General features: G+C 34.4%; 5 protein-coding genes across 5 annotated transcripts; 4 read left to right on the top strand and 1 right to left on the bottom strand.

Moving 5' to 3' along the window:
• Window positions 1-5,798: 5,798 nt before the first annotated feature.
• Window positions 5,799-7,797, top strand: LOC106422378 (1-aminocyclopropane-1-carboxylate synthase 6). Its single transcript, XM_013863169.3, has 4 exons — window positions 5,799-6,039; window positions 6,136-6,267; window positions 6,363-6,523; window positions 6,609-7,797. The coding sequence occupies exons 1-4, from the start codon at window positions 5,863-5,865 to the stop codon at window positions 7,603-7,605; spliced, it is 1,467 nt and encodes a 488-aa protein (XP_013718623.2). The 5' UTR covers window positions 5,799-5,862; the 3' UTR covers window positions 7,606-7,797.
• A 5,332-nt stretch (window positions 7,798-13,129) lies between these two features.
• LOC106422351 (peroxidase 39) lies at window positions 13,130-14,832 on the top strand. Its single transcript, XM_013863148.3, has 4 exons — window positions 13,130-13,401; window positions 13,627-13,821; window positions 13,920-14,082; window positions 14,226-14,832. Exons 1-4 carry the CDS (start codon window positions 13,192-13,194, stop codon window positions 14,636-14,638), a joined length of 981 nt encoding a protein of 326 aa, XP_013718602.1. The 5' UTR covers window positions 13,130-13,191; the 3' UTR covers window positions 14,639-14,832.
• A 1,026-nt stretch (window positions 14,833-15,858) lies between these two features.
• LOC106422274 (protein ROH1-like) lies at window positions 15,859-17,410 on the bottom strand. Its single transcript, XM_013863086.3, has one exon. It carries the CDS (start codon window positions 17,344-17,346, stop codon window positions 16,132-16,134), a length of 1,215 nt encoding a protein of 404 aa, XP_013718540.2. The 5' UTR covers window positions 17,347-17,410; the 3' UTR covers window positions 15,859-16,131.
• A 6,166-nt stretch (window positions 17,411-23,576) lies between these two features.
• On the top strand, window positions 23,577-25,538 carry LOC106422273 (mitogen-activated protein kinase 5). The gene is made up of 6 exons (XM_013863085.3): window positions 23,577-23,849; window positions 24,134-24,263; window positions 24,337-24,474; window positions 24,550-24,882; window positions 24,958-25,141; window positions 25,221-25,538. Exons 1-6 carry the CDS (start codon window positions 23,686-23,688, stop codon window positions 25,391-25,393), a joined length of 1,122 nt encoding a protein of 373 aa, XP_013718539.1. The 5' UTR covers window positions 23,577-23,685; the 3' UTR covers window positions 25,394-25,538.
• Window positions 25,539-36,171: 10,633 nt separating this feature from the next.
• LOC106422281 lies at window positions 36,172-39,595 on the top strand. Its single transcript, XM_048740835.1, has 3 exons — window positions 36,172-37,339; window positions 38,599-39,141; window positions 39,241-39,595. The coding sequence occupies exons 1-3, from the start codon at window positions 36,491-36,493 to the stop codon at window positions 39,343-39,345; spliced, it is 1,497 nt and encodes a 498-aa protein (XP_048596792.1). The 5' UTR covers window positions 36,172-36,490; the 3' UTR covers window positions 39,346-39,595.
• The last annotated feature ends 11,020 nt before the right edge of the window (window positions 39,596-50,615 follow it).

The following is a 50,615-nucleotide window of genomic DNA, read 5'->3' as shown; positions in this document are numbered from 1 at the left end:
TAAAATTAAGTTTTTGGTAACTGTTTTTATAAATATATTAATTTTATAATGAAAAATAAAAAATTACCTCTTAAACTATTTATACATGTATAAGAATTATTCATAGAATTTTATAAGTCCAACTCACCCCTAAATATTAAACCATGAATAATAAGCATTTAACAATAAACTCAAATGTTAAGATATTTTTGATTGAATTTATTTTTGAAAATTGGTATCCAACTGCAAACACACACAAAAAAAAAACAATTATTTGAAATAAATTAAGTTGGATATTTTTCAAAAATACACTCAAACAAAAGAATCTTAATGTTCAGATTTATGGTTTAGTGATTCTTGTTTAAGATTTAGTATTTAGAGAGTGGATTGAGCTAAAGTTTTTGATCATTTCACTCTACCATCAAAGTTGTATATGTAAGGGATTCTTGATATTTACTTAAGTTTTTGATCTTGATAATACGAAACTGATATATACCTAAGTTTTTGATCATTTCACTCTACCATCAAAGTTGTATATGTAAGGGATTCTTGATATCTACTTAAGTTTTTGATCTTTGTTTCCTTTAATCTTTCAAAATTTGACAGGTTTTCTCATGGTTATGATAAGTAGGTCATTCTAACTATTCCATTATATATTTTTATTTATTGAAAAGTGGATTAAGCTAGAAATCATATATATATTTTTTTTTTTGAATTATACAGAGATATCCTGGCCCCACAGAAGTGTTCCAGACTAGTCATTGTTGCCACGTGTCGGTCCTCTATTCCTGACGATGCCGAAATGTTAATTCTCCAGTGGCCGGGATTCGAACTCAGGTGACGGTACTCACAGCTGTAAGCCCTTTGCCACTAGAGCTAGAAGCCCCGGTTAAAAAAAATTCTTATCTTATTATTTTTTAAAAACACTAATCTATAGAAAATGGTCAAAATACTATGAATCGACCTTGACAGCAAAGAATTCCCTCTCCGACTAAAAAATATCAAAACTTGACAGCAGCCAAATTACAGTTTTCATTAGAAATTTTGAAATTATACCTTTATACAAAGTCAGAATTAGGGCTGGGCAAATAAGCCGAACCCGAAAATCTGAACCGAACCCGATCCGATAAAAATGAATCCGAACCGATCCGAACCCGACATAAATACCGAATGGATCCTGTTTTTTGGTATTTTGGGTTATGGGTATTATCCGAACCGAACCCGGACCTAAATGGATATCCGATAGAACCCGAAACATTTAAAAACACAAAAACAACTTCTACCAAATATGATCTTAATTCTTAATATGTATCCAAAATACTTTAAGATATTATTGAACTTCTAAAATAATTATATGTTACATGAAGGTTGATGGTGGAATGTGGAATGTGGCGGTTGATGCCTGAAGTTTTTAGATTTTGGTTTTGTTTTTATTGAATAATGTTTCTCATTTCATGAGAATTTATTTTTTGTTTTGTGATTTCATTTATCTGGTTTTCTTTCTATCACTAACTATGTTTATCTTTCGCTTGATTTTAAATGATCACGTTTGATGTTTTTTCTTATTTTTGAATCGATTTTACTTATGTTTTGGCTATTAAAATATGTACAAATCATGTATTTTAAATCCGAAGAACCGATTTCATTTATGTTTTAGTTACAAAATAGGTACAAATCAGGTATTTTTAAACCGAAGAACCGATTGGGACCCGAACCCGAAAGTACAATGGGTTATACCGGTTCTTTGAAGATTTACTAACCCCGACCCGAACCCGATAGAACCCGAACCCGATAGAACCCGAACCGATCCCGAACCAAACTTTTTTATAATCCGAGTGGGGTTGATTTTGATAAACCCGAAAAATCAAAATCCGAATGGATAAAACCAAAATCCGATTGGGACCCCGAATGTCCATGCCTAGTCAGAATGACAAAGTCAGAGTGACAAAGTCAGAATGACCCTAACTATTAACATATGAATCTTCCGGTCAAATGAAAAAATATGCTATTAAAAATAGGAATGAGATGAAAATACAAGGTCGGTTTTTTTATCGACCTTCAACTAACAAAAAGTTGACACTTATGACTTTGCTGTCAAATTAAGGAAACAACTGAAAACTACATTACACTTAATTATTTTCATTGATGTGTTGACGAATATGTTTTATTGGTCTATAGAAAATTCAGAGAACCTATTTTTGGTAAATAACAACTAAAATAAAAATGAGTTGAATTCAACTAGTCTCAAAATTTACAAAAGAAAACGTTGTTCAAAATAATACCTGGATAAAGATAAGTATCATTTGCCTTTTAAATTCAACTTTTATTCTATTTATAAATTATCATTACATTTCGAAGTATTATGGTCTGAGACGAGTCTGTGACAAAAAAAAAAGAAGGTCTGAGACGAGTTTGGATTGTTGGTCAACGTGAAGGCTTTACAATTCACCCTTTGCTGTTTTATTTTTGACTGGAAAAATCTTTGTGGAATGTTACTGGTCTTTGTGGCTGCCACTGCCAACTTTGCATTTATCTCGACACTCGCGTGGTCCATTCCATTGTCTGCCACTATCATAATACTAATCCTAGCTTTTATGCAGTAGGATTTTCAACCATATAATATTCATTAATATAAAGGCACGGGATAACTTTGAGCGAAACGTTTCTATGCTTACTCATCGCTGGGTTTATACTGTCGATTACAGTTCCTACCTCATCTCTGAGGTTTCTGCTTGCTCCTCCGTCTCTTAACCACGAGCCTCTACTCCGCTGATGTCGTCGCCTCGCATTCCTTCCCGAAGCTTTTCCCCTTCTCTGTCAATGGAGTCTCCTGAAGCTGTTTCATCTGGGTTTCTTCCCCTGCCGCCTGAACCACCAGATCCCGACCTGGACGTGATGCTTCTGGTGGATCCTCCTGTCCCTCCAGTTCCCCCCGACCCTCCACCGATTCTTATAGATGCAAGTGTGCTATCTGTCCAGCTTCTGTTGATGCATCCTTTTCTGGCTGAAGCCGAGCTCTCCAGCTCTCTCACCATTGGACGGGTCTCTTTCCTCCAACTAATTCCGGTGTCAAAGCCGGGAAACTTGGACTCTTGTGGGGAACATGTTTCCTTTATGTCATTGTTACGGAATGTGCGTTACTATCAACAAGTGGCGGGAGTTATTGAAATCTCTGTTGCAAGGTTTTTGGGGTTACTGACTGCTGACTGCAAATTTACCTCCCTTCATTACTCATCACTTCAAGTTCCCGAGGACTGGACTTCGAATGTTGAAATTTTGGCGGTGGTGGGTTTTCTGTATGCAGTTTTTATTACTTCAGTGCAATCTTTTGGAGTGCAGCTCTCTACTTCTATGTGCAGTTCCCAGTCAAAGCATATCCTTGATTTGAAACCTTGGTCACATGTTGTTGGACCCATCTCCCCTTGCTTCATGCTTTCTCAAGGTATGTTGTTCATATCCTGCTGGAGTGAGTCATTCTTGTTCGATCATTGCCTCCGAGAAGAATTTAATTGTCTTTGTAGAAGATCCTTGTTTCCTTGCAAACAAGAGATTATGCTGTTTTTGAATGGTTCTTTACCTCGTATTGAGGATATTATAAGCTCTTCGATCTTCAGGTTTAAGCTCCTTTTACCTCAGTTTGAGGATGTTATCTGGACTTCTGTCTTGGTGGCAATGGATGCTATTGTTTCAGGTTTGACTATTTGGCCATGGCGGTTCACCTCACAGCAATTAATCTTTTGGAAGAGGTGTTTGGTCGCCTCTGAGTTTGTTGATGTGTCCTCTCCAGGCGGGTATGTTGAGAACTTCCCGACTTGGTCGGCTAATGGAACGTGGATCGTGAGTTCTACTCAAAGAATCAAAGCTGTAACGCTGCAGAAAGCTCCTCACTCAACATTATCATCTGGATTCTCAAGTCTTCAGATTCTAGCGGACTCGATTGTCCTCTTCTTTGCCCTGCGCTCGGGGTTGGTTTTGATTGAGATTACAGGCTCCTTCATTGTTAGGAACCTTGTCCCTCTCGTCACTCCGTTATCATTTTGTTATAATCTATGCTCAACCTTATGTTTAGTTGTTGTTGCTTTGGCAATGGGTGGTGTCCCCAAACTTTGTTTTTCAAGTACTCTGGTTTGAGTTTATGAAATGAAACCGTTGACAAAAAAAAAAAATAAAGGCACTCTAAAAATGTAGAGACAAAATGGAATTTTATAAGTTCTATTTGATTAATGCAAACCTTAACTTTTTCATTTTGTAGCGCTGTCTAAGTGAACAGCAATCGTTAATGAAAATATTAAAGAATAATGTAGAGGGAAGAAAAACATTGATTAAAGTTGAAACATCAATACGTGTTTGAGTCCATGATTAAGGAGAAGGTGGAGATCTCAACCTTCTCCAATGAGTGACAGACATATCTTTGAAAAAATTCTCAAAAATGAAAAGAAAAGACATTTTACAAAAAAAAACATAAAGACTCCTCTAATTATTTTGAATACCAAATCAAGAACAGCTCTACTATTTATGTTTAATAAACAGGGGCACACTTCAACTGTTCCAACCTTTAAGTCTTGTTTATGCCGACATGATATTTGCAAAACTATTTTATTTTCTGGTAACTTTAATTCTTGAGGTTTTAATCGGGTTATTAATTAAGCGGATCCGTAGCATATGAGAATATATATACATTTGGTTCCCATGAAATCAGTGCCGATCTAACATATTTTTGGATACCCTAAATTTTTTTTAAAGTTTTCTTACCAAATATTTTGAGTTTTTTTTTGTTTGAAATACCGAGATTTATGAAAAAAATGCAAGTAAATTAAAAACAAAAAACAAAAAAACAAAGCTACAACCTGATTCACTCAAATGATGTAGTTTAAAAGCAAAAAGCCATAAACCAATTTATATAATACAAGAATTTTATCTTATATATATGTGATATAAGAAACCCATTATATAAATCATATAAATTTTTTTAAAAATTATTCCATATGTTTCATAATAAGTGTCATTTAGACACATTTCACGCAAATTAAGTAACTAATTTTTTTTGTCACAGGAACTAACAAAATATAGTAATATACCCTTATTTATTATATAATTATTTAAATAAAAATGATTTAAATAAACATTTATTGATTATTTAAAAGAGTAAGGAAGAGATTTAGGTGAAAATTTATATTGAAAATGGAAAATGATATTTTTTGAAACAAAATAAAAAAATTTAAAATGACATTTTTTTTTATGAAAGAGAAGGAGTAATTCAGTATATTGATAACTGATAAATATCCAAAACAAAAATAGGAAGTATAAATTATTTATAAGTGAGCCGATTTAAAACTAAAAAAAATAAACAATATATTATTGATTTCTAAATGGCTCCAAAATTCCTCTTAACAGAATATGTAGAGCCAATGGATTTTTACCAAAACCAATCTGAATAACCAAATTGCCCAATAGAAATTTAAGTCGATGTTTCATATATCTAAATACTGAAATGGGAAAAATATATATTGGACGTAATATTGTGTTATTCATAGGTCCCCCACTCGGACACATTTTCGTTCCAGTTCCCACGCAATGACCACTCCTTTTCACAAATTTGTTTCAAATCCACTCAATTAAAGCAATTAAGACTTCAGGGAAGTCAAACAAAATTACAAGAAACATTAAGGACCACTTTGAAATTTCCACTACAGTTGTCATGGAACGTTCGCTGAAACCTGCTCCAACGCTACTTACTCGGTGTATCCACCTGAAACCAGAAACCCTCTATATATAGAGGATCAAACTCACTTCCCAAGACATCAAACCAAACATTCTAAATCTCAACAGAACAACAACAACTACAATTTATTAAACCCCTTTGAAGAAACAAGAGGAGCAAAAATGGTGGCTTTGACTGCAGAGAAGCAAGACCATAACCTACTGTCGAGAATGGCCGCCGGTGACGGCCACGGCGAGAACTCAGCTTATTTCGATGGCTGGAAAGCTTATGAAGAAAACCCATTTCACCCAATTGACAGACCCGATGGAGTTATTCAGATGGGTCTCGCCGAAAATCAGGTAATTTCAAAAAAAAAAAGATCCAAACTTTTTTTTGTCTCTTTATTTTTCTATAAACCTAAAAAAAACTAATCTTTAACTTCTCAAATTGTGCAGCTTTGTGGAGATTTGATGCGTAAATGGGTTTTAGAACACCCAGAAGCTTCGATTTGCACAGCAGAAGGTGTGAATCAGTTCAGCGACATTGCGATTTTTCAGGACTATCATGGTTTGCCTGAATTCAGACAAGTAAGTTCGATGTTTCTGGTGATTTTACAAAACACAATCACTTTTGTCTGAAATGATTATTAAACTAAATTGTTGCTTTCTCTTATTGTCTTCAGGCTGTAGCGAAGTTTATGGAGAAGACAAGAAACAACAAAGTGAAGTTTGATCCTGACCGGATCGTCATGAGCGGCGGCGCAACCGGAGCGCACGAGACGGTTGCTTTCTGTTTAGCCAATCCCGGCGACGGTTTCTTGGTTCCGACTCCTTACTATCCAGGGTATGTTTTTGTTCTTGAGATCAGATTAGTATTCGGTTTAATCTGGTTTTTGTTTGGTCTAAATTTGGTTTGGTTTGATTTTCAGATTTGATAGAGATTTGAGATGGAGAACCGGAGTGAATCTCGTACCGGTTACTTGTCATAGCTCCAACGGGTTTAAGATCACGGTGGAAGCCTTGGACGCTGCGTACGAAAACGCGCGTGTTCCGGTTAAGGGTTTACTCATAACCAATCCTTCGAACCCGCTCGGTACGACGTTAGACCGGGATTGCTTGAAATCTTTGGTTAAGTTCACCAATGACAAAGGGATTCACCTTATTGCTGATGAGATCTATGCAGCGACTACTTTTGGTGAATCCGAGTTTATCAGCGTCGCAGAAGTAATTGAGGAGATCCCCGATTGCAACCGCGATTTGATCCATATTGTCTATAGTTTATCAAAAGATATGGGCTTGCCCGGTTTGAGAATCGGTATCATATACTCTTACAATAACCGGGTGGTTCAAATTGCGAGGAAAATGTCGAGTTTCGGTTTGGTTTCGTCTCAAACGCAGCATCTGATCGCCAAAATGTTATCCGACAAAGACTTTGTAGACGAATTCATCCGCAAGAGCAAACTACGGTTGGCTGAAAGACACGCAGAGTTAACCACCGGTTTAGACGGTTTAGGCATTGGTTGGTTAAAGGCCGGAGCCGGTTTGTTCATATGGATGGATTTAAGAAACCTTTTGAAGACGGCTACATTCGACTCGGAGATGGAGCTGTGGCGTGTGATCGTCCACAAGGTGAAGCTGAACGTTTCTCCAGGCGGTTCGTGCCACTGCCACGAACCGGGATGGTTTAGAGTATGTTTTGCGAACATGGACCACCAGACAATGGAGACCGCCCTAGAGAGGATCAGAGTGTTCACTAGTCAAATTGAAGAGGAGAGTCTGAAACTAACTAAACAGATGGCTAAGAAAAAGAAGTGTTGGCAGAGTAGCCTCCGGTTAAGCTTTAAGGACACGAGACGGTTCGAGGAGGGCTTCTTCTCTCCTCATTCACCGGTGCCACCTTCTCCGCTTGTACGTGCACAGATATAAGACCGTTTCAGTTTTTGACTAGACCAAGCTGTCGTAAATTGAAAGATAAAAATTATTTAACATTGATTGTGACATTTTGTCTGATTAAATGTATAGCTACGACTGTCAAGTTGAATATTTTTATAATGTATCTCTTGTAAGTTTAACCAGTTGAATAATATATATGAGAAACCATAATTTCTCTAATCGTTATTAAAGGTCTATACCAATGTGTTTTCTAACAAGAACATTTCTGTAAAATATCAGTAAAAAAAAACTCAAATTTAACCAAACCGTTTATCCCACCAGCATAACAAGGAATCAGACATGATAAAACCGGTGAACGACTTGTAGCGCCCAGACCGTCCACAACTAATCGAGCATAAATGTTTTTTTATGATGAAATCGGTAGATATCAAAGTTTAAGTATAAAAGCAGGACTGGATTAGTTGAGGTTGGAATTGAGGGAAAGATGAACATACGTTGTTAAAATGCTGAAATAAGCCATAGGTATTGGGCCTATAGTTAGGAAGGAAAAAATTTATTGGACCACCACTTGTAAATTGAGAAAAGCCACTACGAGAATTAAAGTATTAAACTAAAGTGATCATCAACGTAAGGAGATACGTAAGAAGAACAAACCAATGAATAAAGAGTTATTTCTTATAACGTAGTTTCTAATTTTTGTAATGTCATTTGCTTCGAGCCAATGGATGTTAATCATCATATACATATTGTTCTTTCAATTCCTCAGTAGGGTTTGAAGAAAATTTCAGGGAAAATATGTACAAAACTATTTAAGCACCAAGTAGGGAAGATCCAAATACCCTCTATAGCATTTGCTGAGCAGAGCTTAAGGGATTGAGTATGACACACCTATCTTATCGCTCGATGCAACGCTTTGAAGCGATGATGATAAGTGATATAACATGGTATATCAAGCTCTCTTGAACACTCTTCGTTTGATCTAAGTCTGATGATTTTCTACTTTATCTAATGATTTTTCGATTCATGCAGATTACTTAGCCTCGCTGAACCATGAGAAAACAAAACTAGCAGTATAACTAATGTAATGTTTTTACAAAATCAATACTCGCATTAATTTCTTTTCTTTTCTTTTTTCTGATTAAGAAGAAGGGAATATGTGATTACCACCCACTAATAATTCATATGAGTTTCAATCCTATCCATACAACATACATTTGTTTGCATACACAAAGAATGACATTTTTCTTTCTTTCCTGAGAAGTTTCGTTAAGAAATGTTTTGATCTTTAGAGATACATATGTTATATATGTAGTAAGTCATCACGTTTTGACAGCTAACTTTCTAACGACAAAACTAATATAATAGAAAAGGTTATTTAATTTAATGCATTGACTAGAGTTTAACCCGAACATCCGCTCGGATACATTTTCAATTTTATATGTATAAAAATTTGGTTTAAAAAATAATTTAAAATATATTGTTAATAAATATCAATATATCTGTAAAAAAAATAAAAATAAATATCAATATATCAGTATGGCATTTAGACCCAAAAAAATACCTGACGAACTCAAATAGAAGAGCATCCTCAAAACATGAAAACACTGAACCTAAATTTTTATAGTTTGCATACATCATCTTTATAAGTTTCTTTAATTTTATTTTACTTTCATCACTTTATGCATTCCTATTATATTAAAAAAAGATATGAAATTTTTTTTTGTTGGATTTATTTTACATCATATTTTACTTTTCATATTTGAGAATATTTTTGTATTAAATATTTGTTTTAAATTTTAAATAAATGAATAAACTATTTAAAATTGTATCAGCAGTCCATATTTTCATGGCCTATTGATGGTTTAAATGGACTGTCATTAAATTGAGAAAGATACAAATATTTAAAAATGATCCATCAAAAAATATGGTGTAAGAGCTAAAAATCTCTTTGTAGTAGAAATGTTAACAAACGTTTAATATTTTAAACAGAAAATGATTAAGGATTTTTCTCTTCAGTTCTTCGTAATTCTATAGGGTAACTTCACAATGATTCCATCCAGTGTTGCATTAGTTTAATTAATTTGTGCTTGTTGATAGTTTATATATATATATATATATACACTCACATAATGTTAGGGTTGTTAGTAAACCCCGTAAATAAAATCTAGATAATATCAAGTAAGGGATATATAAACTGGGAATATCAAGTTAAGATTCTTTTCTAATGAATCAAGTTGTGTATTTTTCATTTAATAGAAAAGAAAGATAGATAAATGATTATTAATATGTTATGTTAGTAAATGAAATGGTTAGTAAATGAAAAGGTTCTCTTATAAAGTTTAGTTAGATGGTCCTATATGACTTCTAAGTAGTAGATAAAAATAGTACTTCTCTTTTAATAGAAAAGATGTGTTATGTTTGTTCGTCTAATTCTTCAAGTGGATAGGTTAATGTTTGTTGTTGTTAGCATAGCTAGTGGGGAATAATCAACATGGCATAGTGTCTTAATTTTATGGACAGAATTTAGGTTCAACCTTTAAATTTACCCCACCATTTAATACCAATGAAATTTTCACATAGATTATTAATTTAAAAACATTAAATTAAATAAAAAATAGGTACAAAAAATAAAAATGTTAATTTTAACGACGTTAACGCTTCCAGCGAAATCCTAAATTTTAAATTCTAAACCCTATACCTTAAATTCTAAACCCAAATCTAAATTCCTAAACCCAAACCATATACCCTAAACCCTAATCCTAGACCCTAAACTCAAACTCTATACCCTAAACCCTAATCTTAGACCCTAAACCCAAACCCTATACCCTAAACCGTAATCCTAGACCCTAAACCCAAATTATATACCTTAAACCCAAAAAATAGACTATAAACCTAAACTCTATACCTTAAACCCAAGTCTTAGACCCTAAATCTAAACCGTAAACTTTAACCCAAACCCTATAGCATCTAAGTTTGGGGATTGGGTTTAGGGTCTAGGACTTGTGTTTAGGGTATAGAGTTTAGGTTTATAGTCTAGTTTTTGTGTTTAGGATATATAATTTGGGTTTAGGGTCTATAATTATGGTTTAGGGTATAGAGTTTGGGTTTAGGGGTTTGGATTTAGATTTAGATTTAGAATTTAGGGTATAGGGTTTAGAATTTAAGATTTAGGGTTTAGGTGGAAGCGTCAGCGTCGTTAAAATTAAAGTTTTTATTTTTTGTAACTATTTTTTATTTAATTTAATATTTTTTAATTAATAATATATATGGAAATTTGATTGGTCCTAAAAGGTGTGGTCCTAAAAGGTGAGGTGAATTTAAAGGTTCTAAAACCTTAGGAGGTGAACCTAAGTTTTGTCCTAATTTTATTATCACGCGAGTTTAGCTGTCCAAATATTCTGTGACAATGTACTAATCTTCAAATGGAGGGAAACAAGAATCCGTTTCACCTTCGTTTTTTTATAAAGTGTCACTACAAAAATAATATTTCATCTTCTTCACAAAAATGTTACTTTAACTTTTCCACACAAATTAAGAAAACTAACAAAAAATCACTTTGTCCATCATTAATGTATTAACGAAAATTTGTTCTCCAATTAATACATTAGATCAATAAGGCTAAAATTGGAATATTGTTTACAAATTTACATTGAAAATGTAAAGTAACATTTTTTATGAATCAAAATTAAAATGCTAAAATGAATTAAAAAACCGGATAGAATATCCTATAATGATAGATTAATCTATTTCTGAAACTTGAATTAATTTACTTTCTGTTGTTAAATTTTAAAATTCATTTTTTAATTTGAAAAATAACTCAGAGTTGTTCATTATATTTTTTGAATAATATGTAAAATTTATTCAGAAAAAGTATTTGTTACAGCTATTGGGTTTTATATGAACTCGATAATAGTAAAATAAAACTGAATAATTATTTTTCTTGCAACTATATTAATCTAGAGAGAACACTGAATAATTATTTTTCTTGCAACTATATTAATCTAGAGAGAACTTTGTTATTGCTAGGGATCCATACATTCATGGATTAAATTTGGACATAAATTTATAACTACCACCGATGTCGTTATGTTCTTGAATTTATTTAAAAATCAATAAAATAGAGATAAAATAATGCTAGAAAATCTCAGTAACATGGACTGTCCCGGCTATGGGCTGTGGCGGCTATACCAATGGTGGGAGCAGGTATTCGGTAACATACATTAATTCCATAAGACAAATTTTTAAGTCTAAGCAAGGATTGTTTATTTAATTTTCAAGAGTTATAAAGTAATGATTATATTTTATTGCATGTGTGTATTTATGATTCAGCAGAAAACAATCTCATAAGACGTATAATTAAATTGCCTATACAAATATTCCACCCAATATGTATATTAATTCTGGTTTGACATGGTTCATGATTAATGACATATGTGCACATTCGAGCTATTAAAGAGTCTACGAGACATGCATATGACATATGTGAACAGTATTTAGTGAAATGCTTAATGATTTAACGTTTATATGTAGCAGGTTGATATATTAGATAAAAATGTAGATCAAGATGAATGTTACTTGGTCATAAAAATGCAAATATCCGATAAATATTACGTGACTGATTTTTGCGTTTGAAAATAACATTCGTCAAGATTAGTTGTTGTTTGTTAATTGGGTTGTTAATTAACAACCATAATTAAAAATATTGATGGTTAGATTTATTACACATATCGTTATGTCACATGCAATCATTTGTCTACCAAATGCAATTAATAACTTATCAAGTTTTAGAGGAAACAAACATTTTTCGAAATTCTCAGCTATGTAGCCTTTAAATTCCATGCACGAGCTACCTATGCTGACTAACTAGTAAATAAAAACAAAAAAGTTAGAATAGTAACAGCAGCCATCAGCTGTACGTAACATCAAGAAAATATTTTTATTTTTTTTTTGGTCTAAAACATCAAGAAAAGATAACAATATAATTATAGTGTATTATTTAGCTTTGGGATTTTTGTAGTGTCCTGGCATGACAAGTTGAATAAATTATTCTTTCAAAAAAGGTTGAAGAAATTGCGAAGAAAAAAAAGTAGCACGAAGAACATAACGGCTTGAAAACTAAATCCGAAGTATGTATATGAAAAAGAAAGAGATGAAGCATGCGCAATTCATCTTCAATCCAATAAGTTATGTATAAAAATAACAAACTTCTTATATATAATCAAATAATAAATGCTGCTCGGTTTGAATTACGTTTAACCTAGGAATTCCATCTTGTTCAAGTCAATTTGGTAAACCAATATCAAAACTCATTTAACAGGTTGTACATATATATGCACATCGCGCACCATAACTAATCCCTATTTATATTAAAATACAATAAAAACAGTAAGTGATACTAACCAAAAAGAAAGGATCCAAGGCCATACTAATTATATGATGATAATTGGAATTTAAGATGAATAGGAATAAACAGAACATGTTACTAGCTTTTTTCTTCTTGTTTTCTTCTTGTCATTGCTTTATCCTCTCACGACCAACAGTATATATAATCCTAACTTGGGAACAATCATTCTCCAACCATTGAGAGTTTAATACTTTATAAGTGTCTTGTAAAACAAAATGGCGAGATTTGGGTTAGTTTTTGTGACGATTCTTGTGATTCTAGGGCTTGTGAGCTTTTCAGAAGCTCAACTGAAGCTAGGGTTCTATGATAAAACTTGCCCTAACGCAGAGAAGATCGTACAAGCTGTTGTCAACCAACATATCCGAAATGTACCATCTTTGGCTGCTGGCCTTATTAGGATGCATTTCCATGATTGCTTTGTTCGGGTATGTATTCTTCATTTTTTCAATCATATTTCATAAATTCTAAATTATATATATATATATATATATACTAGCTTACAAATTTTAGCTTATATTATCATACGTACCGTCAACGTATAAACTCTTGTCCTAAACCACTAAATTAAAAGCTGCGAATGCATTAAACACGTAGTATATTTCTTCATATATACGTATGATACATAAATAAACGTATTGTGGAATTTGTAGGGTTGTGATGGTTCGATCTTGATCAACGCGACATCGAGCAACCAACAAGTGGAAAAGGTTGCTCCTCCAAATCTAACTGTTAGAGGTTTCGACTTTATCGATTTAGTGAAGACTGTGCTGGAGAGGAAGTGTCCTGGGGTAGTCTCATGCGCTGATATCATCACTCTCGCTACTAGAGACTCCGTTGCTGCCATTGTAAGTATACTAATAATTAAGTACTAACCTAACCTCGTTTAATTAATCTAATTAACTCCACAACTATAGCAAACCGATCTTGGTTACTTTTCGTTTAGGGTGGACCAACATGGAATGTTCCAACAGGACGCAGAGACGGACGGATCTCTAATGCTACCGAGGCTTTGAACAACATTCCTCCTCCTTTCGGAAACTTCAGTACTCTGATTACCCTATTTGGAAACCAAGGACTTGATGTGAAAGACCTGGTCTTGTTATCCGGTAAGAAATCTAACTTTTCCGGTTCGGTTTAGTAAATTTTGGGATAAATTTATTATGGTTGGACCAAATGTCTTTAACTCAAACGGCGTCGTTTGATTTAAATAGTTGATGGTATATAAGCAGTGTTGTTTAAAACGTTTTAGGCGCGCACACAATCGGAGTGTCTCATTGTTCCTCCTTCTCAAACCGTCTCTTCAACTTTACCGGCGTAGGAGACCAAGATCCGTCGCTCGACAGCGAATATGCGGACAATCTCAAGTCACGGAAATGTTTATCTATTGCCGACAATACCACACAGGTTGAAATGGATCCCGGTAGTAGAAACACTTTTGATCTTAGCTATTTCAAGCTCGTCTTGAAACGCCGTGGGCTTTTTGAGTCTGATGCGGCGTTGACTAAGGATCCCACGGCGTTGGGTCAGGTCAGAGGCTTCGCCGGAGGATCGCTGCAAGATTTCTTTGTCGAGTTCGGCAAGTCTATGGAGAAAATGGGAAGGATCGGGGTGAAAACCGGGTCGGATGGAGAGATCCGAAGAACCTGTTCAGTGGTTAATTGAAAACCTTTCTTTTATTTTCTTTTTATTTGGTTATTTTGGGTGTTTTTTTCTACTATTTTGGGTATTTACATTTTCGAAATGTGTATTTGTGTATGTGACCAAAATGTTGTTTTCGAATAAGTTTCACGTTTGTGAAATCGTTGTCCTAAAATTTCAATCGTTTTGTTTTCAATAAAATCTTCTTTACACTTTTATCCAAGAAAACTTATTTGCATTTCTAATAATATTCTTTTAGATACGTGTAAGCATTTGCTTTTTTATATCATTCCCAACAGAGAATTCTCAAGGATTACACAAACATAATTACTGATATTCTCAATAATGTATATATTTAGTTATGAAAATACGTGTAAGTATTAGCTTTTTTTATATCATTCCCAACAGAGAATTCTCAAGGATTACACAAACATAATTACTGATATTCTCAAAATTATAATTAAGAACTTTAAACAAAAATATTTTTTATATGAGATTCTCATATTTTAACATAATCAACACACTAAGTTTATATTATTTCTTATTTATAATATTTTGAAAATTTGTACTAAAATAATTAATGAGGATTTTTATTTATTTATATGAAAACAATAAATTATAGTTTCTTCGCTAGCACAAATAGCTTAATTTTTTTTTAAAGAATAATAAATTAGTAGTAGTGTATACTATAATACAACAAAAAGGTGTTTAAGAAAGAAGAACAGGTAAATAAGTTTTATAAAAGTAACTAAATTTAAAAATAGTAATATGAATGAGGTTAAATAAAGCAAGAACGATAGGGGGTTCTTGAGCTGATATATATTAGTAACAATATTTGAAAATAAAAGGCTGGAAAGTATGAATAAATGGAACAAATACTTTAATGCGGAAAATATATAGGAAATAGAACTCCTTATCTTAAACAATCTTAATTTAGTAAGAAAGAAAAAAAAGAAACAATCTTAAAATTTCTTCTAAGCTAATGTATGTAGGGCATGACCAAAAAGGGTAAAAGCTCAATGGTGGAACAAAAACTATACTGAGCTGAGTAAAGCCCATTGACCCACTTGTAATATTTCATCAGTGTTTTTGCTTCTCTTCCAGTTTCTCGAATGAATGATCCACAAAGGTAACCATTTTTCGTAGAAGTCTGTACTTAAGAAGGCTATTCATTGTACTTACCGTAAACCAATGTTAATAAGTCCATTTTCTATGAAGATTTAGTGACTGAATAAGACTATAAATTCTGCAAAACATTTGGCGAATTTGAAAAAGAAAAATCAAACTGTGTAGTCTCACAACAGAGTTTTTTAGTCTCACTACAAACAACAAAAGAACATGGCCATATCTGAAACCAATTGGTCGCTGTGACCAGTCGCAGGATTCTAGAACGAACGAATGAACATCAATCAACATGGCTATAGCTAATACCAATTGTAGAGGAGATTATATACATAAAAAAGATTGATCATTTAATAAATCACAATCGCACCCTATCTTCTTTTTACTCTAGGGATCTAGATATTACAATGATCAATAGCTTCAAGAATCTCACTTCTGCTTTTCACCAACCTATGAAACACTTGTCTAACTTGTCTCTGTAAACCGTCAAGCCCATCTTCCATTTTCCGGCAAATCTCCTCCATCTCCTCCACTTCCGCCTTCACTTCCTCCTCTCCATCAAACCTAAACCCATCAGCGAACTCCATCAGCTTCAACCCAACCCTCTCCATCCTCTGCATCTCCTCCATCAACCCTCCACCACCACCACAGCGCTTCTCCTTGCGTTTCAGCTCTTCCCCGATCCTCTCCTGGATGCTCGCCGCCGCGCTAGCCCAGACCTGATGCCTCGGCAACGGCAAATGAACCGTCAAACCGTTGCTTGCCTGACAAGGAACCGCCGCAACTAGCGTCCACATCACCATTACCATGACACTACTCATTATAAACATCGGAGACGCTTCTCCGCCACGTGGAAGCGCAAGATTCGCCGCCATTGCTTGAATCTGCTTCGAGGCTGACCAGTTCTTGCTCACGCATCCTCCTCCGCCGCTGCCCCGGCCAAACGACGACGACTGCTCCGTCGTCGTCGCCCTCCTACCGCTTCCACCGCTGTTCTTATCGGCGTTTAAGGCGGCTAGGAGGCTTGTGAGAGCCCGTTTAGCTCTCCTAACGCTTCCGTCACTTAACGGCTGCTGTTTCAACGCCGTAACGGCGATCTCAGCGAGACGCTGGCTTTGTCTGACTGAGTCAGCGCCGTTAACTACAGCTGTACAGATATCAAGGGCCTTAACGATCCGGTCGAGCGTCTCCGGTACGAGCGGTTTAGAGATCTGAGCCGGGTTCGCGGTTAGCACCGATTGAAACCCCGATTCGCAAGACATGAAAGCATCGAGAAGCTTCCGTAGCCACTGGATCGAGAGAATCGGGTCGGATTCTCCTGACGGAGATAGTAACTCCGTGAAGCGCTGAGCGACGTGTTTCTGGAAATCTTCGAGTTCTTTGAGTTCTTGGTCGTGGTTGACGTCCATGGAAACGATTTGATTGCGACGGCTTATTCGACTTAGGAACGACCCCTGATGCTCCGTCACCGGCGCCATTTGAAACGGAAAAACGAGAAGAGATTTGTGAATCAGTTTCTGAGGAAGAAAGAGAGAATCTTTTTGGAGGAAGAGAGATGAAATTGGAGAAGGGTTTTTGGGGATTTTTTTGACCAGAGTGCAAAAGTCCATTATATGGAAGACAAGGCTTTGTCGGGTAGTGGAACCAGAGACTTGTTCTTCTCTCTTCTCATTTTCTTTTCGGCAAATAATTGCTTTTTCTTTCTGCTTCAGTATTTTATTTCCTTTTGAATTTACCTTCTACACAAATATGCTCATTTGTGTTGTGTGTATTTCATAAAACCAAGTTACAACTCCAAACTCTATAAAACTTATAACAACAATTAGACTAGGGCCTTTGGGTTTTTAATCGGGTTCGAGACATGTTTTTCGCATTCGATTAAGATCAATACTATTAAAAGGGGATCATTCCCAAATTATACCCTTAATAAAAATTGTAGTTTTCTCAAAAATATCCTTATTTTTACAATGGATTAATAAAATTCAATAATGGCATTTAAGTCTTTTGGTTTTGGACCTACAAATGCACCTAAATGAATCTATAAATAATGGGCTTATATATATATTTAAAAGATATACTAACTTTATATTTAATATAAGTATAAATATATTATGAACTATAAATAAATTAAGAAACGTGAAAATATTATTTTCTTAAATATACGTATCAAATTCAAAATAGATCATTTGGATATTATACAGATTTTCAATACAAACCAAAATCATATATCTTACACCATATATCATATACATATTTGAATATCATTTTTTCATGTATAATGTCATTTTATACATAATATTGATACGGCAATTACGAGTGTTCAAGAATATTTTAAAAACTATCTTAAAATAAATTTTTAAATCTAAAATAAAAACACAAACTTATAATAGGTTATTAATAACGAAAATATACTAATATTTTCATATCAATAAGTTTTTTTATATTATCATTTTTTATTTGGATAACATAATAATTTTTGATCAAATTCTAAGGAATCACTAATTTATGTAATATTATAAAATATATGAGTAATTTAATCAAATTTTTTAAAAAGTACTATAAGATATTTTGTAACCGGATCAATGGTATCAGATCGTAGGTTAATAGTGAGTTTTTGGGTTTTACCAGGTTATATCAGAATTTTAATTAATAAATTTTTCATTAAATCCGAACCGGATTATATACAATGTATCAGGTCTATAGGTTCAACCATGAATCTAGGTCAGATATGAAAAAAAATCTTAAAACTCAAACATTATTATAGAACAACTACCATATTTCCGACAAATACTATATTTTGAAGAGAAAAAAAAACAATGATAAAAACCTAAAAAATAAATTGTTATAGTTCAAAACAAAAATAATGGTAATTTGTAAATAAGTTTCGATTAATAAATAAAAAACAAACAAACCTGCGCTTTCTAAGCGCGGATCAAAATCTTTGATTAAGATATACTAATACATCACAAACGACATTTTAAATTTAGGTTCAATTTAATTTAGGTTTCGGTTATCCAAATACTTGCTTATAATTTGAAAGTAAATAATTTAGTTGATGAACTTGGAAGTTTTAAAATTTTCTCTAACAAAAGTGTGATAGCATAATTCGGAAGTGGTTTATAACCGAACAAAAACATAAACAACTTAAAATTAACAAAAAAATTTCCTAATGCATGTAAAATTTTTTTAAACAAAAAACTGTGTTACATTAAAAATGCATCTTTTGTTTTTTTTTTTATGTATAAAGAAATATAAAATAAACGTTTTTGCTTATTTCTTCATGGGTCTTGTCTTGTTCAAACCATGTTATCAACCCTTCTTCAAAGTGCTTTCCCTTCTTTTCGACTGATATCTTCAGCCTCAGAGTTTTATCGATAATCACAGTTCTATAATTTATAAAACATCATTTTAACTTTAAAATAAAGCAACATTTTTTAAATTTCAAAAACAAACTTATCCATAATCAAACTTCAAATACAATTGTCAAAACATAAAATCTCAAATATTTGACAAAATACCAAAAATAGACATTAAATAAAATACTTTAATTAATTATTCATGTAACAGATAATTAATTTATATATGTTTTGAGATCTTTAGATATTTTAGATATTAATTTGAAATTGGTTCAGGTTTTTATGATTTTGGGGTTTTTAAAATTTTTGAGTTTTTTCGGATATCTATTCGAGTTTGAGTTCGGTTTGGTTCCAAGCTCAACTGAGCCGGGATGGAGTCTTGAGGTTTATATCTTCCTTGCGGGTGTCTGGTGAAGCTCGCTGGATGCAACCAGGGTGAGTCTCCTCAGATCTCTTTCCTTGCTTCCCCATGTCTCGTGGTTTGTTTGATGCTGTGTTATTTCATTTTTGTTGCCGTGGTGAACCTGGTCATGGCTGTGGTGGTTGGTTGTCTTTTTGGTTGGGGCCTTATATTTTCTTATATTGATTGATTTGTCTTTTTCGAGCCTTCTGATTGGTTAATTAAAATGATGGTAGTCTTTGTTGATGTGTTCTATCCGGATTGTGCCATGTTCGTTTCATATCAGCATCTCCTCTGCTTCCGTTTGAAAAATTGTTTGGTGGTTCTTTTGGTTCAAGCTTGTTCGACGGGTTTTGATGCTCCGGTTCAGTTCCGTGTAGCGTACTACTCTTTTTTGTCAACATATTTTTCTCATTTCATGTAAAGGTAAGTTACAGTGGCTTAGTAGTTTGGCCAGGAAATTACATAGCCTTGATTGTTAACCCTAGCTCTTTTAGCTAGGTGATCAGCAACACTAACTTGGTTTCTAGGGACATGATGAAAAGAGAAATAATTATATCTAGCTAAAGATATATACTATATCATAAATAGTGGAATGTGCTTCGTTGATAGTGTATGAACCGCCACTTCCATCCCGTGATATAGTTTCCAAACTCTTGAAAAGCTCCAAACAGTCTCCTAAGAAAACCACATCTTGATATACAAGTACATGAAGTTTCTGAAACGCTAACCACATAGCCATTGCTTCTACTAGGAGGGGTGAGATGGTAGGATCAATTGCAGAGCTTCCTTGGAGACAAGGGGTACCTTCTTAGCTGAACAAGGACCACATGATTCCAACTCTATCTGTAGTAGTTTGTTTGTGGTTGGTAGGTTGCATTATTTGAGTCAAGGGAGGAGTACTCGCATTATGTTGAACATCATCATTACAAACTCCCTCAACCATGATTGCTGTATGTACGAACTGGATGATATGTTCCCTTCTGTTTTCAAAAACAAGTTTGTTTTGCATATTCCAAATCCTCCATCTTATAAAGAAAGGAAGTCTGCTTTGAGAATGGAACTTGGACTTATATAACAAATATTGAAAAAAGTGAAGCATAGCATCATAATTCTGTCGGAGTTCCGGAATTTCGCCACAACAGAAATACAAATTTCTCCAGCAACTCTACAGAATATTAACATGTGATGTATTGTTTCTCTTTCTTCTCCGCAGAGTTGACAGAGATTATAATTCTTAATTCCTCTCCTACTTATCAGCAACTGGTAATCCATTATGGAGAACTTTCACCAAAATATCTTTTAACTTTGGTGGTAATTTTAGTTTCCATAGTTTAGTGATAAGTGTGTGCTGTGTTGAAGGAGAGGGAAGATCGAACCTGATTGCTGAGACTCTCTCTGTCCATTTCCTTTTGCATATAGTATCCAGTCTGAACCGTATATTCTCCTGATTTACTTGGAGTCCACAACAGTATACCTTGCGCTCATGAACAGCTAGGACGAATCTGCAAGACTCTTGAAATATCTTGTTGTTGGATTAGGGATTGAATCTTTTGAAAATCCCAAAATTGTGTATTTGGTAGAAATAAATCTTTTATTAACAAATCTGGAAACAAAACAGCTCCCAGTTCTGTAGGTATTTCGTTTTCTCCTCCATGGAACCATTGGTCCTTCCAAACCTGGATTTTCTCTCTATTGCCAACAACCCACTTAATATCTTTTCATATCAGAGGCATGGCTTGAATTATACTCCTCAAGATTGATAGCTTATAGCTTCTAAGATATTGGTACTCCTGTAATATTTAGCCTTAAAGACCCTTGAGAGCAGGAGGAAGGTTTAATTAGCAATCTCCATGCTTGTTTCGGCCTAGCATAACCAGGGGAGGATCCACGTAGGAAGCGGGTGTGGCAGGTGCCCCATACTAACTTCTATATATTTCTTATGCAACTATATAAATAAAGAAATGTGTAGCTGATTTAGTCATAAAGACTAAATTGCGCGTGCGCCTAGCCCAGGTTCGTACAACATATATTGCATTTCTCTTCTTTAATTTTCTACACATTTTAAATTACTATTCCATAAAATATGTTCTTTTGATTTTACTACCCAAAACTATTCTTTTTATAACCATTTTGTTTTCTTTCTTAATATGGGAGTTTTAATTGTACCACAAACTTGATGTCACATATCAAATTTACTTTTAGAAAATGACTTTTTAAATTATTTATTCCAACTTCACTCCTTGAATACTAAACCTTAGACAATAATTCATAAACACAAATATTAAGATATTTAGATTGAAAGTATTTTAGAATAATCCATTATGGAGAACTTTCCACCAAAATATCTTTTAACTTTGGTGGTAATTTTAGTTTCCATAGTTTAGTGATAAGTTTGTGCTGTGTGTCGAAGGAGAGGGAAGAACCTGATTGCTGAGACTCTCTCTGTCCATTTCCTTTTGCATATAGTTTCCAGTCTGAACCGTATATTCTCCTGATTTACTTGGAGTCTACAACATGCGCTCCTGAGCAGCTAGGACGAATCTGCAAGACTTATAATATCTTTTTATTGGATTAGGGATTGAATATTTTGAAAATCCCAAAATTGTGTATTTGGTAGAAATAAATGTTTTGTTAACAAATTTGAAAACAAAGCAGCTTCCAGCTCTGCAGGTATTTCATTTTCTCCTCCATGGAGCCATTGGTCCTTGTAAATCTGAATTTTCTCTCTATTGCCAACAACCCACTTAATATCTTTTCATATCAGAGGCATGGCTTGAATTATACTCCTCAAGATTGATAGCTTATAGCTTCTAAGATATTGGTACTCCTGTAATATTTAGCCTTAAAGACCCTTGAGAGCAGGAGGAAGGTTTAATTAGCAATCTCCATGCTTGTTTCGGCCTAGCGTAACCAGGGGAGGATCCACGTAGGAAGCGGGTGTGGCAGGTGCCCCATGCTAACTTCTATATATTTCTTATGCAACTATATAAATAAAGAAATGTGTAGCTGATTTAGTCATAAAGACTAAATTGCGCGTGCGCCTAGCCCAGGTTCGTACAACATATATTGCATTTCTCTTCTTTAATTTTCTACACATTTTAAATTACTATTCCATAAAATATGTTCTTTTGATTTTACTACCCAAAACTATTCTTTTTATAACCATTTTGTTTTCTTTCTTAATATGGGAGTTTTAATTGTACCACAAACTTGATGTCACATATCAAATTTACTTTTAGAAAATGACTTTTTAAATTATTTATTCCAACTTCACTCCTTGAATACTAAACCTTAAATAAACGCAAATATTAAGATATTTAGATTGAAAGTATTTTAGAATAATAGTAGTCACTGTATAGTATGTCAGTCACTTTTTATTTTTTTTAATATAAACGTATAAGTTATTAAAATTTACTGTAACAATCATTTTTATTAAGTTTTTTTTTTCAATTACTTAAGAAAAATAAAAAAAACTAAAAGGAATAAAGTTTTATAATGAAATTACTTTGTGTATATATAATTTTAAAATAAAACTGAAAATGAATATTAAAAATTCTGAAATTAATAATAAAAAATGATAAATTAATTGATTTTATATTTTATTCATTTTGAGAGAAACTAATGACTAATGTTTATAAAAACAATAGTTTAGTTTTATTTTTTTAATTATATTTAATATTAGTTAAATTTAATTTATTAAATTATATTTAATATAACATAAATTTATATATTATGCCCCACTTTAAGTTATTTTCTGGATCGTCCCTGAGCGTAACTACTTACTATTTTATTTTATTTATTGGCAGCAGTATTGCAATTTAAACATAGAAAAGAAAAAGATAATTAGGCAGGCGTCCTGTCCTATAGAGGAGACCTCATACTATAATATCCCTCGCTATTAAATAGATGGGCCGGGCCATAGAGTTTTCTCATCTACATTTGGTGGCAGCTAAGCAGGCTTTATTACAGGAACACGTGGCGGACGAATATTCAATGATCCCTTTGACTTATTCAAAAAATTTCAAACTTGGAAAAAAAAGAGTCGTTGTCCTCTGACGAGTCTCTCAACTTATTAATTTAATTATAATTTTCTTCGTTAAAATCTCCAGACACGCTTTGATCTCTTCTTCATCTCGAAAAAAATTAGAATCTGGTTTTTTTTTTATCTTTGTGTCAATCTTGATTCGAAAATGGCCTCTGAAACTGAGTCAGCGACAGAAAACAACATAAAAGGAGTACTGGTTCATGGAGGAAGATATTTTCAGTACAATGTCTATGGCAACATGTTTGAAGTCTCCAACAAGTATGTTCCTCCTATCCGACCAATCGGTAGAGGAGCTTACGGCTTTGTCTGGTACCAATTTTAAACCTTTTTTATAATTGTAATCTCTTTATGTTTTTTTTTCTGGATTGTTTCTTGATTTGGGTATTAATCTTTCTTGCAATCTTGAAAGCCTAATTGGATACAGAGCTCAGTATTGGTATTTTGTTTACCTGATTATATAATGCAATCAGTTTAAATCAGGGTTGCTTGGAAAGTTCAGTTTTTTTTTTATTAAATTGGGTTCAAGAAAGGTTCCGTCTTTAAATAATCTTGTGAAAGAAAATGATTGATGAGATTACATTGTATTGTTCTAGTGCTGCAGTAGATTCGGAGACACACGAAGAGATTGCAATCAAGAAGATAGGTAAAGCCTTTGACAACAAAGTAGATGCTAAGCGAACGCTGAGAGAGATTAAGCTACTTCGTCATTTAGAACATGAGAACGTGAGGCTACTTCTACTCTACTATTACACGATTAAGAGTTGTAGCTAAAGTAAACTGGTCTTCGTTATTACAGGTTGTCATCATAAAAGACATCATCAGACCTCCAAAGAAGGAGACATTCACAGATGTTTATATAGTTTATGAGTTAATGGATACCGATCTCCATCAGATTATTCGTTCAGACCAGCCCTTGACTGATGATCATTGCCAGGTTTTAACATCTCACAACTTTTCTCTCTTATTCATTTCTTACTATATGACTTGACTCTTCTTCTGTTCTCTGCAGTACTTCTTGTATCAGATTCTGCGCGGACTCAAATACATACATTCAGCAAATGTATTGCATCGCGACCTTAAGCCGAGTAACTTGCTTCTTAACGCAAACTGCGACCTTAAGATTGCAGACTTCGGTTTGGCAAGGACGACATCTGAGACAGATCTCATGACCGAGTATGTTGTAACAAGATGGTACCGAGCACCAGAGCTGCTTCTTAATAGTTCTGAGTACACATCTGCCATTGATGTCTGGTCTGTTGGTTGCATATTTGCTGAGATCATGACAAGGGAACCTCTATTCCCTGGGAAAGACTATGTCCACCAGCTTAAGCTTATAACCGAGGTTTGTTCTCAGACAGAAAGATTCAGGACCAATGCATTAAGCTTATGTCTTTAATATGTGTGCTATGTTATATAGTTGATAGGATCACCTGATGGAACGAGCCTAGAGTTTCTCAGAAGCGAGAATGCGAGAAAGTATGTCAAAGAACTACCGAAGTTCCCGAGGCAGAGCTTTGCAGCTAGGTTTCCTAGTATGAGTTCTATAGCTATCGACCTGCTGGAGAAAATGCTAGTGTTTGATCCTGAAAAACGCATCACTGGTATGGTTATCTAGTATGTGCATATACTGAGATTGTGGTATAAGACTGATATTGGAACATGGCTCTTTTTGTCTTGCAGTTGAGGAAGCATTGTGTCATCCTTTCTTGTCAGCACTTCACGACCTTAACGACGAGCCTGTTTGTTCCAACCATTTCAGTTTCGATTTTGAGAACCCGTCTTCCACTGAAGAAGAGATTAAGGAGCTCGTGTGGCTAGAATCAGTGAAGTTCAATCCTCATCCGACCAATTAAGAAAGTTGCATCTTATAGCATTTGAACTTCTGCTTTATCTTTGTTGTTTAAGCCTTTTCACTGGTCAACAAAAAACTATATATCTTGTAACACAAGAAAATTATGTGTAACGATCTTCCTTGTAACCCAAGATTTGTTTTTTTTTTTTGCTGTTCCACATTCATTCAACAGTCAACTCCGGTCTGATAAAGCGGGAAAAATAGCGACTGGTTTGTGTCAAGTGCTCATACTGTTTTGTGAGTGATCATTTCAACATTTTCTTGGGTTTTTTTTGTCCTGTGATTTTAGATAAAAGTAAGTAAACAGACGTTAAATCAAAGTTTATTTGGAACCCCAGTGGGTCCTCCTTTGATATTTCTAAGTAGGACCTACTACTGGCGTAGAAAAAGAATGCTATTGGCATAAGGGAATTACGGACAGAGGCTTTAAATTTAAAGCATTGATATGTACCAAGAGAAACGAGGTGATGTGGATAACGATGAAGAAGAATATTAAAGGGTCATGATTTTGAGGATGACTTTTTTGTAGGGTCAATGAACATTTGGAGATTTTAATTGCGCATGCGATAATTGAAGGGTAAAAGTGTCTGTTACAAACAATAGGTTCTCAACCCCCTTCTCTCGTGTCTTCAATGTCGCCGTCGGAGCAGTCCGTCTGGTGTTAGTCGTTTGTTGTTGTCTCTTTTTTTTTACTCAACCCTTCTCTTCCTTTTGTGTGCCTCTCGGTGGTTTCTGATGGCCTGTTGTGCTATTATTTACTGCTGTTAAGGCTTTTTGTTGATAGATTTGTGATTTCTTCTCAGATTTATTTCCAAGCCCTCTGTAGATCTGGATGTTTTGGTGTTGCAGGTTTGTTTAGTTTTCAGATCTGCTTGTCTAGGCTCAGATCCGGCCGGAGAGAATGTCCACGACGGTAGTGAGTTGTGTGGTTATGTCTTCTCTGCTCATGCTTCGATGTCTCAGCAAGAAGAACTCTTAAGCTCCGTTTCTGTCGTCCTCCGTCATCTGTGTGTACCTTCGGCCGAGGGTTTCAATCTAGTTTCGAGTTTGTCTTAGTTGGTGCTTGATTCAGCAACGGTGTAGCATTTCGCGGTGATGTGTGGTGAGCAAGTGCGGGTTATGGTCCTTAAGAAGTAGGTGGTTTCAGACCACCTATTCGTCTCTTAGGTTTGTGGAGCCCGTCTTCCGCCTTGTCATTTAGTGTTTATCCTGGTCTTCCTTTGGTCTCTGTTTTCCTCGTGGCTTCGTCTGGTTGAGGCAATATAAAGAGGTTGAGGCGTGGAGGCTTACGGTTTAAGGTGTGGTTGAGTATGGTGCTCTTGCAGATGTTGTTACATCCTGGTTTTATTTGTTGAGTTCATGGCAGTGGTTTGGTGGTTTTCATCGTGAACAGGTGGTTCAGATGAGGTTTATGCTCTTCATGAAGAAGTCATCCGCGTTGCTTGCTCTCTTGCGTCGTTCGTTGCAAAAACCCCGGCTAGTCTTAGCGCATTTAAGTCATTGTTCTTTTATCTTTAAATGGTTGTTTCTGGGTTTCTTTAAAGGAGAGTAGGTGTTTAGTTTCGGATGTTGGTTAGTAGCCCTTGTGTTTGGGTTATAGATTCCCGATTTCGGGATTAGTTTCCGGGGATATCTTTGTATTCCGCCGGCTTTAGTATCTCAACCTTGTATCGTTCTCGTGTTATCAATGAAATTTAGATGGAAAAAAAAGTGTTTGTTACAAATACATGGGGAACTGAAAGCTCTTCTCCCCATTTTTGGAACCGATTTCTCTTATTCACACTGAAAAAAGCAGACAAAACAAAAAACAAATAAGAAAAAAACAAAGGAAGTAGGACTTGTTTACACAAGTCATATAAAAGCCAGCTGGAACCTTTAAACGCAAACAGAGGCTTCCAAATGAAACCCAAAAGCACGCACAAGCATTCCTTCTTACATGTGACACACAACACATATTTTATTTGTAACAAGTTTAACACAAACGCACACATATTTCAGACTTTTAAGTTAAGACTGCTAGATCCTTCCATAGGGAGTTACATTTTATTGGTTGTTTTATTTCGGTTTGGTTACCCAAACCACCTCAAAAGCTTGAGTGATAGAATGACTTTTCGACGTCAAAAAAAAAAACGCACGCATATATCATGTTATATACAGATAACTGGAAATGAAGCTGATGATCGTGAAGATCCTCCTAGAATGGGTGGAAATAACTTATCTTTAGCTGGATGAATTATCGGCCAAGATATTCTTAGTTTTGTTGGTCATTTCTCCAACCAATCCTGCCTCCGATCTGAAAAAAAAACACTATTTATTTTGGAATTTTATCTTTAAAATATAATTTTATAATATAGTTAAAATTTACTTCAATGCATTTTTTCTCAAATTAAATTTAGAATAAATATAACATATATATTTCTCCTAAATATAAAAAACACCTGTTTATATTTTTAAAAGAAGAGATCGAGATATATTGGAGTAACTTTACCTTTAAATACTATAAAGAAATATAAAAATGGGTTAGAGATACTCTTAGATTCAAAAAGCTTGATTTTACTAGCAAACAACATCTAGATGTTGGTTGTTGTTATACTATTTAAAATTATATATATTCGACCTAAATAATTGAACCTGTTTTTTTATACATCAAGCCCGACCCGGTATAGATTTCAAAGCTCCCCTCCACATGAAAAACCTCTACTCTGCATCCTCTAACGCCTTCTTCCCGTCCTTTTTAGCCTTTTCTCGCTCGTTGTCTTCCAACCGCAGTAAAATGTCTTTGAAAGGATTATGTCCTATAAGATTAACATGTGAGGTCTCAACCGCGAAGAATATGGGAAGAGGATCAAGTTTCTTTAGTTTCATTTGCTTCTCGATTTCCACTAGCTCGTCCAAGCACCAATTAGACTCTGGAAAGTTCTCCGAGAAGATCCCCACACCACTTTCGAGTCTCTTATCAGCTTTAGTAGACTCTCATCTATCTGTTTTCCTCGAGGTGTGTCCTCGTTTGTCAGCACGTTGACGCCTTTTTTCTATCAATTTGTTTTTTAGGAAGCTGAAGAAATTGTTACAAACGTCTTGTCTTTGCACGGAAACTGATGAAAACTTGATGGTGCAGACTAGTCCTCTCTATCCAGAGGCGGACCCACGTGTAGGGTAGGGGTGTCAGCTGACACCCCATAAATAATTTATATTTCATTTGTAGGCTAGAAGTAATTGTCAAAAGCAGCTGAATTGGTTAAAAGCCTTTTCTCTGACACCCCATAACTTGAGTTCGATGCACTCTTTGTACCCTAATTCATTATTTTTTTTGAATCAGGCTGAAAGCCCAAATTTCATTCTAACTTTTCTGTTGGATTTTAATTCAGTTTTTTTTTTCATTTTCTGGGCTTAACTTAAGAATTTAATCTAATTATTTGTTCCTTTTAATATATCTGGGTTTTTAAAACCAAATTCAACCCATGTTTTAATTAAAAGTCTGATAATCTTCATTTATTGAAAAGTTTGACATATTACAGTTTTCATAAAAAAATATATGCTTAATATATCATACTAAAAATTATAAATATTTTAATAATATTTAATTCCAAATAAATTAATTAATTTATGACATCGGTAAAAAGAATTTATGGATCCACAACTGTCTCCATCTCTCTCTCTCTCTCTCTCTCGCTCACTCTCGCTCTCGCTTTCTCTCTCTTTCTCTCACTCGCTCTCTCTCTCTCTCTCTCTCTCTCTCTCTCTCTCTCTCTCTCTCTCTCCACAATGCACTTTCAAGGCACTTTCTCATGGGACCTAGAGAGAGAGAGAGGAGAGAGAGAGAGAGAGAGAGAGAGAGAGAGAGAGAGAGAGAGAGAGAGAGAGAGAGAGAGAGAGAGAGAGAGAGAGAGAGAGAGAGAGAGAGAGAGAGAGAGAGAGAGAGAGAGAGAGAGAGAGAGAGATTTTGCTTATTTTACAATTACATCTCTTAAAACATGTTTTATCTTAAGAAAATTTAGCTTTTTATTTTCATCACATAATATGCATATGTATAATATATCTCACAAAATATCAAAATACATGAAATAAAATAAATATTGAGTCACAAAAAAATAATTATTAGGTAAATACATTTTACTAATATTGTTTAAACAATTTAAACTTTTAGCAAATATTTTATATGTGCACGCATTCGCGCATTTTTTAGTCATAGTATATTTTGTTAGCAAATAATTAACGAGATTGATATTCACAAAACTGTAATAACAGATGCTCACATGTTCACTATTTAGTCATGAAGATCATTATTACTATATGGTTCTAGTTTTGTAGACATCTAATGTTTGATTGGGTTTATCTATTGTTTAGGGAGGAGTTTGAGGTGGTTTTGGTAATCAATGTGAATGTTTTGATTGATAAGATGTAACTATTTCTCAAAATTTTAGTAATGGTTTTTAATATCAGTGTTTACAGGTTTCGTTTCAACTCAATGTTGCGTCTGCCTTTGCTAAGGGAAAAAAAAAACACAAATACATAAATGGGTTTTAATTACATATTTAAATATTTTTGACTAAAATAGTATTCTTTCCAACCAGATGTACTTTTTCATTTCGGTTTGATGAAGGTTTAAAAAAAAACGTTTTACAAATATTTTCTGTTTTATAATTTTTTTTTTAAAACAGGTTATTTTATTTAAGTACCATTTATCTAACTTTAAATAATAGTAAAACTTTCTATTTATAATAATAATATTTTGGTGAAGACATAAAAACTATATTCACAAAATATTTGTGCAGTTACATTAAATTTCTTCATCTTCATCTTCAAATTGACATAGTCAATTATGATTTTGTAATTTTCAAAATTAGTATAAAAATCTGAAAATGGTTGATCACGTTAATTTCGTTGACCTTGCTCTATTTTTCTATTTTTCACAAGTTAAATAAAACAAACTATTTTTATCTTATTTGTTGTGTATATATATTATGAATGTTAGGAACTATTTTCTTAACAAGAAACAAATCATTGTTTATGCTATCTCTTATCTGATATTGAACTATGAAATTCATTGCTTCTTGTGTTGTTTTGTTGCTCATTTTGAGCTATCCTATAGGTATATATTAATATTTGTTTTATGACTGATAATTTGTGGAAGATAGAGATATCGACCTAATTTTCAAATTGTTGCATTATCAAAAGAAAAACTAAATTTTGTTATTTATTAGATAATATTTTTTTTTGTTCATTGTAAACAGTAGAAGTAAAAGCTGCTTCCAACAGGTGTCATGTTAGAAACCTGCTTCCTGGAAAATGCGGAAATGATGGAATAGAGAGTTGCCTTAGAGATTTCAAAAAAAAGAACAAGAAGAGCCATATTTTTGATCAGTGTAGTAAATGTAACAACCATAAGTCCCCCAGTGGTTTAGTACGACGAGACTGCAATTGCAGTTTCCCTTCCTCTTCCCCGTGCGTCTAAATTCATGCAGGGATCGATTATGGCATACGATTTAAAGGCATATTTTAATTTTACTTTCTTATTAATATATACATATCGATAAATAAAACTAATAGAGATTTTTAGTCAAATCTATATTTGTTGAAAATTTTAGTTATAATACTTTGAAGGCATTATGTTTGAATATGAATTTTTTTTAAAAATAATATGCATTCAAACATGAGGCGATGGTTTGTTTATGGAACTAAATTTTTTACAAGAATCAATACCGGGAGTAAGAATTTTAAAACTAAAACTGATCCCTTATATATTAATAGAGAAACATTTATTAAGTTATAACTTGAAGTTTGTACTAATTAAAAAAGTACCCCGTTCAGTTGTCACGTAATTTGAATGCTAAGTTTGCTTACGTGGCAATTTGAGAATCAATTGAGAATTCTGTTAGTCTAAAATTAAATTGCTAGGGAATGTTTTATTATATAGTATGTCCATTAAGAACTATTCATTTATCAAATTGAAATTATTATATATTCTTTCCTCAAATAAAACCTACGGAATTACCTAACGTAATTAAGATATATGTGGTAATTAATAATTTTAAATAATAAAGATTTGCTAACAATCTGTATACTTTCTATCACTTTTTTTTTTAATTATTTATTATTAAAATAAATTACACAATTACATTAATCATATAATAAAATTTAGATTTTTTTTGTATATGTTGTATTTTGAATTTTTCAAAACGAGGATAAATTGTTAAAACTGTTAAAAGTCTCACATAAACTTTTGTGATCAAGGTTTAAATTGTTTTTCTATAATAAGATACAATGATTATAAAATCATATGAATAAATAATTTTATTTTAATAGGTGTTTATGTTAATATATATATATATATATTTCATATCGTTTAAACTAAACTATACATCATATGAAAATACATATTTATATTTTGATATATGCGTTGAACATATAATGAAAAGTTAATATTTTAATTTTGAAATCTTCATTGTTTTTTAAATGATTATTTTTTTTTTTTTTTTTTTTTTTTTTTGACAGCAGTTTTTTAAATGATTATAAATTATTGAAACCACTAAACATTCCACATTAAAAAAAAAAAAGTTGGTGTAAACTTTTTTCATACAAATATGAAAATAATCATAAAGTTATATGAGTAGAAATCTCATTTAATAAATATCTATATTAAAAGTATACTATATATCTATGTTAATATCATTTAAATTTAATTATATATCATATACGGTAACTAACATTGATTTTTTGATTTTTTTATTCTAAAATGATTGCGAATAAACAAGAGCGATCGTTTGATTTATATGCGCACGCCAATTTATTACATAATAGTAACTGATTTCTTAGTTATTTAATATATAGTTATTAATTTATTATTTCATAATATGCAGAAAACATAAAATAAGTAATAGATATAAAATATTTTTTCTGCACAAGGCACAGATCTTAACTTAAGTATGTATCTCTTTAATAATTTCAAATCTTAATCATTTTCAAAATCTCATGCCAAAATAAAATAATGAAATGAGAATGAACTCAAAAACCAATATTTATATCGAGCAATAACCAAAATAAAAAACGACACAAAAATGAGAAAAATAATGAAGACATAGGATTGACACGTGAACGTAAACTTTCATAACAATAATTAACTTTTAAATTGCTAAATCATGATATAAAACCGAGCTGACATAGTTTCATTGTAACCAAATAGTAGGCCTGAGATTCTTCGGCATAAACGTTAGGTTCTTATGCGATAAGTGATTTTTTTACCTAAAATATTTTTAAAAATGAGATCAGCTCAACAGTAAACAAATTATGTAATTAACAAAAAGTTTTTAAAAAATGGTTTAAGAGCAAAAAATATTAATTAGAATATAAATTTTATTTTTTCATACGATATTTCTTAAATAATTTTCATAAAAAGTCACCATGCGCAATGGGCAGGTCTTATCCTAGTATATAACTATTTTTAGTCTAATATGTCAAAATCGATTAAATGGGCTTGATTTGTCATCAATTGATACATTAATGATTGAAAGATTTTATTACATGATTTAATGAATGATTTTACAAGAAAAATATATTTTAATGCTTTAAATGTAATGTTTTATAAAATTTGATAAAATCTATTGTTATGAAAATTTTATTTTTAATTAACTATTTGGTAATTTTGGATAAAATATTAAGCGCATAGTTTTAAATGTAGCTTAAGAAAATATAAAATGTTAGAAAAGCACATAACTCAAGTCAAGTAAAATGATTTCAATTTTTTGGTGTTAATGATCTAAGTTTTCTATATTATAATTATATGTATATGTGACATAAGCTGGTTCCTAGAAAAAAGAAAAGAAATAAACGCAAAGTATGATAAGAAAATAACTAGACTCCAATAATAATGTGTAGAGCATCTTTTAAAACACGATAAGAATAGTTTTTTTTAGTTGATTACACTAAGGGACACTTTTTAATTTTCTATTACATTTAGAGACACTTCTTACATGTGACATATTTTGGTGTGCGCCAGCGACAGACTGTGGACAATTTTATCCTAGATTAGAACAATAAAACAATGAAGAATACGTTGTTGGACAGTTTCATAGGTGCTTAAGTCCTCCTAGAGGTCTTATACACGCAGTATTGAATAGGTTATGGGGTAGGGAATGTAGGATCACTTGCAAGAAGTTAGGAGATTCATCGTTTTTTTTATATCCCTCATGAAAATACTCGTAAATGGGTTATTCAATGGGGCGTGTGACATGTTGATGATTGTCTACTCTTTGTGGCACCTTGGACTTCTGACAACTCTTTAAAGTACCAGAGATCTCTACCTTACGAGTATGGGTAAATCTTAAAAATATTTCAGACTCTTGTTTCTCTAGGCTAAGCATCAGGCACATAGCATCAGGTTTAAGAGAGCCGATGCTTACACACAAACTTTTTTTAGATCCAACAAATATGGGGGAAGCAAGAATATTAGTTGAAGTGGAGCTGGATAAACTGTTCCCAAAGTTTGATATCCATTTTTTACTTCAAATTGACACGGATAACGATAAAATCCATCCCTAGTTGTATCTTCTCGAAAAGAAAAGTTAATATATAGAGTTTGAATGTGAGGCAGAACTATTGCAGGAAAAATGCAGGATAAGTTGGAATGTAGAGGGGAATGCAAATAGGCTTTGAATGTAGTGCAGATCCAAATAATACAGATAAAAAATAAAAAACTAACCAAACATGATAAATACAGATTAGTAGTTTGCAGATTAAATGCATATCAATTGTCCAGCCGTTTTTTCTTCTTATTTACAGATCAAATAATTTATGACTAACATTGATTTGGATGCAGTTTACTTATTATTTTAATATATATTTTTGTTTTGCATATTGTAAGGTGAATGGCAAAAAAAATGCAGTACAATCTGCATCATAAAAAACTGCATTTTGGTATGCATTTGTCATGTGTCTCATTCAAACGCATAGTATCCATTCAACCATGAAAATGCAGAACCAAAGATAAATAATAAAAAAATATAAACTGTATGCATGACCTTTTTCTGTGTAATTTGGTTTGTCCCGCAGGTAAGAGGGGGGCCAAATGCATGGGCTTCTTTTTTCTTTCTAATAATACAGTTTCGTCTATAAATTAAAAACTTTTTTCATTTTTTATTTACATTCACAAGTTAAAAATCTGCCTAAGAAGTAAGTTTTTGTAGTTTTCCCGTTTTTATATATATTAATTATCCCAAATATGTTTTTTTCTATAATGTTGAAATGACATTTTTATCTTGTGATTAATTGTTTCTATATATTTTTCAGGTTTCTCATATATCAACGTGCATTAAAAATATGAAATCAGGGTAATTTTTTCTCTTTGATGAATTATGAAAATTTTATTATCTTTAAAACACTAAAATTTATATTCAATAATACTAGTAGAAAAATTACCAATTCTCTACAAATATAGTATTACACATACATGCTTTTATGTTCTAATTAATTAATTTTCATTTTATGTAAATTATTTTACTAAATCCATGCCTGTAATTAACAATCATCTAATATTTACATATATTAGTACATTAAAATATTTTTTATAACCAATTAATATTTTTTAAACAGTGAAATAATAATATATATTTTCATTCTTTTATATATTAAAATATCTGCAGTTTTTTTTTATCTTGTGTATAGTTAGTTCTATATTTTAAAGTTGTTTTACATATCTATATTCATTAAAAACAATTAAAAAATTAATGTAGTTTTTTAACTAATGTTATTGTAACATTCTGAGTTGTGATATATGAAAACACTTAAGAGAATTGATTTAGCTATCTACATCACCAAAGGTGACTTGCTTTTTCCATCAGAGTTCTGTTTAGAACTCCAGAGTTAAGCGTGCTTGAGGTGGAGTAATGGAAGGACGGGTGACTTATCGAGAAGTGATTCGCGATGCCGTATGAATGAGGCCAAAGCACGGAGAAAAGTCATGTGGTGATTGCAAGGTCAGTAAACATGACTTTCGGACCTTGGAAAAATTAACACACTCGTTGGAACGGGATGGAGCCTATAGGCCGAGAGTGCGGGTGTGGGTGGTCCATTAGTCGTGGGCGGTCGGAGCGTTACAAGTGGTATCAGACCTGGTTAGCCATCTCGGTTTTGATTCGAGAAGCATCTTTAGACCTGGCGTAGGGCACAACGAGGACGTTGCATTATTTGAGAGATAGTAAATTGTAACATCCCGAGTTGCGATAAATGGAAAGACTTAAGAGAATTGATTTGGCTACTTATGTTACCAAAATTGACTTACCTTATATGTCACACATCCATTTAGAATTCTATAGTTAAGTGTGTTTGAATTGGAGTAGTAGAAGGATGAGTAACATATTGGGTTGATTTAAAGCACAGAAAAAATCATGTGATGACTGCCGGGTCGGTTAGTAAACATAATTTTTAACCTTTGGAAAAATTAACACACTAATTGACTGTTAGAATAGAATGGGGTTCATGAACGAGGAACAGACGTGGATGGTCCGTAGACAGGCAGCGCGTTCTTTCATTTTCGTCTTTCACGGATTCAAAAATCTGCAGTATTAAAAAAAAGAAGTAATTGCGTGACAAGAGCAACACGTGACACGTAGATCTGGCCAATGTGATCCATGACGGAAGCTTAACATTTGACCGCTTCGCACATAGTAAATCATTGAATTTTCCCATTTTTACACAAACATTTAACATTTAACATTTAACATTTAACATTGAACATTACTTCTTCTTCTTCACCTACAGAAAGTTTTTAACAGAAACACCAAAGAAAAAAGTTAGAATCAGAAAAAAAAAAATTTATTCATAATAACAATAACAACAACAACAAATCCCATTTTTACCTTTATCATCTATTTTTATTTCCATCTTTTGGTTTCTTGAGTTTCTACTTGTATTCTCTCAACCTCAGCACTCTCTCTCTCTCTCTCTACCCTGAGAGACACCAAAAAAAAACTCGCAAACTTTTTTCTTGAGCTTTTCCTCGTATGGTATCTAAATCTTATTTCCATTAAAACAATTTATTACAGGGAGAAAACCAAAACCCACTTTTCGACCTTCTGTCTTTCTTTTTCAAGAAAAAGATTGAATGAAAGGAAACCAAAAAGACTCGTCGGGTGTATCCATGATCCGACCGGGTGGAAAACTAATGATCTGGCTCATCCTCTTCATCTCCGTCACTTACATCATCTACACTCTCAAAATCGTCTCCACTTCACGCCCTTGCCAATATCTTACCTTCTCCGAGACCATTCTCCAACAAAGGCCACAGAAAAAGGCGACTACGACTGCGTCTGCGGCTGAGGCGGTTGCAGGGGAGCACGAAGCGACGGATCTAAACCACGTGGTGTTCGGTATCGCCGCGTCGTCGAAGCTGTGGAAAAAGAGGAAAGAGTATATCAAGATTTGGTACAAACCCAAGAAGATGAGAGGCTACGTGTGGTTAGACAAGGAGGTAACCGACGCCGGAGATCAAGAAAACCTCCCGCCGATTAGAATCTCCGGCGACACGTCGTCGTTTCCTTACGCCAACAAGAAAGGAAGCAGATCGGCGATACGACTCTCGAGGATCATCTCCGAGACGCTGAAGCACCTTGATTCTGATTCGAGGAAGAGCGTGAGGTGGTTCGTGATGGGCGATGACGACACTGTCTTCGTCACCGATAATCTGATTAGGGTTCTGAGGAAGTACGACCACGGGCAGATGTATTACATTGGGAGCTTGTCGGAATCTCATTTGCAGAACATTTTCTTTTCTTATGGAATGGCTTACGGTGGAGGAGGTTTCGCTATTAGCTATCCGTTGGCTGTGGCTTTGAGCAAGATTCAGGATCGGTGTATACAGAGGTATCCGGCTTTGTACGGTTCCGATGATCGTATACAAGCTTGTATGGCTGAGCTTGGAGTTCCATTGACCAAGGAGCAAGGTTTTCATCAAGTAAGAATCTTTCAAACTAGAACTCTGCAACTTTTTTTAAATGGTTGCTTATATTGGTTGATCAAAACTCACAAGTGGGTGCCTTACAGAGATGGAAAAAAAATTCCAACTGAAATAATCAATTGATTGATCTTGAGTTTAACTGAATTTTGATGTTTTGCTTGGTTAAAGTCGATAACTTTCAGTTTTCGTTTCTTAGTGTCATGGGTAGTTCCAAGAGTTTGATTTTGTATATTGGTAAACCTCATAGAGCCAATGGATCTGATAAACCTCTTTTTAAGGTTTGTTAAAGAGATCTAAAGCCTTAGAGCTTAAAAACAAGTTCCAAAAAATTGGAGTTTAACAAATCAAGGTACTTTCAGTTTTAGCAAACTTTGGTAGTTGTCGGAATTTATTTGCATTCAAGTTTATTTGGCTTTTTACCTATTTAGCTGACATTCATTAGTTTATTTATGGAGATTCGAGTGTGTGTCTGATTACTGGTAATAATTAGCTACTAAAACATTTTTAAAACAGCCGACCAGAAGTTACAATATTGGAAATGACAAGTTAAAACAACAAAGAATATTACAAGCGTGAATTGTTGTATTTTCTATAGTCTAAAATTGTTTCATTTTAAGCGTCATAAATTTTCAGTGCATTTATTTCTAGTTTTTCTAATTTTATTATTTTACTTTATTAAATAATATAATCAAATAAAATAATATATTAATTAAGTGTAAAAGATGACATTTAATACTATTTTTGTTTCATATTAAATACTATCATTTTAGATTTGTGCATACATATTAAAAAAATATTTAATTTTGTGTATTTTATATATAAAAATATCACTAACAATACATTTAACTATATTTTAACTAATAAAAAATAAATTTAAAAATAAAGTTAACAAATTCTGCATGACGATGCTAAAACGATACTTATTTTGCAACAAAAAAGTTTCTGAACACTTGATAAAAACACAAGGAGCAACAATTAAAATAAAACAGAAGATATACTTTTTGGTTGATTATCATTAGTTTGTTTTAAAGAGATTAATTTACAATAATTTGTATACGTGGCGCATGACTAGCGCCTGTCTTTGTCTATAGTTAGATTCCTACATGTCGGAATACGACCCGTTTGTCAGTTCATCATTAGAAAAAAGTCTTAGAGACTAGTAACTCTTTTCATCTACGCGCGATGAAGCGCGTATAAGCTACAAGTTCCTATTTACCTTTTGTAACATTGATGAAATATGTATTTTCTTGTTGCAGTACGACGTTCATGGGAACTTATTCGGCCTCCTCGCTGCCCACCCAGTAACACCATTCGTATCAATGCACCATCTCGACGTGGTGGAACCCATCTTCCCAAACATGACCCGCGTTCGCTCCATCAAGAAACTAACCACACCGATGAAGCTCGACTCGGCCGGAGTACTCCAGCAATCAATATGCTACGACAAGTACAAGAGCTGGACGGTTTCAGTGTCATGGGGATACGCGGTCCAGGTGTTTCGCGGATCGTTCTCTCCGCGAGAAATGGAAATGCCTTCTAGAACTTTCTTGAATTGGTACAAAAAAGCAGATTACACCGCCTATGCATTCAATACAAGGCCAGTGAGTCGCAATCCATGCCAAAAGCCGTTCGTTTTCTACATGTCGGGTGCGAAATTTGACAAGCAATTGAACACTACGGTTAGTGAATACACGAGGCATAGGGTTCCGCATCCGGCTTGTCGGTGGGAGATGACTAACCCGGGGGAGATCAACACTATAGTAGTCTACAAAAAACCGGACCCTCACCTATGGGACAGGGTAAGTAAATGGTGAATTATCTTCTTTAACATGCTAAACCTTATAATTTATTTGAAGTAATATGCTAACGCGTCGTGGTTAATGTATTTCTTTTTCCAGTCACCGAGAAGGAATTGTTGCAGGGTATTACAAACAAAGAGGAACAATACATTATGGATCAATGTTGGTGTATGTAGAGCAGGTGAAGTTACTGAAGTCAAGTAGATTCCAGTTTTTTAATAAGATGAAATTTGGAAGAGAAACAATCAGAGGCTTTTAGTTAGGCTTTCCACTCTTATAGTTTTGCTTTTATGAGAGAGACCAATTTCTTGTTTTTACATCTTTCTTTAGCCATGACAAAAGAATTGTTGCAAGTGATTTAGATATAGCAACAATTGATTTAGATATAGTAATATGATTTACCCAGCAGTTATATGAAGGATTATATATAATATGATTTAGATTCAACTTTGTATATGAAATATTTTATATAATATAATTATATCTTATACCACAAATTTTTGCTTCTTATTTTGTACATAAGACATATGCGACAATTTTTAAAAAATTATAATGTGTTGTTATACATAATAATGCATGAGTTTGGAGAATACAAGACATTTGTATATATCCTAATCTTATACTAAATTGCAAGTCACTCAACCAATCATATTCTGATACATAATAATGTAAAAAATTAAGAAAAAAACTCAAAAAATAATATTTAGAACAAAAAATAATCTGTAAACTACCCACGATCATACTTTAACCACGATCTTTAATTTTTCATTCTCTTATATCTACCAAATTTTTATCACATTCGATAAAGAAAATTAGAAAAACCTTTTTGATCGATCAAAAACATAATATAAAGGATGTATTTTTCTTCTTCTTTGCTTTCAAAATCCTAATTTATATTTGGGGTCATCTTGAATGTCCTGAATCCTAGAGCGAGTGCTGATAGAGGATTATTCCTAATAGTGCTATCTCCCTCCTTCATACATTTTTGTTGATTACGGCAGAGCAGGACATGCTTCTTGGGAACCGGTTTAGGGATATGAAAGCTCGAGAAAGAGTGGACATGGTGGATTTGAATGGCTGGAGATTCAACTCGAACAAAGAGGTTTTTTTAACGTGAAGAAAGAGAAGGAAAGATAAGGAGGATAGAAGTCAACCACAAATGAAGATGCAAACTGTAACACCCGCCCCTTTCCCATTTCCAACCGGAATTCCCGGGCACGAGGTTAAAGACACACATATCTACATTTCTGATATCTCTGTGTGTCCCGTTACTGGTCCCAAAACTTCAGGTGCATTTCCTTCGTTACCATCAACGTTTACACTTATAGTTCTGCGAAAAAAGAGAGGAAAAAGAGGAGTGAGTAAAGAATACTCAGTGAAGCGATTCCAGACCAGTCTCTCCTATGAGCCTTTATACTGCTCAATGCGAAACGAGAACCGGCTAGTCACTACACTCAGTTAGATATAACTTAATTAACTAGCTACATTCGTTTCATTTCATCAAATCAAGCAATGTAATGAAATCAGTCATCACCTAATTCACATAATTCGGTTTAAGACTCCAAACATCCTAGAACTCTAGGACCTACACAGCTCAAGCGATCCGTTACATCTCTTTTCTTGTTGTATTTCTGTGGAGTCGTCTGCCCTGGCATGCTCAACATCCGGTTCACCAGATGTGGTCCACCCTTGCACTGTATTACTACCCCTTCCCGCCAAGACTCGGTGTGACTCAATCTTACCGGCGCCTCTATTCTTAATCTGCCATTTTTACTGATGCTATGGCCCCGCATCTCCACCGTTTTTGAACGCGGCCGCCGCGTTTTCTTTCTATCCACCCTCCTCGGGTAATTTACTAATCATTCAATCATATTTCCTTTTTTTCCTTATTCTTTTCCTTTTTCTTTCATTTACTTAGACTCAATCTTTCTTCCCTTTATGACCCCACCCGTTCTCGGTGTCACACTTAATTCATTAAACAACCATTCACGGATGTCCTACCATTCATCTATCATTCCGATTAACAATATTCTATGACCATCGTGTAATTCTTTCTATACATCCTAGCTTTCACAAACACTCAGTCCGAAGAATCATATCAAAGAATCATATCAATATCACACATCAATCCAAGACAGTTCAATTAATGTCCTTAATCAATATGAGCGTTCTTTATGTAGTATGATCTATCAACCTAGCATCAATCAGGATCTAAACAATCCTAACTCCTCATTCAACAATATAAAAGAACATGAACAAGATCTTGGTAGAACACCTCATCTTATCCTAGATCTGGATCTGGATGTGAAAACAAGAGATAAGAGAGATGAGATCTGAGATTAACGACACCACACGGCCACCACCACCACTCGCGGCTGCTCACGCCCGAGGAGAGAGAGAGAGAGAGTCGGCCGGGAGAGAGAGAGAGATCGTGAGGAGAGAGACGCGGTGAGGAGAGAGAAAAGAAGGAGAGGCGGCGCGAGGAGAGAGAGAGAGAGAGTCGACAGCTAGGATTTCCGGTCTCCGATATTTCTCTGCAGAGTTTCGCTTCAAAGTTTCTGATGAGAGACTAAGAAGTAGAAGCTTTGTATTTATAGGAAAAGGCAAGGAACCCTAGGGTTTTCATCACAATGGGCTGCAAGATGGGCTTTCCCTTTTAAATCACAAAAACTTTTTGGGCTTGGATTTTAGGGTGTTACACAAACATTGTCGAATCAGAAGAAAGACTTTTGATAGAATGGCTTTTGTTAAAAGGTAAATACTCCTGGTGTGTATACTTAAATATATTACGGTTCTGAATGGTGACTGCGGTTTGAGCGGTGCGGGACAAGCGGTTCAACTGCGGCGTGGTTTTAACAGTTATAAAAATGTATAGATATATAGTATATGTAAAGATTTTTGTTACTGTTAACTGTAGAGCGGGGTGGGACGATGGTCACCATTCATACGTATATAACTTCAAAAGAACGGTTGAAAAAATCTGAAACATGGAAAAGCAATTATGCTTATATGTTATCAAAAGTGTCTAATCTACTTTCAATGGTTTAATTATGTCTGACATGAGCTTACAATTTGTGTCTATAGTAGCAAAAATTTAGTAGCAACACTCACCTATTCTCAAACTAATTTTTTTTAATAATTTTGACTACATAATTAATTCCCATTCCTATGCACTGATTATTTTTTCATGCGATGATGTTTCTATGTTACATGCTGATTTTTTCTGCTTTTATTGGGTTTGTAACATTATTTTAGTTTGTACATGGATACAACTAGAGAAAATATTGAAAGAACAAAACGAAATAAAATAGAAAAGCTTCATACTAATATTTATATTCAACAAACTATTTAAGATCAATGTAAAAATTTATCAACAAAAGCAAGCTAAGTTTATATGTTTGTGGTTACTTAATTATAAGTGTGTTAATACTATTTTTAGTGTATACGCATTTACTTATCTGATAAAATATAGTTATGCTGTACATGTCAATTTTTAAAAACTGAAATGTGTTTATTTGCAAGCAAAATTACTCAATACTAGTATAAAATAACTCTTATTCAAGAGTTTTCATGATGTTTGTACAACCATCATGATTGGAAGTTGTGGAAAATCATTTTTTCTAGAGCTTTTTTATACGAAACAATTATGATTTAGTTTTCAAAAATAAATCTGTGGCCAAAGAATCAGAAAAGAAATTATGTTGGATACTATTAGAAACAATCACAGGAAAAATAAAAATAAAACCACTACCAAAATATCTACAACTTAAATTCTAAAGCAAAATAAAGATAAAGTTACAACACCAACTAATCAAACTCATAGTTTCATAGCTAGTTTATAAAAAAAAATATTTAAATTCGAAAGAAAATGTATCTAAATTTGGTAACTATTAATTGTAGATTTTCTGAATTTCAGATTAATTTATATACTAACAAAAAAAAATACATAAAATTTGAACGATATAGCTGATATTTTTGTGACATAGTATGGTTGTATCGAGACTATTAGAAACTTGCTCGAGACGCTGGAGAACATTCCAAGAAAACAATCAGTTCAACTTACGAAGTCTCTTCTGATCAGAAAACGGTTGATGCTAAAGAATATGTATCGAAGAGCTGCAGCAGCGCTGTGGATAAGCCGACCCATTCCAGAATCAGGTCGTGTAGAATACATGGAGGTACATATCAAATAGTTGCACAAAACCTTTCGGTTAGGAACCAATTGTAATAACTTTATTGATGTTAGATCTTCTTTTTTTACAACTATTGATGTTAGATCTTAGAGAAGCATTATTGCCCAAGAAACCTTTCGCCGTATATCCCGCATGTAGAGCTGGGAATTTGGGTCATTACCCGCGGGTCCCGCCCGGTTTGACCAGCCGCGGGACGGGTGCAGATCGATCGATTTATAAATTTCAGCATGTGGATGCAGGTGCGGATTGAGTCGAGTTTTAGCGGGGCGGGTGTGGGTCAACCAAATTTGAGTCGTGGATACGCGGTGATGTGCCGCAGACCACAAATCATTACATGGAACCAGCTCAGCATGGAGTTCAGGACGTTCTGAACATTTCAACCGAGGTTCATGTTTTTCACCGTGCCATACTTGACTTGGGTCGAGCCAGACTTAGCTTGGGTGGTGAAAAACCCAAAGACGGACATGCATTCTCATCCGGCGGACCATCCGGACAGTCCCGCAAGCGTCCTTATCTTTACCCCGTGCATCCATCTGGTTCGGATGAATCTAGACATCTTGACTGGTCTTCTCCGTTTTCCGTGCCTTGACCAGATCTAGTCTTCTCTATTTTCCGTGCCTTGACCAGATCTAGTCTTCTCTATTTTCCGTGCCTTGACTAGATCTAGTCAAATTTATATTTCCTATGCATTGTTTTCCCACATTTTCTTTTATTGTCTTTGACTACAAAACACTATAAATATGTAGTCCCTTTGATGAATAAAATCAGTTCAGTTTTGGTTGTTTATTTCGTTTCTTCTCTGAGTGAGAGAGAGAGAGAGAGTTCTTAGCTAGTTCATCGGTTTGAACCGGCTTGTTGATTTGGTGGTCAGCCAATTCATCTTTGTGTGTTGTTTGGTGGTTAGCCAACACATTCATTCTTTCTTTGGTGGTTAGCCTTAGATCGTGGGTATATCAAGAGCCATTCCGCATCTCTTGACGATCCTTTCAATCCATTTCAGTTCCAGAAGTGCCAATTGCCTTCTCGGTTCATATCCAACACCCAGCTAAAGTGATCCTTCCCGATTTTGGTTCTATCAAGTGGTATCAGAGCCACTCTTCCGGTAACTCTATTATCATTCCATCTTCTCATCTCTCCATCATCTTCAAACACTTCTTCTTCTACCTTTCTTAAATCCGGGCCCCTCATTACCATCCATATATATATATATATATAAAAAAAAAAGATTTACGATTTGATTCAAAAAAAAAAAAAAAAAAAAGTTCAAAGTTTGTTTTGTGGATTGGTGGTGGAAGAGAAAGCCTGCTGGCTGAGGAGAAATCCAGCCTTTGAGGTGGTTAAAACGGATTTCAAAAATCAAAAAAATCTCTTATCTTTCTTTCTTGAGAAAATTCCCTTGTTTGCTTGGATTTGCCCATTGAGATTCTTTGATTTGTTCTCTTAGAACATTGAGTAGAAACTTGTGTGTGATCACCTAAATCTGAGAGAAACACTTGAGTGGGTGAGATTAAACACTTGAGAGTGTGAGGTTTTTATCTACTAACTTTTGTGTTGAGATTTTTCAGGTTTATGATGTTTGGTTTGCAAAGGAAAAGTAACAAGGAGAAGCCTCAACGAAATTCTAACTCTCAAACTCCTTTTAAATATCCTTTGAATTATTTTGATGAGTTTGTTAGTGTGCAGGAACAGCCAGCTATAAGGAGAAAAACAACCAGAGATGTGGCTGATCCAAAAAGGCAACCCTTTCAAATTGATGTCCAACAAATTTGTGATAACCTTGTTAAGGGAGTGGACAAAGCCCTTAAGGACTTCAACAAGAGCCAAAAGAAGAGCACATCCACACGTGCTCCAGTAGCTGAGCCATCCTTGTTCATCAGTAAGAAAGCCCAAGGTGAATCTGAAAACCATTTTGAAGAACTTAAAGATTTTTCAGATTCTCTACCCATTTTTGATGAATCTGATGAAGAGCTAATTGAAAGCTTGATGTTTTGCGAAAAAGATTGTGATCTTCCTTCTCTTGAAACTGAGTTTAATCTTGATAATGAACAAGCTATTGTAGAACTAACTGTTTTGCAACCGGAGCTTCCGAGTAGTCTTGTTTTGTCTCCACAGGTTTTTGAGGAAGAGCCACTGGATTTTCCACATCAGTGCCCATGTCTTGACACTAGGATATGTTTGGATGATGAACTAGGTCCTATCTTTGATGAGGAGGACGAACTTGGTCCAGTCTTTGATGAAGAAGCAACAAGCATCATATCCACCTTTATGGAGAGCCATCTTTGCTTTGATTCCGGCACAACTACTGCTCCTTCATCTCCTGCCCCTTTGCTTCATGATCTTCAAGAGCACTGTGAGGAACCTTCTTCTCTTAATTCTCTGCCTGACATGGTTGTGAAAGTCAGTACTGATGATGTAATTCGTTTTGGTCTTGACAAGATGAAAGATTTTTGTGTTTCAAAATCTGTTTTTGATAACATGATTAATTCTTTAAAAATCTTTGAACCTGATAAATGTCTTGATCAATCACGTTTTCAAAGTGTCAATGGCATCACTTCTGGAATTATTTTGAGCTTTGATCAGTTCTTGGAACATAACAAAGGTTTTCATCTTCTTGGAAGGCCATTTGATCTTGATTTGCAACAAACTGATTTTTGTGCTGAAAAATCTCTTGATTTGTTTGTTTGCAAAGGAAATGGCTTTGATCTGAGTTCTTCTAGACATGTACTGATCACTGATGAATTGTTTGCATCCTCTTATGCCTTGGACGAAATTTTGATTCAGAAGTTGCTGGAACAGAAATCACTTGAAACTGAAAATGATTTTCGTGATCTTGAATTTTGTGGTTCTGTTTTGCAGCCTGATCTCTTGAGTTTTGAAACTGATAATACTTGGCATTTTCTGAGATCATTTCGTGATAATGGTGTTGTCTTGAGTTCTGATGATATTTTGGTTTACAACACATTCTTTGAGAAATGCCTTGAACTTTTGATAAATGATTCTCAAACTGAACTTAAGCTTGTGTGTTCAGATGTTGGGAAGGATATGCCCATTTTGAAAATGAATACTGTTGTTGCATATCTTGATAAAATTCTTGTCTGTAATATTTACTTTGATGAGCACCTTGAAAGGCTGAAAAATGTGCAATTTGTTCTTGGAAAAGATATCTTGATTTGTGATTTGAACAAATATTTATCTTGCACATTTGATCCTGGTCTTTTAGTGTTTGTTTTGAGTATCCAGGAAAGACAGGTTCAGCCTCTGAATGAAAGCATTGGCCGAGCCCAACAACCTCAGATTTGGAGAAGCTTTGTTGTTCAAACCGGCTACCTTGGTGCCAGCGACAAAGGTTCAGTCCAAGAAGGATATCTCAACAGTACTAAGGTCTTTTGTCTTGAATCCAATTTTACAAGAAAGCCAACTCATCAAGGATTCACTGAGGCTTGGAATCGCATGAAAAGCTTCACGGATGAAGAAGTTATGAATTTTCCAAACCGGAGGTTCTTCAGTCCAACTATCCGCGAGTACCAGATTTCTAAAGGAGATTCATGCCCCAGAAAGAATCGACCTGAGCCAAAACCGATCCTCAATGAACCAAAGGTGTTTCCTCAGTCAACCTCCTGGCCAAACCAAAAGCACTGTAAGGATCATGGGTTGATTATCTCTGCTCATCATGAAAATGTTTTAAAACCGAGAATTTCTAAACGAAATCACATCTTCACTTGGTTGAAAAACGTTTTGTTTAAACCTTTCCATGAATTGTGTTTATTGAGCTGTGCTTTGAAAGAGATTTGGTTTAGGAAAAGGCATGAACCAAAATTTCTTAGGCCAAAGAATCAATTTGATTTCATTCATGATAAGAATTTTTCAGATTTGGCATTGACTCTTTGTTTTCCTGACCGTTTCTCAGCTTGGCCTAATTTTAAAATTGATAAACCAATTTTTGGCGATCAGCTTACTTGTTTGAGTCTTGCCCACGTTCTTGATGATTATCCTAAGGGCTTGGATCCTGATCTTGATGTCCTAAAGATAGAGAAACCCTTTGATTATTTCTTTCGCAGATTTGATGTGGTTTCTCTAGTTGTTTTGAATGAACAGGATAAGCATGATCAGTTTCCAAGGAGAGCAAGCGCTGGAGAATGCCTAAGGACTTATGTTCTTCGAACATGGAACTGGAAATACTTGAGGGAAGCAAGTTCAAAACTCCAAGGAAGTTTCTGTCCAAAATTTTCCTTCTCTGAATTTTACATGATTTTAAAATTCTTTTTGTCTGATTCATTTTCTTTTGATTCAGGTAAAATTGATTTGAGGTCAAATCCTTTTGAAGAGGGAGGGAATGATGTGCCATGGGGTAGCGCACCGGGCAAAACAGACATGCATGGTTTGATCATTGGAAGCAGTAATGATATATGTTCATTGTTTGACTCATATCTGCTAAACCACGAGGCTTCTACACATGAAATCACTTGGAGAATGTTCTCAACTCAATTACGGAGCTCCTCAAAGAAGAATCAGATCAAACGGAGTTCATATGTGATAGTTATGCTATTTACAAATCAGGTGATCTTCAGTTCTCGCGAATTCAGACCACCCGAGAAGCTCGAAATGGCTAACCTTCTTTCTGATGAACCAACGGTCAATTCAATCATGCCAAAGGTGATTATTCATGTTCTAAATGTCCAAAAAAGCATTGGGCTTGATGGTTTTCAAAAAGATTCAAAAACGAGCTTGTTTAGCCCAAATGGAGAAACCGATAAAATATTGGCTAAGAGAAAAGATGGATTTCGACCAGGCCTCAAAGGGACATGTCTTGGCCCATATCAGGAGTATATTCTTCACCTTTCAAAGTCCTGGTCGTGGCTATATGAAGAGGTAGTCCAAGTTTCAGTTAAAGACTTTATTTAGTCAAGTCTTTGTTTCTATTTCCAATGTCTTGTTTTTAGTACATTCTTCTTTGGATCTCTACAACTTGTAATCCTATAAATAAGGCCTTAGAGCCACGAAATAAAGCAGATTGTTTTCCCCTTTTGTTGAGTTAAAACTCTTTGTTCTTTGTAGAACTTGTTCTTAGTTTCTTGGTGAGGTTATCTCCAAGTTTCGATCCTTCTTTTGTTGGACCGGTGCGTCACATCCGGCAACGATCGAAGTCTGGTAGTATCTTTGGGCTATTCCGCAACCCTTAGTGTCACCCCTCGATCCATCAGTTCTCAATCCTCTCGGATCTGAGTTCATATCAACCTTACCGAAGAGTGATCCTTATTTTGGTTCTATCAAGAGAGAGAGTTCTTAGCTAGTTCATCGGTTTGAACCGGCTTGTTGATTTGGTGGTCAGCCAATTCATCTTTGTGTGTTGTTTGGTGGTTAGCCAACACATTCATTCTTTCTTTGGTGGTTAGCCTTAGATCGTGGGTATATCAAGAGCCATTCCGCATCTCTTGACGATCCTTTCAATCCATTTCAGTTCCAGAAGTGCCAATTGCCTTCTCGGTTCATATCCAACACCCAGCTAAAGTGATCCTTCCCGATTTTGGTTCTATCAAGTGGTATCAGAGCCACTTTGGCTGGTTTGTTTTCTTTCATCTTTCATCTTCTCATCTCTCCACGTTTTTCTTTTCTTATTTCTTGGATCCGGGCTGTTCCCTTACTCCCTTGTGATCGCCTATTATAAAAAAAAAAAAAAAAACGATAAAAAAGAAAAAAAAAAGTTTTGGCTTGAATCACCTTCTGAAGAGAAATCCAGGGGGAGTGGTGGAAGAGAAATCCTGCTGGCTGAAGAGAAACCCAGCCTTAGGACAGTTAAGGCGGATCCATTTCAAAAATCTCTTCATCTTTCTTTCTCTTTTCTTTTTCCCACAAAAGTTTGTTTTGGGTTTTGATTGCTGAATTTTGACTGCCTATCATCCTTTGAACCAGTGGAAAGAACTCTGAGTGACCATCTAAAAATCGTGAGCTAAACACTTGAGAGTGGGAGGATTTTTATTTGCTAACTTTGTTAAGTGTTTTCAGGATGTTTGGACTTCTCAAGAAATCAAAACCACAACAAGACATCTACTTTCCTTTTAAAACTGTTTTTGAAAATGAGCAATTGATTTTTGATAAGAAACAGTTTACTTCTAATGAGTTTGACTTAGTGCAGAAACAAAAGAAGAGACAAAACAGGAGTGATGATGAGAAGTGGGTCAGAAGTCGTGATCGTCCCTTCACCAAAGCCAAGAGAAGCAACTGTGATGTGCCTGATCAGAATGAGCTTCAGACTTATGCCAGCTTGGAAAAGATGTTGCATAAGGCGATTCATGTTGTCCGACAACTCAAAAAGAAGGGAAACAGCAACACTTCTTCTGCACCAAAACAACAAAGTAATTCTTCTTCTATTTCAAATTCTGATTTGAAAACTAATGTGTTGTCTTCTGATAAAAGCAAGGCTGTGAAAACCACAAGCAAGGCTCTTTCTACCAGGTGTTTCAAATGCCATAAGGTCGGTCATTATGCCAACAAGTGCCAAAAACAGAAAACGTTGGTGACTTTGGAGAAAGTTGAAACCGAGCCAGAAAAGGAAGACGTTTTACCAATTTTTGATGACTATGCACATGAACCGAAGGAAGGATCAGGTGGAGAGCAAAATTGTGGTCATAGAGAAGGATCTTGTTCCATTCACAATCCGGACCAAACTCAAGGTGAGCAACGTTCCGATTATGGTTCTTTTGCTTATAATCCTTTTCCTTTTAATGTTTCAGATTTGAGGACAAATCTTTTTGAAGAGGAAGGGAATGATGTGCCGCAGACCACGAATCATTACATGGAACCAGCTCAGCATGGAGTTCAGGACGTTCTAAACATTTCAACCGAGGTTCATGTTTTTCACCGTGCCATACTTGACTTGGGTCGAGCCAGACTTAGCTTGGGTGGTGAAAAACCCAAAGACGGACATGCATTCTCATCCGGCGGACCATCCGGACAGTCCCGCAAGCGTCCTTATCTTTACCCCGTGCATCCATCTGGTTCGGATGAATCTAGACATCTTGACTGGTCTTCTCCGTTTTCCGTGCCTTGACCAGATCTAGTCTTCTCTATTTTCCGTGCCTTGACCAGATCTAGTCTTCTCTATTTTCCGTGCCTTGACTAGATCTAGTCAAATTTATATTTCCTATGCATTGTTTTCCCACATTTTCTTTTATTGTCTTTGACTACAAAACACTATAAATATGTAGTCCCTTTGATGAATAAAATCAGTTCAGTTTTGGTTGTTTATATCGTTTCTTCTCTGAGTGAGAGAGAGAGAGAGTT

Source organism: Brassica napus, chromosome A9, assembly GCF_020379485.1.
Source record: "Brassica napus cultivar Da-Ae chromosome A9, Da-Ae, whole genome shotgun sequence".
NCBI lineage: Eukaryota > Viridiplantae > Streptophyta > Magnoliopsida > Brassicales > Brassicaceae > Brassica > Brassica napus.
The sequence above is the reverse complement of the archived record's forward strand: the minus strand, read 5'-3'. Positions and strand labels throughout refer to the sequence as shown.

What these genes read in the sequence shown, in the direction of transcription:
- LOC106422351 (XM_013863148.3), top strand. Translation starts at nt 13,192, where the DNA reads ATGGCGAGATTTGGGTTAGTTTTTGTGACGATTCTTGTGATTCTAGGG. An exon ending in GAGACTCCGTTGCTGCCATT is followed by an intron (nt 13,822 to 13,919) that starts GTAAGTATACTA and finishes CTTTTCGTTTAG; the next exon opens with GGTGGACCAACATGGAATGT. An exon ending in AGACCTGGTCTTGTTATCCG is followed by an intron (nt 14,083 to 14,225) that starts GTAAGAAATCTA and finishes AAAACGTTTTAG; the next exon opens with GCGCGCACACAATCGGAGTG.
- LOC106422378 (XM_013863169.3), top strand. Translation starts at nt 5,863, where the DNA reads ATGGTGGCTTTGACTGCAGAGAAGCAAGACCATAACCTACTGTCGAGA. An exon ending in TGGGTCTCGCCGAAAATCAG is followed by an intron (nt 6,040 to 6,135) that starts GTAATTTCAAAA and finishes CAAATTGTGCAG; the next exon opens with CTTTGTGGAGATTTGATGCG. An exon ending in GTTTGCCTGAATTCAGACAA is followed by an intron (nt 6,268 to 6,362) that starts GTAAGTTCGATG and finishes TATTGTCTTCAG; the next exon opens with GCTGTAGCGAAGTTTATGGA.
- LOC106422273 (XM_013863085.3), top strand. Translation starts at nt 23,686, where the DNA reads ATGGCCTCTGAAACTGAGTCAGCGACAGAAAACAACATAAAAGGAGTA. An exon ending in GGAGCTTACGGCTTTGTCTG is followed by an intron (nt 23,850 to 24,133) that starts GTACCAATTTTA and finishes GTATTGTTCTAG; the next exon opens with TGCTGCAGTAGATTCGGAGA. An exon ending in TCCTGAAAAACGCATCACTG is followed by an intron (nt 25,142 to 25,220) that starts GTATGGTTATCT and finishes TTTGTCTTGCAG; the next exon opens with TTGAGGAAGCATTGTGTCAT.
- LOC106422281 (XM_048740835.1), top strand. Translation starts at nt 36,491, where the DNA reads ATGAAAGGAAACCAAAAAGACTCGTCGGGTGTATCCATGATCCGACCG. An exon ending in AGGAGCAAGGTTTTCATCAA is followed by an intron (nt 37,340 to 38,598) that starts GTAAGAATCTTT and finishes TTCTTGTTGCAG; the next exon opens with TACGACGTTCATGGGAACTT. An exon ending in ACCCTCACCTATGGGACAGG is followed by an intron (nt 39,142 to 39,240) that starts GTAAGTAAATGG and finishes TTCTTTTTCCAG; the next exon opens with TCACCGAGAAGGAATTGTTG.
- LOC106422274 (XM_013863086.3), bottom strand. Translation starts at nt 17,346, where the DNA reads ATGGACTTTTGCACTCTGGTCAAAAAAATCCCCAAAAACCCTTCTCCA.